Below are 68,050 nucleotides of genomic sequence, written 5' to 3'. Positions count from 1 at the left end.
CCTTAACTTAAAAGCCAACACAAATGGGAAATCTTAAGTTTGATATCATTCCAGCTTCTTGTCTGTGTCACGGCAGCTGTAAATATGCTGATGAAGACCATGTGATAAGGTTGAAAGCTCCAGAAAAAAAGCCCTCACCTTTAGTTGTGATTTCTGTGTCAAACTATCTCCAAGCTCAAGAACGAACTTAAATGCTTAACACTTCAAGATATTTCCGTATGTGTCCATTTTCCTGTGTTTGCAAGTGTCTCTAACTCTGAATGAGAGATGTACGATAGCAGGAAAACTGGTGTAAGAGCACTTTAGTTCTGCTCCAGGTACGAAGCTTTTTGCGAGTAGTGGACGCCATTTGTTGGTGCCGCTGTTTGGATCAACTCAAGTCTTAAATGCTCTTTTTCTTTACTGACCCACTTAACCTTTTTACTGTTTTTAAACTCGGAAGCCAGTCAGTCACATCACTGTGTGTGTCTGTGCGTGTGTGCGCGCTCGCCTCCAAAAACACAACAGAAACATTTCTAACAGTTGTTTCCGGTTGTGTTTTTTTTTTTTTTTTTTTTTAAAATACACACACACACACATTCATACACACACGTTGGACCTGTAATGTGTAAATAATCCTGAACATACTTTATTTCCTCGGCCAATTTTACACTAGTCACTTTGGATAGTAGCATACTTGAAGGGGAAAATGAATGTTTATAATGCTTATTATTATTTTTGTCTGTGAACTTTTCTTTACCAAGAGCTGTCAAATGACGTTTGTAGCACACAGCGAAACTGATTTTTGTACCGTTTTATTTTATTCACTGCGAGATGTTAGAACAACCTGTGGACACAAACAGCTGCCTTAGAGAAAGTTTAGTAATAAAAAAAAAGTCTTGAAATGATTTCATCGGTGTCTTTGTTGTCCTTTAAGTGTTTTTTGGGGTTTTTTTTTTTTAGTCTCATTTATGTTTTGGTAAAACTCAAACATGCAATGAATGATTCACATATGAGTAAATCTGTATTTACAAGGATTTGTTCTCCTTTTTCCCCTCAACAACCACCACATGTAAGTGCAACATATAATTCTGCCTCATTATTTAGATTTCTGTTCACTGCTCGTCAAAATAATCCTGACCACCCAATTAGCTCGCACCCTAGCCATTCCTCAGTGTCTAGGACGTGCTGTAACAGTGTTATTGACCCTGTGTTTAGACCGACTAATAACAGTATTCCCAGACAAAGCTCTATTTTCAGGTACTGTGGTTGTGGCTGTTCAATCCCTCTGTAGTCCTCTCTAACAGCAGGGCTGACGCTCCTGCGTTATTGTCATTCTGGGCTGGGAAGACGCTACAGTAGTGGCCAGTTTTTTTATTGTCTGCTGTCATTAGTGGCTTTCCTCTGTCTCCTCTCAACAATTATTTTTCCAGGCTGCTTCCCCTGTGGAGAGAAGCTGCATTTTTATTCGGTCTTTGTTTCTGTCTCGTTCCTTCTACTGCTCTGCCCGTTTCATGTCTCCCCATCTCTTCCTCCCCCCCACCCCACCCCCTCTCCAATGTCTCCAATCCTCCTCAGCTCAACCGCCTCGGAGCTCGGAGGCGTTTTATTTAATGCAGTTTGCAGGAAGTCGGGAATCTTGGCTGTTGTTGTTCTGTGTCAGAGGCGCTTCTCGCCACAAAGTTAAACAAATACATGTTCCACAGAGACAGACGTGCAGACGAAACCTCCCTACAGGCTCATAAAACACAGACAAATTTTTAGTTTGATAGACTCTGTGTCAGCAGTTGGTTTCTGTTGTTTTTGCACTTCTATTCAGCTTCTCTGAGCTTTGGCACCATGCAGGTTAGAAAGAGCCATTAGGCCATTAAAACAGTTGAGCTTGGCTACTGAGCGACACCAGAATTCAAATCCAGCCAGTTAGAGGACATGTGATAGTCCTGGTTTGTGATCCTTCAAAACAAAGCAATGTCTAGTTGCGACCCTTGTTACTGGTTGCATATGCATAGATGATAGCTACAGTTCATACTGCACATGCATGTCTATTCACATGGATGTATAATGAGACAATGAGCCCTTGAACACATTAAGGGCGCTGCCTCATACTTACAGAGCAGCCATCCTCACTCTCCTGCTTCATTCCCATCATCATCATTTAGCATCTTTTTCTCTGGTATTTTGTAGGTTGACCTTAACTAACTTTGTGCTTTTGGTTGAAAACAGATGCTGAACTTGAGTGTTTTGTTCATACTGAGGATGAAAAGAGGCCGTCTAAATCCTGTCCAAAGCTTCCTGCCTCAGCTGATCTACACTGACACTCCTCTCCACAAATATTATACAAAATACTACAGTATACTATTACAAGATATTATAGAAAACTGTCAGAGGAAACCTTGGACATATTTTCTTAAAGCAGAGCTATTCAAGATAAGTGTAAATGCAGCTGTATTCAATATAATAAAGCATTTAAGAAAGCATTTTTTACCCTTGTTAATCATTGCGATGCCCCTCAAATTATTTTGGGGCTCCTTGCGTGGATCCCAAACTCAGCACAGTAACCTACATCTAAACCAGACGACTTTCCCAGCAACTTCCAGGTCGCTGTTTTTGCAAGTGATGTTATGAAGGAATGTGCTTGATGGCTGCTTATCTGAGGGTTGTTTCATCATTCCTGGCTGACACAAAGATCTTCTTGTTGAAAAGACACAAAGCGGACTCTATCTGTCCTTTTGCTAACACCCAAGGTGATTACAGGAAGATAGCTGGCAGTAAAACACGTCTCTCAGCCAAGGCTGCTTCAAACTCTGCTTACATAACCTTTCTTGGCAGGCTGAGGTATATTCTGGAAAGGAGAAGTTTGTCCAAGATAAGGAATTTTTTTTTTGTTGAATTTTTCAGGTTGTAGCTGTTATCAGTAACAGATAAAAAGTGGGAGAGTTAAGGTCTTGGCCCTGCAACAACTGTGTGCAGTTATAGATTTACATCAGTTTCATGATTTCGTGCTGTCTTGTTCATAGTTCTGCTTTGGATGAATAAGATTCATTGTTCCTTCAACCTGCACACCTGATCTTCCATCTTGCATCAACAAAGGCAACCCCTGTGCGGGGGCAACAGTGAAAAAGGCCTCCACAGAGAAAGGTTATGCCAGCTAGAAATCAGATCAGGTGGAAGGCTATTGTTCTGCCAGAAGAGACGCCTCAGGTGAATTGAAAGGGGGGAGGTAAATAATAAAGGAAGTGTGCTCTTTGCTGACTCGCCCTTTGTACTCACAGGATTTACATTTTGCAGTCAGCTGTAACCTGGTGACTATCTTGTTGGGCCAGTTTTATTCCCGTGTGCCTGTGTGCTGATTACACTGTATCAGGAAATGATGAATGCCACCATTGTGATAAATCGGTCTGTTTCAGAGAACTGTAAACAAGTTATATTCTCATGTAGTCACGTCCTTTTGAGTTTCATGGAGACAAATCTTTGCATCTTTACAAAACATTTAGCCTTAGACCAAAGGAATAGTTTGACATTTTGGGAAATACAATTATTTGCTTCCTTGCAGAGGATTAGATGAGAAGATCAATAATATTCTCATATCTGTTCATTCAATTTGAAGCTTTAGAGCCAGCCAATTTGGAGCCAGGAGATGATCAGCTTAGCTTAGCATTAAAGGAAACAGAGGGAAACAGCTAGCCTGGCTCTCTCTAAATGTAACAAAATCCACGTACTAATGCCTCTAAAGATCACTAATTAATATGTTTTGTATCCTTAGTTTAATCCGTACAAATACCAACGTGCAAACCACAATTTGTAGAATTTTTGGGGACTATTTCCTGTTTGGGTGCAGTGACTTCCTGGAGTTTCTGCTAGACAGAGCCAGGCTAGCTATTTCTCCCTATTTCCAGTCTTTATGCTAAGCTATGCTAACAGCTGCCGGCTGTAGCTTCATATTAAACGTACAGACATGAGAATGGTATCGACTTTCTCATCTAACTCCCGGCAAGAAAGTGATTAAGTAAATTTCCTAAAATGTCTCTATTTTCCTTTCAAGATATACTTTAAAAATGAAGAATTCACAGTTAATGACCTCACAGGAAAGTACATTTACATGTATCTGAAGCCTGTAGTCAAGGTGGCAGCCAACAAGGACCCCTTCAACATTTTATGAGGTGATTCTCTGTCTTTACAATGTTAGACTGGAAGGCCTGTTCACAGTTTTAAGCATTTTCCATCTGTGTTTCAGGATGCAGCATTGTTCAAGGCTGATGCAGTGTGGGAGGTCTCTGTGGCGTTTTCAAACAAGTAGAAAGAACTTCCCTCACACACACACAGATGCACACACTCTCACATTTTTGGTACCTAAAGTCAAACGCTAGTCGTGCCAAGACAAATAGCCTCCTGGCAGTGAACATGGAAAACACTTTCCATCTCAGAATGTGAAGATGTGGGCAATTTAAGTTGCTAAGTTTCTCCCTGGAAAGACCCAGTAGGAGCTTTATGTAAAGTTTCTTGCCATTATCAAAGTTGTTTCGGAAAGTCTGGGGAATACGTGCACTGCTTTCAAGAAAATGAGAATAAGAAGTGGAAAAATGTTCAGATACATGTGTATCTAGAGTAAAAGAGAAGAGCAGGCCTGCAGGGAGCCTTCACATCTAGATAGCATTGTGAAATGACTCTGAAGTGAATAAAAGGAAGCTGTAGGCTCTCACTATCAGGTAAAGCAGATGCACTTTTGTTGATGGTGCACTTAAACCTCCCTGTATTATCTTGAGGAGCTCGCTGTGAGGATTTGTTGTCCCTTTCGAAGAATGTAGCCCGAGGTGGTGCACTTCACTCCAGCACGATCCTTTCAGCATCATCAAAAGCAGAGGAAAGTTGCTTTCACTAGCTAAATAAAACGGCTTTGTGTCCTATATCTGTATGTGTATTCTTTGATATTTTCCCCGAGTGCTTCTGCAACTGAAAAGCCACCACAACATTTTTCTCCCTGACAGTCTTTTTAGAAATGTGATATTAGCTGATGAAGGAGAAACATGATGCCAAACCAGAAAGATCCAAATCCAGCTCTAAAATGGAGAAACAGGGGAGAGAGTAACTGAGTGCAGCGTCCTGTGCGCTTCCTTCTTTCATCTCAGAATGGAAGAGCGGAGAGCAGCAGAGCTCATCGCAAGTGTGGTGCTGCTCTACAGGAGGGATCTAAACACAGCCTCTCTGATTTAGGAGCTGGAACGAAGCAGTCGCCAGCCTCCCACCAGAGCTGGCAGGGTTGGATGGCTGTCTGGCCGCTGTTGATGGGGGGAAGAGGAGGGAAGGAAAGGGGGAGTGGAGACAGAAAGACGCTGCCAAAAGACCAAAAGGCCACTAACTGCTGAAACACCAAACACCAGAATAAGACAAAGCTGGGTGGATTGTGCGCCAGCATGCAGAAAGAAAGAAAGAAAGAAAGAAAGAAAGAAAGTGCCTTTATTTAACTACTCAAAGGTACCATTATTAAACAGACTTGTGTCTGTTAGTCACTCAAGAAAACCCTAACACAAATGCAAAAAAGAAAAACAAGACAGGACAGAAATGCTTATCATACATTATCGATCAGACGCATAAAACCATTTAGTGCTAGATATCCTCATACTGTTCGATAATATGCATAATTTAGCTGTGAGATGAACTGCCACCATCCCCTGCAGGGCCTGTAATGGATATGTGGAGCCTACACTCTGAATTCTAATCCTAAAGACCAATTTAGCCGTCCCAGACAGGACATTTGCCTGAGCTGGCACTCGTACATCCTTCTTCTTGATCAAAAATAAATGAAAGAAAAGATGTTCCCCTAAACCCTGAAACTGTGACTTCAATAGTGAAAACAAGCTCTGTGATCTAACACAATACAAAAATACATGTGCCAAAGTCTCATCTTGGGTGCAAAAAGGATACCATACCATGTGAATTAGTTTCAGGTGTGCTATCTGTCTGTGCAGTAGCTGTTGTATCAAGTATCCAACCTGTTTCGTAGAAGTTACACTTTTATACTACTCATTTGTTTTGCTAAATATGTTCTGTAAGAAATATATTTGCTGTATGGATTATGTCAACCAGCAGTGTTTTCACCAGTGGAGGAAGTGGTATGTTTTTGTACTGCACACAGGTCAAAGGGGTGTGGTTGGGGTGGATGGTCGGCGTATAACGTGCAGGATTTTGACACAGGAGGGTGAGGTTTGCATCCTGAGTCCTGCTTGTGGTTCAGTTTTGGCAACAAAAGCGCTCGGGTTAAAGAAAAGATTATAGTTTCAGGTAAATGTTAATAAAGTAAACATAACTTGTGTTGTGCTTCAAGTCACTGTTGTATCCTTTAATGTTTAACCAGGGCCACAATCTTTTTCCATATCATTAAACAAGCGCTTAGGGTGCCTTAACATAACCATAACATACTTTAAAACAAATGACATATCTTTTCACTGGAGGTTTTTGCAGATACGTTCAATTAAGACACTTCCTTATGCTGATAAAATACATAATTTAGGTGGCATTATGCTTCATTCTAAATGTGTTTGCTGTTGCAATTTAGTGTTATATAAGGTCAGCTGAAAGAAAGAAAGAAAGAAAGAAAGAAAGAAAGAAAGAAAGAAAGAAAGAAAGAAAGAAAGAAAGAAAGAAAGAAAGAATAACAGCAGCTTGTTGTAATGTTCAGTTCTAAGACCAGAGCAAGATTTATTGTGGTTTAGTTCTCTCTTGCTCAATAACACTGAGCTCCAACATTATAGACAAAGATACTAAACACACACAGACACAGATCACCTCTGACTCACTTTTGACTCCACTCACAGTTTAAAACCCTTCAGTCACCCGCTGAGGTTCTCAACACCTCTGAGGAAGAAACTTAGCTTATGCAACAGAGAGGAAACTATTTGTGAAATCCCTCTCAGGCGTGCACACACACGCACAGCATACTGTAAACACACCTACCCAAACACATATACAGCATGTTTTTCTTTTTTTATCCACGGGTCTTATTTCAGACTATTAACATGTCAACGATTCTTGGCATAGTGTTGAAGTGCATTAAGTAGGATGCTATGATAATGTGTTGCAAAGCTCCACTGAAAGCACCATCATCTACTGAAACTTGCACAAGAACCTGTTCCACCACAAACAAAGGAAGACTGCATTATTGTTCCAAGTCCAGCTAATCTCTTCCTGCCTGCCTCCTTCTCTTCTCCTTCTCCATCTATATATTCTTTATAACTGTTATCCCTTCTCTCTGTATCTTTTAATTAACCCTCTCAAGGCCCTCTGGGAAACGGCTTCTTCCAGCCAATGGGAGAGCAGCAGTTAGGCATCGCCTTCAGTGAAAATAACAAACTCCACTTCAGTTACAGACCTAAACAATACACTCAGCAACAATTAGCTACAGTCTTATCATAATCATTCAGTGTTGTGCTCTTACTGGTAAGTATTTGCAGTAATCCACCTTTCTTCTTGACTCAGATCTCTTTTTTTTTTTGAGTATCAAAAGCAGATTGAGGCTCTCAAGGGAATTTGAGGAATCTGAGATGAGATGCTGGTCACGGTGCGACCACATGGCACCCCCTCAATCAGAGCTACACTTGTTGTCTGTCCCTATATGTGTGCGTGCACGCATGAGAGGGTGTGTGTGTGTGTGTTAATACAGCATGTGTCTGCTTCATTAGTTTCATATAAGCCTCTGCGCTCTGCTCTGAATGAGGAGGGAGGACGACACACGTCAGCCCCAGACAGAGACAGATGCTGCTGACACGTCCGAGTATCTCTCTATTGTATTATTCATCCTCAGTGTCACATCTCATCCGAAGTGGTCAGCCGGACACGATGCAACAGAAGGGGACGTCTCGATCACACACACACACACACACACTCACACACACACACACAGGCATGCATGTGGCTTACATTCATAATTCTGTTTGGTGCGTCTTTCTCTAAGTGTGTGTATGTGCCAGAGGGGCGGGTGTACATCTGCCACCATCCAGCTCGGAGGGCTTCTCATCAGGCTGTGGATGATGCTTTTGAAGTTTTTTTTTCCTCCATGGAGAAGGGTGCTTTTGATTGAAGAAGCAAAGGGGATTTTGGTAGTGTGTGTTTGTGCATAAATATGTCACCTCAGGCAACATATCAAAACCCCTGCCGTGCCATCCCAACCTTCATCAACCCCCTCGTTCAGCCTCACTCCAACCCAACTGGGAATTCATCTCTGTTTTATTAATGAGAATAAGAGGAAGTGTCAATTATGTTAAAAAAAAATCTCAGTTCCTGCAAAAAAACAAAGGGCTTTGTGGTGGTTTTGTGTTGAAGAGGAGGAGAAATGTATCTATTTGTACCACATGAATCCAAATATGTCAGGCTTGCCTGGAATGTCCGCTGGCTCGTCTCTGTTTTGCCCACAGTGCTGCTCATCGGCTCGGTCAGCGGACGAAGCTTTTGTGTGCTTTTCCTGTGAATGAAGCTGTCCTCGTGTTGGGTGATCACAATGGCTCTTCTATCAAACAAAATATTTCAGATAGTCCCTCCCACCTCTGTTTGCGAGAGGGAGAACACATGGGAGGGAATTTAAAAATGCCATTTGTGGGAGAGGTATGTGACTACACATTCACAAAATCGTTGGCTGCTTACATCAACAGGAAGAGCTTTTCTTGTTGTTAAATCGCAAAGGCAAATAGCTGTAAAATAGCTCGATGTGTGGTTGCATGTTTGTGCCTGAGTGTGAGTACAAAGCAGATAACACACACAGAACTGACTGAACAGTGGCTCATCAAAGGCCTGAACGCTGAACAATCAACTCTCTGACTGTCAGATCCATTGTACGCCTGCCAGACCCAAATACTAAGTCTCCTCTCTTCTGTTCTTCCCCCTGCAATTTACTGGGTAATTATTCCATTGTGTAAACAGCTATTACTGCGGCTGAATCCTGGCAAGTCTGAGAGCACTCTCCTGTCACAATGCTCATGTTTCTCACTCTCTCTCTTTTCTTTGTACAAAGCCACAGGTCTTCACTGCACAGACACTCGAAAATGAAGCCGTGAAATTAATCTGGTGAAGAGAGAGAGAGAGTCTGTGTCAAGTTATAATGGTAAAACGCTATATTTTATAATAAGCCTGCTTGAAAGAATGGGGCTGTATTTTTAGAGGTGAATTCCATAGCAGCTAATAACTTAAAGATACCTATCCACCATCTGTTTGCTATTGTGTTATGTTGTCTGCCAAAGCAGGATCGATGCATGTCCTTAATTTAGGATCATGGTATCAAACTGTATGATCAACAGGAAAAATCCAATACAAAATCAAATCCCAGCTTTGCAAGGACAGACAGTGTCAACTGGACTGAGCATGCAGCATCTGTAGTCATATGAAACTTAAAAGTTAAATTCATTGTACAAATACCGTTGGGGGTATAGATACTACAATAGATATTTGGCTATAATACCACACAGAACTAGCATAGTTACTCTGTCATGTGTAGAGGGTGCAATTAAATGTCACCTGATGAAGGTTTAAATTAAAAGGCTGCATCAAACTTTTATCAACATATTCATGGTCTTAAAAGGTGGAAAGTGTGAGTGCAGATTCAATATGGACACTTCAGGTCTCCTTTTTCTTCTTGGTGCTCCCCCTCCCCCCCACAAACACACACACACACACACACACACACCTCCTGCTTAGACAGCAGAGACGAGACAAACTCTGCATTCGCTCCAATGGTTAGGCTGTCTGACTGGCTGTCTCTCTGTCTCACACTCTGTTTACTCCTCATTTGCTTACCCAGTCAGCTCTGAAACCTCAGAGTTGCTGCCAGCAGAGATGCCCACAGTCGGAGAGAAGGAGGAGAGAGATGCCACAACCAGCATAGACACAAAGGAGGGCAACAACACTGTTCAATAAGGCTTGTAGTGTCTTTCTTAGTATTCACACCAATAAAGCAAGAGACAGAGAGAAGAAGATTGATGTTTGCTGACAAGAGCTTTGCAACACGGGAGACTAATGTAACATTGAGAGTCCACTCTCAGACAGTCTACTGTTTTTTCAGATATGGCTCCTGGTGGTATTTCAATCCTAACACACACAAAAAACTCAAATTTCAGAATTGAATTGCTCATCTCATCTTTCTATTTGTGATCACAATCCCACATATTCTATGTTTGTAGTTACAGTGGTATAACCAAACATAATATTTCAAGATTTTGTTGGTTTATTTCTCCTTGTATAGTGTTTTAAGTTCAGACTCAATAGCAGTTTTTTGCTGTCTGGACTGATCTGATTTGACCAGAAGGTGCATATTGATCTTCCCCTTTGCTGTGAGGTTTCCTGGCCTGAAGGGGAGTCCTCCAGGCCCCCCGGGGAAGGTGAGAGGAGGTCGATTCTGGCCTCATCCAGGAGTCTTTGTCCCAGTCCAGAGCAGGCGGAGGCCCCAGCTGGGGGTCTCAGGCCAGCAGACACACGCCTATATTTGGGTGGAGAGGCAGCGTGCATCGTCCCTGTCCCTGTTCCACCTCGCTGCCTCCTTTCTTATGGGTTAACAAGAAGCCTTACTGCCCCCCCACCCCCGACACACACACACAAACACACAACCGCACCACCACAGACACACATGCACATCAAGCATAAATTCACATGGGCGCAGAAACCACACACACACACACAACCACACCACCACAGACACACATGCACATCAAGCATAAATTCATATGTATACAGAAACCACACAAACACACACACACACATGCGTGCACGCACACACACACAAACATGCACAGAGACCCCACATATCCTTCAATCCAGGATCCAGATTGTTATGGCGGTTTGTCCTCTTTCGCTCCCTTTATTCTCCTCCCTCCCTCCTTTCTTTTTTGTTTTGGCGGCCTCTGAAGTTCTTTTGTCTCCAGCCGACTTTCAAATGACTATTTATTCGCTGTGGTTTAATTGTGTTGTCGGCAAGATCTGTTTGAAATTACTCGGTTTGCACATTTTGCATTACAATAGGAGCCATTGACCAGCCTGCTCATCCCGCTGTCCAGTGCCAGGTCCCCTTTCAGAGAGGCGTGTTTCATCTTTTTATGCACTTCTGCATTGTATTTAAAAATCCATAAATTAACCTTTGATGAATCTCTGTACTCATACTGGCACAAACATGTCCACATGCTTGATTGGACATAGCCTGTTACAGGCATGATGTCATGGCTGCAGAAGGGGATTTTTGGAGCCGCGTCTTGTTTACATCCAATTAACGGCATCCTTTGAAGTTTTTTTGCGGTTGGATTTGAAAAGATTCAATAACGCCGTCGCATTATGTCACTCAAGTGTTTGTTTTAGGGCATCTCTCTCAAGATTTTTATGTAATTTGTTTCACAAATCCTGTAATTTATAGACAAATCAGTTTGTGTGTGTGAGGCACTTTTGAGTGGGATATTTTCTGTTTATCAAACATGTAGATGTTTAGATCATTGTACCCCATGTTTAAATATTGAGAACATGATGTTGCAGCTGCCAACTGAAATGTTAATTTGATATTCAGATCACTCAGAGCACAACTTGCAAACAGCTTGCAAAACATTCAGCAAGCTGTTTCCCTCGAGTCACTCAGTCTACATTTTATTTTGCTCCCTCCTTCTTGCCATCACACACACACACACACACACACACATACACACTGGTGTAGGTAACTCATCTTCTTCTTCATCTTTTCCGACCAAAGCACAGTGGTGAGTGGAGATGGAGATGAGTGGTGAGGAAAAACTGAACAAGAGGTTCAAAATGTTAGTGATGGCCTAAAAGGACAGTTAGTACGCACACAGTAACCTTTAGTAAAGGTTAAACTTTATTTTTAATCCTGTAATAAAAAACAAGTGTAGGTCTACCAGAGCAGATGTTTCAGTGTTTTTCATGAGCGTTCAGTCATATTGTCAGATTTCTCCTCCTCTTCCCTCATCTTTTTTTAAACCACACTTTGCCCAAAGTCACTCAAAACAGCCACATAACATGTTTTCAAATCAACCATTTAAGGTCCACTTACTAGCTTTTTTTGGAGCTCTCAACTGAGCTTTTAAACTTTCTCAATCTGCTGAGGAAAGATTGCCGAAAAGAAAGTAAACGGACCCTGAGTTAAGATGTTTTTGTTGTTTTTTGGTCAATTTAATGTTTCCAAGGTCAAGAATGAAAATCCAAACTGAAAGAACAGTCTGTATTTCATCAAACCATGACAGTAAACGATGTTACATTACATTTACTGGGCAGACGCTTTTGTCCAAAGCGACTTACAATAAGTGGTTACAGTGTAATATATTCAAACTCAAAAGGCACAAGAACCTTAAAACTTGAAGTGCAAACCTCCTAAATAAACAGTTAAAAGTACATTAGAGAGCTACAACTTACTGCTCAAACACCAAAATAGATTTATAACATGTGCAGGGCCTCCATTAACATAAGAAGACTGGTGATGGACTTTTTTTAGTAATAATTTTTTGGCACTTTATATCCATGTGGATTTCTCTTTTGATTAGTAAAACAATAATTTCACTTATACCCACTTCACCAGACCTTTAAAGATTCCTCTACTTGGTGTTTAAATAATCTGTTGTCAGATCCTCTGAGGGACAAATGCTCTCACCAAAACAGCAGTTGGCTTTGCTTTCCAGAAACTCAAATTTAATGAAAAGTGAGAGAAAGAGCCGTCAAGTGATGCCCGATTTCAGACTGGAAGTGGCTTGTTTAAACACTGCAAGCAAAGATGGCTCAGTAGCAGCTCAGACGTCACAAACATCTCCCAAACTATGAGCCTGCAGGCAGCACATCCAGAACCACCTCCCTGAACCTGAGTGTGGGTACATTCCTCTCTGGCTCTCCTCCCTGCCAGTCTGTACAAATACGCCAACCAGACTTCTTCCCATCCAACGCCCAGTCTGGACTTCAGCGGTTTCTCACGTAAACCTGCAGCTGTGGAGTGAGAGGTATGAAGGCGCATCACCTGACTTAACACTGTGTGGCATTATCACATTCTTCAAGCTTTGAGGGTTATAATGTGTGTGCACATCTTAAAATGGTGAGCAGCAGAGGCTTGCACTTCACATACCACATAACCATGATGTGTGATATTGCTACGACAAGGGGGTATTATAAGATAGAGCGTGGACTGTTCATCTGACTGAGTCCTCAGCTCACAGACAGACAGGAGGAAAGAGACGGGTGTTCCTGGTAAATACCAAAAAAAACACTCCTAACCTGCGTTTGGAAACTATTCAGGGCACGTTAAGAGTACCTGTGATTATATGGCTGCCCACGCTGTTTTAATGACACAGCTGCCAAATTCCAATCATTCCCTGGAAAACAGAGGAAAAACAACGGAGTACGTTTTCAACAAGATGCCATTTATTGACACGATGAACTGTAGAAACATGGACAAGACGTGAACTAACAGATGGTCTATCAGTAATAGCTTAATATATCAGAATGTTTGATACATCGGAGACTTGCACACAGAGCAAATGAAGTCTGTTGAAAGAGAAATAACTCAATTATTTGCTACAAAAAGGCTTTGATTATTCACACTACCCGTGCTGGGCTAAGACAAAGATACAAAATTAAGACCATTAAGAGATTTCTTTGTACAAATTGTGCAAATCAAAGGCTTCTAGAAATTAATTACAAAGCAAATATACAAACTACACACAAGAGACTTCTATTTAAAAAAAAAAAAGGTACTCAAATATGAAATGAAGCTAAAAATTATTTTTTAACTACTTTGGGCACACTTAACTTGTGTTATTTCAGTCCAGAATAACACTAAGGTTAGCTATTCAGCTTTTGGCAATATTTGTGTTTTAAATATGACCGCTGCAGTGAAGCGCAATCATACAACGTACGGATGTCTTCTAAAATAAGAGTTCTCAAAAATAGTATATTCACAAAAACATTTAAAAACAGAAAACTAAGAGATTACCCTTCCTTGAACAAATACAGGCAATGCCCATCTATACAGAAAACAAACTATACATAACCCTGAGACACAAAACACAGAAAGAAAAAATGACACGACTGGCAAAAATCATCTCTTGAAATAACATCTTGAAACAGAAAAGTAACTTCTTCAGCCGTAATCGGCCACATTCTCTCTCTTGCGAGCGTGTATTTTAAGTGGAGGAGGAAGATACAAATTTAGCTCACCAAAATTGAGGGAAGCCCAAGTCCAAAAGTTTAAAAATACAGACAGGAAGATTGTTTCTGTGCACAAAATCATACACTTCCCCAAATGTCTTCTCTCCTTCCTTGTACGCCTGGCAGAGCAAAGGTCTAATTCAGTCTATCAGCAGTCCAAATAAATTACACCTGAGTACACGCCCTGTGTCGGGAGGCCAGCTGACTTTCCTTTTTAGTTAACTGTAAAACATCGTGTCGTTAAACTGCTAATCTAGTGGCGGGATGATGTTTGATGTTGGGAGTGAGTCAGTTGAGCAGTACAGGGCTGACACACAGTCACAGTAGCTTATTCGCCCCAGGAGGTGGAAAGAGAGAAAGTTTCTGTGCAGAGATCACTCCAAGGCAGACCAAACATTCCTAATGCCCAGAGCACACATCTCTGCTATCGCTGTGTCTCCCGGCTGTGCTTGGCATGTTATACAGAGACGACCGTGAAGGCCCCGCAGTGGCTACATGGGAAAGTTACACAAGAAGTATGAGTAAACAGATCAGGTGGAAAGAGGCCGGGGGCGGGCAGGCGAGGAGACTTCCAGTCTCTGGGCTGTTTCCAGGAATCAAGCCTTCAGTCCACTGAAGATACTGTGAATCAGGCTGGATGGGCCCACAGCAGGAACACACAGACCCTTCCTCTTCTTCCTCCTCCTCTTCCTCCTCCTCGCTGCAGCCAGTGTAGGGAGACACATGCCTGCATACCAGACACCACGGCTGATCTAGGGAAAGAGACAGGGTGACAGAGATAGATTAATGCTCCAGTCCTTAATGTTCAAGTCCTGTGAACTGCTGTATGAGGACCCTGTGAAGGCCGATCACATGACCAGAGGGGCGGCCTGGATATTCTCAGGGAACAGAAAAAGGAATGCAGAGACTTCTGTCCTCTGGGCTACACATCAGCTTATCACCATGCCATTTTATCAGGCTTACCCACATAGCGTTAATAATGCCCCAGGACGGCCCGTTATTTAACCAAAGTCCTCCTGGCATGTGGGATTAAGCTGCTCAAGCCATTTATGTCGCTTGGTAATAAATATCTGAGGGTGGCAGTGGAGAGGACTCCTCTCTGTAGAAATAAGCTTCTCTGGATTCAGAAGAGGCGGTGATAAAAAACACAGACATTCCTAAACCATCTGCTTCATCCGGATATAATTCATACAGAATGAGGCCTTCTTATGGTTCAATTTTCAAATTCCTGCATGTGTTAAGCACCTTTTTTTTTTTTTTTTCATACTACAAACACTCCTGAATTCTTTGGAATCTCTCGTCTCCGGCTTTCTCTGCAACCTCAGATACTTCGGTGTCTAATTTGGTGGATATTTGGAAAGAAATGTGAATGTGATGTTTATCTCTGATTTGCATGTTTTTGATGATAACTCAGGGTGTGTGTGTGTGTGTGTGTGTGTGTGTGTGTGTGTGTGTGTGTGTATAGAGCAGAGGGGAAGAGAGTTGACACTTACAGGCAGCCTCTGCTCGGGGCTTGTTTGGATAACCTAATGAGCTCTAATTTCCATGGCTGACAAAGCCGGCCGATACTACAGAAGCCTTCACTGATCCATATGCATCTGCTGCTGTTGTGAATACACCGCCCGAGGCTTAACAGTAGGACACAGCCAGAGCACCGCACTACAGGAACCACAACAGGGAGGCAACAAACAAGCTTCATATTGAGCAGCAGAAGTGAAATATTGTCATATAGGTTGAATTAAATATAGGATCTTGCATTAAACCAGCTTGCTAAGCTTTGCATGACTTGTTTGTACATAGTAAATGCAAAGAAGGTTGCACATTTTCAGTTGAAAGGCCTTACGGCAGAAACAGACTAGGGCTGGATATAATCTGTAGTTTTTTGAACTAGGGCCGATGCATTACTCCAGTTTTGGTACTAATACTAAAAGTTTTCATGACAAAATCCCATCATTTACCTCCTTGAACTCCCCCACCAAACCCCATTCCTTTAACAAAAGACTCCAAGTCCCAAATTGTCTTAACGAAAGCAGATGCACAAGAACTTTGCCTAAATTCAATCGTCTAGATTTGGCAACATTTTTATTTAAAGCAGGAACTGGCTGATGAAGGTAAACAAAACAAATAAGCAAACTTATAAATTCCATTCAGTGTCATATTTCAGTACTTAACAGTTCAGAAAAGGTATTTGAGTTTGATACTCGGCCCTAAAACCGACCGGTTAGCGTACATTCACTGCAAGACAAACTCTGCTCACCCTTTCTGATCAAAGCCCGAGTGAGGCAGCAGCACTTATCACGTGCAACTGCAAGCCTGATGGAAGTTTCCACTGCTGCTCTGTGTGTACATAAGCATGGGTCACTGCCTGCTCTTCTCCAGTTCTGCTGCTGCTGCTGCTGCTGGTCTAATCTCTCTGAAGTGCAGATAATGAGGAGCATGCCTCTGAATCTTAAATACTCTCTGCTGAGCTCCAACCATCGCAATATCACTCATAAGAGTTGCAGCTTTACCTTTCAGTCGTCTATCTCTGTCTACATCTATGCCGTCAAGCCAGCTGCATGATCTGAACTCAGGTCAACGATGTGAAGAAGGTGCAGAGTTTATTACAGTCAGTATCGCACAGATTGAAAAGACTTCTTCTGTAATTTCTTGTGCATTACTGAACTTCTTCAACATGAATAGCAGTCCAGAGAGGAACAAAAAGTTGGACTGTCAAAAAGTATTCGACAGAGATACACTTTGACCTACAAAGGTTATATGTCTGTCATCACTAGTGCATCCATCAAACAACACCATCCCTGTCTAACATCATCATACTTCAGCTCTGTCAGCCACAACAAGGCTCCTGTTGTCACCAGAAATGATCTCCGGCCCGTCTCACCGTTCCTTCATTACTACCCGTCATGTCAACATCACTTATACACTGGACACACTGTTCACCTTTCACCCATATTAGTAATGACAGTCGTTTGTATAGACGTCTCATCCTGATTCACATTGAAACTTTGTGTTTTTACATTCTCGCTGTAGCAAAGTAAGTAAAACTGACCTTCACAAATTAAATGTTTTGAGTGAATAAGAGTTGGATGTGAACAGGTGGCGGGGTTAATAACTGTCACCCAGATGCCCTGTGTGCTTCTTCGGTCTGGCCCGCTGCAGGAACCACAGTGTGCTGCTGGGAGGGACGGAGGGAGTCCATGTGTCCTTCAGCAGACTGAACAGATGGTCTGGGAATGAAGTGATTGGATCTGGTTCTCTGAGATTTAACCTGACTCACTCTTGTCTGCTCCCATCATATATCTTTCTCCTCAAATATTAAGCTTTTGTACGACTTAAAAATTACACACCGTCCAGCTGAGACGGCACACAGACCATGACATTAGATCACATTTATCAAATGAATGACACGTGTATCGCGCCATTCATCTCCATTTTCTTTCAGCTCGATCGCGGCGTGGACTGCATCTGCGTCTTCCAGAGACCCAATTACCCACGATACACAGAACCAAAGCTAACTCCCTTTTTCTTAATCTGTCCCTTGTGTCCAACATGGCCTGTGCCATGTTTACTAATGACCACCTAGAATTCCACTGTATTGATTCATGTGTGAATAACAGTCACTTCATTTACATGAGCTTGTATTATTTTCAGGGACAAATAAAAGACTCTGAGATGAGCTCAGAGAGAGAGAGACACACACACAAGCGTCTTGGTACAGCTGCAAAGCCTAATGAGCCACGTCTTGATGAATTCTCGCAGAAACGTTAGTCTCCGGTTTTAAGACTGGAACAAAGAGGGCCTCTGTAACTGAATACGCGCCACTTCAGTACTACTTCAGAGGCGCAAATATTACGTAATTCAGATTAATTACCAGGCAGACACACTCTGTCCCATCCCAGCTGGCTTCCTGAAGAGGCCCCTGTAACTGTATGACAGCTCGTCTCTTTTTGAGAGTGTAATCAAATTAGTCTGGGTGATTATTCAGCCATTTTAAGCATCTTTCCCCCTTTTCCTTTTTGTTACTCGCAGCATGGAGAAAAGACCAATAAAAACTCCATTAAGTTTATGCATATTCAAGGAGTCGCGCCAAGGGCTGTAATGTGGCAGATTGATTACTCGAGGGACTGGAGACAAAGTGTGTGTGTGCACGTGCTACCTCTAACGGTGTATGTGTGTGTGTCGTTGTTGTACACAGATGCCACAATAAAAGCTTCATTCAGCTTGTGTTCCTGGTGGCCCTCACAGTGAGGCATTAATAAAACATTAGTATTGAGTGACTGGGGCCTCTGCACTCCTCCTCCATGATCCCACCGTGACCTTTTCATTTTACAGCAGCTGTCTGGGGATGCAGAGAGCCCGCCAAGGACTCCCTCGGTGACCCATGCCCTCTCCAGGTGTACCCTATCACACAGAGCCGTGCCCACCTCGTGAGGGCTTCGGTTGAAGCCGTTAAAAAAAGGAGAATGCTGCTTATGTCTGTGAGTGGAGAGAGGTGACGAGGAGGGAGGGATGGAGAAGGAGAAGGGAGGAGGAGGAGGGGGCGCTGAGAAAACAAAGGCTCAAGCATATACAATAGTCATTTCTGGGGCCGCCACAGTTCAGTGGTTTAAAGAGAGAGACTGTGCTGAACTTTGTGCAGGGATCTCCGGTTACATCCTGGTACCAACAACTGACCAGATTACACCCTGACGCTACTCTGCCAACTACCTCCAAAACACACACTGAAATATAATTTGAAGCCTTGCTGGCAACTGTCAAGACTGTAAAGGAAAAAGTCAAAATATGGAAATTAAATCCGCATGTTTTTAGTGCGTTTGAGAATGTTAAAAGTTTATTTGCCTCTCCCCTCCTGACCATAACAAATACGAGCCATAATGCTTTTACTTTTACAAATACTTTTCCATCAACAGCGGGTTCTGGCTTGGCCCTGGAGTCTGTGGTTAGTCACATCTGGTGGAATAGCACAGCAGGGCTACAAACTACAGTAGGTGGTGACAAAAAGACCAGAAAGGCTGGTAATCCCATACAGGATTGAAATGCCTCAACCGCAAGGCAACATTAACAAATCTTTACTAATGGGAATGCAGGCCACACCTTCATTCCTCCCAAATTAGAGTAAGGATGGCTGGCTGTTTAAAGGACAAGCAATGCCAGCAATGCAACTGCCTGTGTGTGTGTGTGTGTGTGAGCGTGTGTGAGAGAGACTAAATAGTATGCGTGGAAAACGAGTGGTTTCACAACTGTGTAAAAACTCAAAACACTACTAGTGAATACTTGAACAGCTGACTGGTGGTTTTCGGCCCTGTACACGTAAAAGGAGTGCATGCACACACATAAACACACACACACACACACACACACACACACACACACACACACTCGCAATTATTTTTCCTCTCTGACCCCAGCTGAAAGTTGACAGCCTCAGGAGCAAAGTATTTTTAGGCAGGCGTTAGTCTCGGCTGCCAAATGGTGCAAAATATAGCTTAGCTTCTTCTGGTCTTACTCGCCCTCCACTTCTTCTCCTTCTCTCTCTCTCTCTCTCTCTTTCTGTGTGTGGGTGTGTGCGCACGTCTTGTTGTTCCCTAGATTTTTGCCACTTCAGCCCTCCTCTCAAGTCCCACTGTTGCGGGCGAGAGAGAAACAAGCAGCGTCAGGGTAGGACGCCTGCTTAACAAGCGAGACTTGTGGAAATCTGAGCTTTTTCCATCTCTGCTGTAATTAAACATAAAGGCAGTCGGCAGTGGGATGGGAGCTACGGTAACTGCAAGCGTTCATAGGGATGCAGCGCCTTGATCTTTCATAGCCAGCCTGTCTGTCTCCATCCCAGCCCCAAAAACCTTGGCTACCATGGAGACAGTGGTCCATACCAGCAGCCTCGTAACACTAAGTCCCCAGCTCCATCAGATCCAGCTGTTTACTGTAGACACAAGTCACACATAAGCCCTCAGCTTCTCACTTGCTTCCGCTCAGCTTCAGAGTTCTTGGCAGCATAACAAAGAGCTCATTTGGAGACACTTCCCTGTTTGCCAGACAGAAAAAGCAGTTGTTTTGCAATATAGAGGACAGTGATCTATTCAAATCTCAGTCACGGACGCTGACCAATCTACCAAACTAAGTATGGATCAATATAGAAAGGTATTTAATTTACTTCTATATTCATATTTACATCAGCGTCACTGATGGAATTTATTTCTTGATAACTAAAAAGCCTTTGAAAGTCAACTGTTAAGGGGGCACTGAAATAAATGCAAACACCACAAGTTTTTATAATACGATCATGAATTTGCAAGCCAGATGTTTTCATGAGTGTACGATTCACATTCATGATTTGTATTCATGTTGTTGAGAACATTTGCTAACAAAGGTTGTTCCAGTCTAGTTTAAAGCAACACTTTGACATTTTGGGAAATTCACTTCTTTGCTTTCTTAGTGAGTTATTGATACTCTAAACTTCTCAACTCTCAGTAGAAAAGTGAACAGACTGGAGCTTTATGTCAAATAGACTGCATTAGACCAGTGACCCTATTAGACAAAATAATAGGACAGACGTGCATTGTGAAAGCTCAGTGAATCTAGTCGGTGTAATAAAACCCTGCCCTGTTCTTTCTTTGAAATTTCATTGCTCTAATAAAGATAAAACCATAAACCAACAATAAAGATGCAACAGAGTCTGAGCTTTTAAAAGCAAATCCAATGACTGGCGCAGCAATGAATTATTTTCCATTGATTGCATCAGGGCTATAAGATAATATATAAATATGATCAAAGGACGGGCTTTGTGCCATGAAACTTAAAACTTCCTCTAACACCATCGGGCTCACTTAAAAACAACCAGCAAATCTTCGAAATATCAGTGAATTTCCAGTTCCTTTTTAATCTCCTAGCCCCTCCGTCCCTCTGGCCGAGCTCACCCTGTGAAAACACCTCAGGAAAAATGTATCATCTCTTATCTAACAAGAAGCTGTGAAAACTGCCACCTGTCGTTCCTTCGGGCAGATTAGGCTGAGCATTTATTCACTGTTATGGCATGTTGCATTTCAGTCAATCATATTTTCATACCCTTGAGATGGACCCCCCCCCCCCCCTAAAATTCTTGATAAGATCTGATCTAACTTTTTTTTTTACTTCAAGCAGATTACTCTTCCATCTGAACATATGGTACTGAAATAAGTTTTTATTATCCTGTAAAGCACTGTGTAAACATAATTTAAGAACAGGTGCTCTTAGTGTAAAAGTATATTATTTTTATTGAGAAAATGGGTTAGGATTAGTTAAGTCTTTAGAAGTGCATCTATCTTTTTGTGGATACATATAAAAAGCCAATTAAACGTATTTTTAGGTTCTTTCTTTCTCACCAAAACCTCCTCGCCCTCCTCTGGCTCCAAGCTCCTTCATATGTCAAACACCATGTGTCACATCCCCTTATATACCTTGCAACTGTTTCAAGGTACTGACTGACTCATTACAGTTAACCCTGCGGAGCGTCCTTCCCTCTCGCCTTCCCAGTGCTACAAGCACAGACCTGATCCCCGCCTCTCCACCTCGCTCCCCTCAGTGACAGAGGTCTTATGTTGTAGCTCTCGCTCTGTAATTACCAGCACCGCTGACATTCCTCTTGTGCTCTAAACCAGGACTCCACCATGTTTATCCAACACCCAGCCGTCACAGCAGCTAGATAATGTGTAACTGTAACCACTAGCAACGCTGAAAACAGTCGGGGGTTTCAAACTGGCCTCGTCCAGTTTGGATTGACCTTCGTCTGGGTCTATTAACTAACTGACAGCCTGGTTTGAATTAATTAAAAATGTTGCTTTTCATAAAGTGAGCTCCCATATATAGTATTATCTGAAAATAGGAGTGACACTATGAATAGCACGTATAATTGACATCTTGTTTGTTTGCGTCAGTTTAAAGAAACTGAAATTACTCACCGATGAAGCCTTGAAGAGTCAGTGTCTCTCTAGGCTGGGAGGTACTTCCATGTGCTGACGAATGCGGTGGGAATGAGTGAGTAGGGCACACTGGTCACACTGTCCCAAGAGTCCGATGATGGATCATAACAGTCTAATGTCTTACACCTCTGAGCCCCAAAGTAACCTCCAACCACATATAGTCTGTTTCCTGACGCCACTGCATGACAGCTGATCCGTTTGGCCGTTACGTCACCAAACTTTGACCACTGGTATGTCTCGCTGTTGAACCGGTACGCAGAGCTGGCTGAGAACTCTGTGTCACCCCCGATCACAACAACGTGATTGCCGACCACGGCCGCTGCTGTGTAGCGCCACAGCTGTGGACAGGCAGCCGGTACTGACCACCGGTTCTGGCAAGGGTCAAAGCACTGGACCTTGGGATATTTGTCTCTGTTTACACTGGTCCCTCCAAAGGCAAAGAGTTTGTTTTTCGCACCAACGACGGCAGCGTTGCTCACGCCTTCTCTGAGCGGAGCCACGAGGGTCCATTTATTTGTCTGAGGGTCGTACTGCTCCACCTGTTTGAGAGACACAGATGGAGAGGCAGGGAAGGATCCTGCAAGAGAAGTGTGTCCTCCCACAACAAACAGCATGTGGTCGAGCTCCGCAGACCCATGACCGAACCTGGCTACTAACATGGGTGCAGCTTTGGACCACTCATCGTGTAACGTGTCATAGACCCAGACATCTTTGGAGGCCCCATTCTCTGAGCCACGCCCTCCAGTAACATATACCTGAGACACAGAGAGAAAAAAAAAAATCACATTATAAGTACAACTGTAATATATATTTTTTAATTTTCATGTAATCATTTTCATATCCAGATCACATGCGTACCTTGCAGCCAATGGCACAGGCGCTGCATTCTTTTCTGGGGCTGGGGATGTCTGTTTTGGGGGTGATCTCCTTGGTCTTGTTGTCGATCACGTAGACTTTGTCACACATGAACGTCTGTCCTCCCAGCAGCAGCAGGGCCTGGCTGACCTTTCTCGGTCGGGCACAGAACCCTGTTACGATACCGTCGTTCTGGAGGATCCTCATCTTACACCGCACAGCATCTTCAACGATCTCCCGGCCCACTTTGTGACACATGACCAGCTCCTCTGAAGCAACGTTCTTCAGCAGGTACGTCTCGGGGAGCAGCGCCAGACGGACACAGCGCAGCAGCTCAGGCAGCTCGCTGTGCCTCTGCTCCATGTCTGCCTTGACCCAGTCGATAACCGCCTCGTACACCAGGCTCTCATCCTCCACCTCCAGTTCCTCACTGAGGATCAGCTCCTGGACTTTATCTCTGGGCAGGTTCAGGAAGTCCTCTGTCTTGTAGAGGGTAGCAAAGTTTGCCAGGCACATTCGCCACGACAGCTCATACAGTCTCTGGCACTGGTGGGCATCTGACAGCAGCATCATCCCCAGACAGTTGGACTGGTGGAGGTTCTTTTCTAGAAAGTCTGCCGCTGCGTCCCTGATGTCGTGGAACTGAAGCATGTCACCGGCCTCGAGGAGTGACTCTGCATTTTCCTCGTTAATGATGATTCGTGCTGAGTAGGCATAGTCAAGCAAGAGCTCCAGCACCTCCGGATGGAGAGAGTCGTGGAAGTTGACTTCAGCATCACGGCTCTCCCTGAGTCCACCACTGAACATGGCCTCAAAATATCGACTACAGGAGGCCAGGACGGCCCGGTGGCAAGGGAAAGCCCGGTTCCCGGCTTTCAGCAAAACATCCGTGAAGACTTTTCGTTTGCGCAGCAGGTTGAGTTGGGTCAACAGGCTGTCAGCGTGGGACGTCTTGTGGAAGAGATGGATATTCATGGAGCCGGAGCTAGAGCGAGACTTTCGGTTTTCGTGGTTACTGACGGACATCTTGACTTTGACCTGGGGAAGGTAATACAAAAGAATATATTTAAGAACAAGTGGGAAGAGCCACTGCTTCATATTTGTTTTATGATGGTGGAACCTGAGGAAGACATTTTATGAATGTCACACACCCTTCTTTTGATGTGAACACTCAAACAACACATTAGCAACACAGTATGCCAACAGCTGGCGAATGGGCTGCTCACAAATAAAACACTCATATCAGTCCGCTGTTTTACAACGGAAATGATCTTCGGACTTTCGGGAGATGAAAGGCGATCAGATGAGGAGCACACCCACAGAAAGCCACTGGGTGTACACTGTGTGGCACAGCCATTTCGAACTATAAAACATACATCAATGTCAGTCAGTATTCAAGCATGTGAGAACAAATCAGCTACATTCATACAAGCTCACTGTTATTAATGACAGGCGAAGAAGCAACACCTGGGTGTGTTGCCCCATATCACATCTTTCCACCCCTATAAACATTTCAGGGTTGTGAGTCACCTCCAACCACAGCGAGAGCCAATAAATTCTTGCCAGCTTGTTCTGTTCCCTTGCTGGATCTCATACAAGATGGTGCCAAAGGCAAAGCTTTCAAGCCCACATAAGATCTGACACCTCAGACCATCTCCTTAAGGATAAAAATTATGTAACCACTGTGCAACAGATTAAAAAAAAAATCTTTCTTTTGATCATCTGCAGTGGGGTTTGACAGGCTGTGTGGGATGCTAATCTGGGGGTAGAAACATTCATGCTACATTTACAATAAGATTAACTTTATTGCATCTTGAAGATAAATACTGTGCACAACTTGAAAACGACCAAATAAATATATTCGCTTAAAGGCTTCCATTGTTTCATAGCAGATAAATGTAAGTCGGCTATTCAATCCCACTGAAAAGGGGGGGTTGGGGTTTAGGGGGGGGACTTCCGTGGAGGGACTCAGCGTGAAATCCAATTCGTTTTGTGCAGTAAATGTGAAACTACGGTCAGCACTTCAGCATGCGCTCAGCTTTCCTCCCAAGTTAGCAGCAGCCTGCAAACATCATCCAGGCTGCTACAACACACACACACACACACACACACACACACACACACACACACACACACACACACACACACACACAACATCAAAGGATCCCGTGTTTCAGTCTGTAACCAAACTTCTCACATTTCGGGAAGTTGCACAAATGTCAAACAAGCGTCATTGATCGATGCTTCAGCAGGATTAATTAACATGTAATTAATTAATTAACGCTTACCTTGATAGGAGCAAAGCCGATCCGGATTCTTTATCTCGGCTTCAACTTGTTCAGCCGTTGGTTTTTGTTTGAAGTTGTGGCACAATTTAGACCAAATCCGCCTCCCGAGTTTAAAACTGTCCTAACCTAAACCGCTGGAAAACCGACGAGCCATTTGTCTCCGTGGCGAGTTTTGAGTTTACGCGATCAAAACAATGTAACAAAAGAAAAAAAAAAGTTGGTGAGCTGTGTTTGCTCTCTGGAAGCCACGCAGCCTGCAGCAGAGCAACGAGCTGAGCGGAGCGCATAGAGAGAGAGAGAGACAGAGAGAGAGAGAGAGAAAGAGAGAGAGAGAGAGAGAGAGAGCACAGAGCTCAGTGTGGCTCCTCCTACTCCTGCTGCTGCTGCTGCCCAATGAGCTCAAACACACAAACATTGCTTTATTCTTTATCCCACTGCAGAGCCAGTAGTGTCACATATTACTGCCATAAAAACACAAAAACACCTGTCACCATGTTTCACCTGTTTCTCTTTTGAAAGAGCTCACAGAAGAAAATCTCTCATTTGTCACCATGGTGTCAAGGCAACAGGAGGGTAATTTAAAGAGCTTTGACATTAAAAAGACTACATATAAAGGAAAAGAAATGTATATAAAGGCACGTATAAATAGAATTAGTATGTATAATAGAAAATAAGCTAAAGGGTAATGAGATAAAATAGAAAGAATAAAAAAAGTCCAGTGGGAGATATGAATGAAAAGCCCCAAATTAAGTTCAATAAAAGGCCGCTGCAATAACAAAAGTTTCAAGCCAGAACTGAGAATTGAGGTAGATTTCAGGTTGGCGCATAGAAACTGAATGTCAGCTTCTCTATGTCATCAGAAACAGAATATATTTCCTTATATTCAGAATACATAACATTGTCACGACCTTGTCTCGGGTTCGAGCCCCCACAATGCAGGCGAGCATCTACTGTGTCGAACACTGATTGAATCTCTAACAGTCTGCTCTGTAGCTGTGTGCAGGGTCGTGGTCAGGATTTTAGAAATACAGAGGTCATGAGTCCCTCCAACAAAGTGATCAGCATCTCTGCTCTGCCAAGCACCAGGATCAGCGCTGCCCCTGCTCAGCTCAGGGTGCCAGCTCCACATAACAAACAGTCTTAATGATCATATGATGGCAGGTTAAAGTCCATCTGAGGGACCATGAGATTGTTTCTTCAGCTGAATTCTTCACATTTTCTGTAGGATTTAAGTACTCGTGAGGTTTACAGGAATTTATCAAGAATGCTCCTCACTTCAGAATAAGAATCAGCCAAGTCAGTCTGCACAAACAATGAACTTCATGGGCTGCTTAAAAAGGTATAACACAGAAGATATGAACAGCAGGATAACAATAGTGAAGTAGAAATTTGAGAAAATAGTTGTGTATGTAACTTTTATCTGAGTAATAGATAAAAGTTAGTAATGAAAGTAGAATTTAAAGAAGTAGAGACTCAAGAAATAAATGTCTTCTCTGTGAAAGATACACTGAGTTCTTTGTTGAGACATGTCCCAACATGTCAACATGTCTTGCAGGGATAATTAATAACATTAATGATGGCTGTATTCCATTTAGATGTGCCAATTGCACAAAACCAGTTTCTGGTAATGTCTGTGCAGGCTGCTTTTTGGGGTACTAGGACACTTAAATGGAGCAGAGCAATGGTTAATATTATTGGTTGCACCTGTGCTTTTCCTGCTGTGACAAGTCAAAGCGTCTCTGCTGTTAAAAAGCAAACAAGAAAGAATTGTAGTCAGAGATGTCACAGATCTACTTATATAATTTAATGGATCACAGATATTTGTAATGTTGTAAGTCTCATTTTTATTCAAACAATAGAGACTCTGAGGACATTTGGGGGTGGCAGGGTTTGATGGGGTCATGAACAGCTGCTTTTGAAGATTAAAAGGTGCTGCTGTGTGTGTGTGTGAGTGCAAAAGAGACAGTCAGGCTTCCTTTTTATCTACTATTTGCTCTTTTTTCCTTAAAAGAGATTTAAATCTGAGAGCTTCTTATATCTCAAGTTATCAAATGTCTTTTCTTACACTTGAACTAACCACTCAACTCAACCAACCTCCAAATTTGACACCGATAAACACACTCATGGGTAATTCACCTTCTCGTAACCATTGTTGCCGGTGCTCATTTAAGCCTCCCATGAAGCTGATGGGGCCAAATGCTTTCATACACACAAGTGTGCCTAAAGGAGATTAAGAATTTAAGAAGATTAGATTAATGAACTCATGATTGTAATCTAGGGTTAATTCATTTTACTGCACTTTAACCCAACCCCTCCCCTTCCCCCTTTCAAGCCCTGTGGCTTGAAGCCAAACTGGTCAAAGGACTTATGTGTATGTGTGTGTGTTTGCATGTGAGTGGGTGCGAGCATTGTGTAACCGGTCATTAATTACTCTTAGGCCGGCACGCCACTAATCAGACCCCCCACAATTATTCCACAGTGCCCCCCTGCATCGCAACAAGCCACTCACAGTGTCTGTTTAGATGACGGTAACCGTCACTCCATTGTTGCCTGCAGACTCACTGTACCACATATTTTTTTTACTCAAGGCAGGTGGTCTTCTCAGTGAGGTCATCCTATCTGAAACATAAGGAGAGGGGTCCTCAGAGGGGGTCATCCTCATGCCTCCTCATGGCCTCATGACTAAAAACAATGCAGAGGTTCTTATGTCTTTCTATTTCTGTAGTCAACTCCTGCTCTTCCTGTTATGTTAGTTTGAGGTAAATGTTTTATTTATTTACCCTTTCACCCAGAGCTAGTAGACAAGTTTAGTCTCTACTGAAATTTTAACTAATTCATCCATTTAAACAGAGCAATCGTACAATAACAAACTTGGAATGACTGACTATGTAAGTATACATTTAAAATGAATTAAAGAAAATATGTCATATTTTAAATTATGTACTGTCTCTGCATTTATTATTTAATTTATCTTCAAATAGTCTGCCATGGAGAATCAGAATATAATACGTGCTTGCTGCAGATGTATTTATTAATTTTATTATAACAAAAATTCAGCCAAAATAAACAAGACACAAAAAGATGAGTCGAAAACATAAAAATTTGAAAGGCTAACCTCTGGCTGTAAAGAATGTATTAGAGGTAATTTATCACAAAGGCAATTAGCTTGCTCAATTCCTAGAGACTCAATCTTAATCTGTGATCCTAATCTCTTTTTCTTATATAATTTGTGTATTGTATTTTATTACTGTACTTGGAGTATTCATACTGTCAGTGTTGTTGTTCTGTGGTTGTTCTGTTTTCCACTTTTGCGGACAATCAAGTCTATTCTATTCTATTGGAAGACAGAAAACAAACAAAATAGTCTATCCAGTAATTTCACTAAAATAATGCAATCTAATTTTAAAGGGTAATTGAATAATAAGTGCTGGACATAACCAAATGCTATTGTTGCTACAATGAAATGACTGAATATGCTGTAGACTACTGTTGAAACTGTTAATGGAAGATGGATGAATGATGGATGGATGATCATATGTATTGAAAATATACTTTCACTATTTGTTATATGTATCTGTTGGTTGCACATTTCAAGAAAAGTCTCCATTGGAAAACTTGAGTTGAGTAATTAAGTAGAGCATATCGCCACCTTGTGGCAACACGTGTACACGCAGGTTTTTGTAAAGGAGGGTGTGTGTGTGTGTGTGTGTGTGTGTGTGCTGACCATAAATGCTGACAAGCCATATATGTCTCTTAAAGTCCCCTTCCACTCAAATATATGTTTCTCTTCATGTTCCTATAGTTGAATGTTTGAGCTTCACTGTGCAGAATGATGTATGTGCAGAGTTTGACCCATAAAGTCTGTTTCCACATTCATCTACTGAAAGTGGAAAATCTCTCTGTGCTCATTGGAAATCAGATTTTTAGGGGTGGGCCTACAAGCAAGATGTGTGACATCACAACTAGTTTGGAGCCAATCCTGGTCCAATATTCAGCTTGGAAACCTGAGGCCTCTAGTGCACATACACTGAGAATGGACATCACAGTGAAATAAGAGACCTCTTGGGTCCAGCAGTTAAACTTTAGAAATGAACAAAATGAACATATTCATAGTTTCTGGAATTGTTAATGAGGAGATGTCGTTTTAAGGATTTTAACATTTTAGTATTTTTTTGTGGAAAAAGCATATCAGACAAACATTATTGTTCCAAGAAGAGTATTTTTATATGTATCAATATATGTCTGGAGGGGATCTTTAAGTATTATAAACACATGAGTTCAAAACATATATATCCCAGAAAGTGTTTTTGGCTGTAGTATATTGACTGCACTGTAGCCACTCACCAAAAAAACTACATTTCCCATGTCGGGATCCTGCATACGGAAATGACGTATGCACCCTTCCGCCGCTCTCAAGGGCACAGACCACTAACGTAACGTTAGCTAAAGCTAGCAGCGGCGCACCACACGTGTGTTTACAGAGGATCGTATAATCTTAAGAGTTTAGTTAACGACTCCGGTAGAAATGGACGGATTTGGTTCTGACTTCTCAGCAGGAGGATCGGGCGGCAAAATGGACACCGGCACGATTATGGAGCAGGTCAAGGTCCAGATCGCGGTAGCTAATGCTCAGGAGCTGCTGCAGGTAAATCAATGGACACGGCTGCTAAACTAGCAGCACTAACCTGACACTCAGACCATGTTAGAGTTAACTGGAGTGGCGTTTATTAGGGATGATATGACCTTTATTAATCCCGTCATAGCGTTACACGCAGATATGGTTATTGATTTGTTCCCACATTTATGAAACGTGACTTATACAAACACAACATTAGTCACTGAAGTGCTGTTGATACTAAACCTTGACTTTTCAAACAGCTGCAACTCGGTGTTTTGAGTTTTTCTTACTCGCAAATTGTCATATAAATGTGCACACGGTGATGTTGTGAACTTGTGGTTGTAACTAGAAATTAGCTGTCAGTTATAAGTTAGTTATAATAAATTTAATAATCTCTCCATTCATGTTCCAGAGGATGACAGATAAATGCTTCAAGAAGTGCATAGGTAAACCTGGAAGCACGCTGGACAACTCAGAGCAGGTATGTGTTGGGCCGTAGAAAATGACAAGTTTGCTTTCAGATGTAAAATTTACAGCAGAAACAAGTAGTCCGCCTTAATGACTGCTTATATGTTTGTCATTTTTAAGCAAAAATTAGAATAATCCACTGGTTCCAGTATCTACCAAATGTTAGGTTTTGCTGTTTTTCTTAGTAAACTGTTCATATTTGGGGTTTGGACTATTGTTCAGACTAAACAAAGTAATATGAATATTTCAACTTTTGTTATGGGCATTTTACATGAATTTTAAGATATTTTGTAGAGCAAATAATGAATGGCAGCACTGAAAAAGACACTTTTACTCAGTTTCAGGGTTAAAACTTCACCTCACTGCTTTTATCCACACAGAAATGCATTGCCATGTGTATGGACCGGTATATGGATGCCTGGAACACTGTTTCCCGAACATACAACTCTAGACTACAGAGAGAAAGAGCTCGCATGTGAGCATTGGTCTCTTCGCCCTTTCCCTCCTCGGGCCACCGCTTACCCACAGAGGAGCACAGTGCACCACCAGAGGTCATGAGGTGTGCACGGGTGTGTCACGGCAGCAGCACACCATCAACTTTTGTCATTTTACCTCACAGACAGGCTAGCAGAGCCTGTGGACTCTAGCCATAACAGTGTCTCTGTGTGGACGTTTTCTTTTTGCTCTGAGGAAAAGTTCAGTAACAAAGATTAACTATTTGTGTTTTTATGGTATATATATATATAATTAATCTTCTGGTTAACCATTAAACATGCCATGATAAAAGCTGCAGGATGGACCTGCATGTAGGTCAGGAGAATTGGAAACTCTAAATTGCTTATTGGAGTGAATGAAAGTGTGACTGTGTTTGCGTGTGTGTGTTAGCCCTGTGATTGACAAATTGTTCTGGCTGTATCCCAATATTTGATATTGTCAATGGGGCTGTCATTGATTAGTCAACAGCAGAACTATGGCCTTTGTTGTTTGGAGTAAATGTAAGAGTTTATTAATGTGACTTCAATAGAAACACTGTATTTAACCTGACATCTTCCTGCCAACAGACTAAGCTTTAGTCTGTATAATTAGGACACATGATACTGATAAGGGTTAATGGGACTTGAGTCTCTCAGTTACTAAAATTGCTCCTTAAAATACTGTGTCAGCAGTGTTCTCATTCTTTCCTAATGTGTACATACAGAATATTTGTGCCTACCAAACATGCAGCACAACCGGAGCCCTGAAGGGGAAACGCAACACAGCTTTCCTTAACACGCCGTGTGAGGTGAACCTGCTCTGTAGACCTACTTAAAACCAACAGAAAGAATTGAGGAGCAACTTTGTGTTTTCACAACCGTGAACCTGACATTCACAAGCCTCCAAACAGTCCTATATCAAAGTACGCCTGGAGAACAAAACTGTTTTGTCTGACCTGTTTTCTAGTTGTCACACTATCTGCCGCCCTCCACAGTAGTGGGCTTGTTTCAGCAGGGTCTGCCATGCTGTAGATGTGGTATTGAATCTTTCTCAGCTTTGTGTGTGCGGTTTGTCAGATGTCTGGGAACCAAATTTCTTTTTTTTAAAAAAAAATCTTGCTGAGGTTTTGTGGGGAAGTACAAGCCAAATAAGCCTGCGAACATTATTTGCAGTTTGATTGGAGGTGTGCATGTGAGCAAGTGAAATGGTTTTCCTGAAAAATAAATAAATCATGTCAATCAGTTTTTTCCTCTTGTGTTGGTTTTAAATTTCTCATCAAAAAGAGTGAAAATTTGTCAATGAAGCAACCTGTTTTGTTGCCTTCATGGAACTCAGGCAAAAGGTGAATTCCTTTATATATTTCCCCCAGAAAGTCCTCCATTCAGTGACCATTACTACATTGCAACCTAGTCTTACTATTTTTCTAAAACACAAAAACAGACAAGGAAATGTGCCCATAAATGAACCACATATATTCAGAACCCCACACAAAATGACAAAAAATACACTGCACCATGTATGTTTACCAGTCAGGAAAATAAATAACTGAAATAAATACTTTCAATCATGCATTTACTTGCAAAATGTCCACTCGCCAAAGATCAGAATTCTCCATATTTCTTCAGCACATGTTGAAAGAGGATGGTCCCAGTTGAGATGATTGCACAGTATTACAAACAGCACCCGTGACCCAATAGGTCACACAGGTCAATACAACAGTAAGTGTGAGTGTATTGACTGTGTTAGCATGACTTCAGTCCTTGTAAAGTATAATTTTGTGGAGAAAAGGAAAATCCGCTGTCCATTTGGTGTATCATCTCTCTGGGCACAGCTGCTTTTTTTGCTTCTTATCAAACTTCAGAAAGGCAGGTATGTAGATATCCATTTCCTTACAGATGTCACTCGAGTGTAAACCCCTGGAAAACCTATTCGCCCGCATCCATGTCCCCAGCTGGTCACTCCAGCAATAAACCATTGGCCAGAGAGCTGGCGACAGGTCAGTGGCCCTCCAGAGTCTCCCTGAATGATGGAGAAGAGAGGCAAGAAACACCAACAGATCTGCAGTTATTATTTTGCTAAAGGTAATAATTTCTTCTATGTTCTTAAGTGGGTACAAAGAGAATGTCACTTGGATAGCTGCTGAGATGCCAGGTGCTTTGACCGAGACAGGAATGCATGTGGGTTTCCTTACATAAGAAGATTACAGAGAGGGAGCAGGTGAGAAGGGGAGCTCTGTATTTTTAGGAAAGAAACTCCACTCTTTCCCATTAGAGAGATTTGCATCTCTCACATACAGTAAGTGTAACAATTTTTTGAATTAGCAACACTTGTTTACTCCGTCATGTTAGCATCATAATTGTAATACCCAAAGTATTCTTAAACCACAATTTATTTGTATGTTTTTACTTTTTCAGAGACAAGTCCTAGAATTCTCTAAGGAGGAAAAGGGCAACACTTACTTTGCTCTGACCTGGTTAACCAGCCACTGTAAAAAGAATTATCAAAGCCATGGCCCTATTTCCCAGAGTCTTTGAGCACTTGTTTAATCTCGGCCCACAATCTTACTGCTCAGACGCTGCCAAGACTGTACCACCCAGATGTCTGGCCCATTCCCAGGCTTTTAAAAAAGTTTTTGTGTCACACAGTATACTGTACTACATCTTACCAAACAAGTGTCTCTGCCTCCCTCCATGTATCCAGCACACATCATGTTAGGACTCAGTATGTCTCCATATGACTGCTGGCAGTCTGCCTGGTCGATGATGTTCACTGCAGCTTTCTGCAGCAGGTTGGTCAATGAACCTATGGGAAGGAGAATGACATCTATACTAGTGGCTTATGCATTTTCACTAAGATAAAGCCTGATTACAAAACTGTTTATGGAAAGACAAGTTTCTGTTACATTTTTAACACAACACTAAAAACCTAATTTCATTCATCTCCATCCTGCTGGTCAAGCAGTAGAAGTTTCAGTGGGAAGATAATTCAGGAGAGTGTGAAACTATCTGCATGGCTGCAGAGTTAAATGAGAAAATATCATATGTACTGTAATCTAAGTGCCCATTCATAGTTCATGTAATATTCATAAGAGGATAAGTGGATGGCCATACAGCCCAGGGATAATTTGCTTAGCACAAGAACTCTTGTAAATGTAAAATAAGAAGGATTCTGTTAAGTCTGTTTTCCTGTTTTTACTGTAATAATAATGTTGGAACTTCACTCCACTGATGTTTTCTTGCCTCTACCCACATTTCTCAACCAAGATGCTCCTCATAATTTCTTTTTTTTTTTTTTTTTTTTTTTGTGTGACCATAGAATTCCATGTGGAGGATGATTTCTAAATGGTCAGTTTGTTTTAACATGTTAATATCATTAATGCACTTGTGCAATGCTTTCTGGGAAACTATATGTCATATCAGTGTGAAGCAACACTACATTTCTCACCTCCTTCCCTCATGGATCCCCAGCCTGTGATGTAGCACTCTGCATTCTTCAGGAAGCGGTGCACCGGTGAGGGGAGACAGACAGACTGGATGGTGTAGGACGTTGGGGCTGGGACTGCTAGCTCCAGCAGAGCCACATCATGGTCCATGCTGGTGCCATTAAAAGCTGGGTGGATGATGACCCTCTGGATGGGTATGACCAGTGCTCCTACCCCTGAGCGCAGCACAGATCCCAGGCTCACAGCCCAGTTAGTAGGGCTCGAGTCACTGTGGGTGTAGGTTATAACAGGGTCAGGACCACTCTGGATCTAATAGAAGAGTTATTGAGTATATAACTGTGTGTGCTAGTGGTGTGATTTTTAATTTTGCTGCTGTGCTAAATCACATAGCTTCAGGTTGTGTGAGGTGATATTCCATGTTTTAAAAAGTAACTTAAAATTTAGCTAATACACAGAACCTTTTGAAGCAGTGTGCTGCACTCAGCAACCATTTGCTGTGAATGAGTGTGGCGCCACAACGGTGAAGTCTCTGGTACTGGAGACTGCCAATCCAAGGCCACTCCCCCCTACGAGCTGTTACTCCACCCACAATCCTCTGGGAGCCCAATGCAGGGCGCACACCGCAGTCTGAAATAAAAACACATGTCAGAAACATTTCTTTTAAAGCAAGTCACGTTCTCTGCTTTACGCATATAAACTAACCACAGTTTCTTTCGTCAGCCTGGTTGGGGCAGTCAGGGACTCCATCACACTCTGGATTGACCTTGCCGATGCAGGAAGAGGCACTACACTGGAAGTTCCCACTGCAGTTCAAGACTAAAAGACATGATGAAGAGAGAAGCATGGGTATTAGGCTACTAACTGGTGAATGAGCAACTCATTTATAAATTATTTTAGCAGTGAAGTTGCTTTCATTAGGACAATACCAGGAAGTGTTGGTGCAGGCGACACATCCATGGCTATTGTCCTGGGTGCCGGTGGGTTATTAAAGGTCTCTCCTGGAACAGTACCTGGCACAGTAGGAACATACTGGGAGTAATCGTGGACCAAGCTGGGATCTGTGTGGCTTAGAATCCAGTTGCGGAGCCTGGTGATCCGAGAATAAACCCCAGGCCTGTTGATCTGGGCGCAGCCCACACCCCAGCTCACCACTCCAGCCAGGAAGAACCTCCCCGGGGCCCCCTCACACACCAGAGGCCCTCCAGAATCACCCTGCAAGAAAAACACAACACCTCTGATTATCTGTACTCAGGGCAGTGCTGTTGTTCTGCAGAAAGCTTGTGTCATTTTGCTGATTTTCAACTCTGTGTGTCAGTTTAGAAAATGAATTGACGTGTCTATGATGGTCAAACTGAAAACAAATGGGACAAAGCTTCAAGTTCCCACATATGATATAATATTCACTAGGGAGCAATGCCTTGTTTTCTTCTTGTCATATTAACAGCACACATCATCATGTTAAGCTGGACTGAAAATAACAGCAACAGCCTACAGGCCTCTATTTTTAGGGTGGGACCAGTTTTATCACACAGTTTCAACACCAAGTATAGTTTCAAAATAGTAAAAGAAAACCAGATCATCATTGTACGTACACAAACTTTGCCCCAAGTCAAGAATCTATTGTAAGAAGATGTAAGTTGATAGCTCATACTATTGTAGCTACATTATGTGAACCACATAAAAACAGCACTGACCTGACAAGAGTCCACCTTGCCCTGCAGGAATCCAGCACACATCATGTTTTGAGAAACTGCTCCTCTGTACACAGACGATTTATTGCAAACCTTGGAGTCAATGATTTTCACCACCGCCTTCTGCAGTGTGGGAGGCACTTCAGCTGAATGACAGAAGAGCACAAGACAACTGAATTATTCATTATTGATCATGTTTGAGCTTGAAGTCCAGCTGCACAGCAGTAGAAATTTTTGATATGATATTATAATTATATACAGTATACACACAAAAGCTATTTCATGTACTTTTCAATGACAAGGGACAACAGCTTTCAAGAACATTAGGGTGTACTGTAAGTCTAGAATAACTGCATATAGAGCTGGATAATACAATTCTGAAATATGAGAGAGGATGTTATGTAGGACTTTAGCTGTCATGATGTAGCTTAAATGTGTGTCTAAAAGCCTGCATTACTGTTTATGGATACAATTTTCCCATACGACTGACTGTTGTAGCTGAGCCATGAAATAAACATCGAATGCCTTAATTATCCTGTTTGTTCCTTGTCTCTGCACTATGAATGATTTATTTTTCATTATTATCTTATGGGAAAATATCATCTGAAAACTTCAACAGACAATGTTGGCACTCAATTGACATCATAGTGGGTCAAGAAAAAAAAGGATGAGAAATCTGTAAATGAGCTCCTTTTCAGTCTAAATCCCTCATCTGTTGTTCTGAGGTGAATTCCTGCAGGCAGACTCACAATTAAACATGTTTAGTGCACCCCACCCCGACACCACACAGCTGTGGCCGGGAGCAAAGACGTGAGATGGGGAGGGCAGGCACACAGGCTGGATGTAAGGGCTGAAGGTGAGAGGGGTCTCCAGCTCCAGTACAGTCACATCATTGTCGGTGGTCATGGGGTTATAGTCTGGAGACACAACCAGCGACTTGATGTTAATCGTTTTGGACTCTGACTCCTCGCCGCTCACCAGGCTGGCTCCTACAAGGGCCGTCCACTCTTTGGGGTCGTCATCCCTAAAAATAGAGAGGTAGACAAATCGTGGTTTCAATTTATTATATGTAATTCCATGAATTTCACAATTTAGTGTCTAATGAAATCGTCCTTAAACTTCTGATTACTAATGTAGCAGGTTGTTAGTAATCACCACTTAGGAAATACAACTTGCTCACAGGTTGACAATTGCGGCATACCTCTCAAAGCAGTGTGCTGCGCTGACCAGCCACCGTTCGCTGATGATGGAGGCTCCACAAGTGTGGCGTCCATGGTGCCTCAGACTGACCTGCCACGGCAGCTCCCCTTGCCGAGCATCTTCACCACCCACAACCCGACTCCCCATGGCAGGACGTGTGCCGCAGACTGAGAGGGAGAGTGTGATGAGTGGATAAGATGGAGGGTGGGAGAGAAAGAGGGATTGAGGTAATAATTTATAGTTTGAAGAGTCACTCACCGCAACGAGCTTCATCAGATCCATCTGCGCAGTCCGGTATGAAGTCACACCCTGGATTTAATTTGGTGACGCATTCTCCGTTGTCACAAGTGAAGGTGTTGTCAGGACATCTGGCTGGAGAGTCCAGATGTTAAATGGAGATGAGAGTTAGAGAAAGGATGATGTAAACAAGTCATAAATAACTCAGAGAAATAAACAAAGAATTAGAACAACCTTTTGAAAGGAAACTTAAGATATGTATTAAACAATATATAGGTAATATTCCTTTAAGATGTAATTGTTTAAGGTGTTTAGGTGCAAGAAGGATGGCTGTGTTTATTAAATATTTTCAAATACCATTGGATGTGGGTCAAAAAACATACACTCACCTATCATATCATCTCCAATCGCATAAAATGACTTCCCGCTGGCCCCTGGGAATAGAGAGAAAGCATTATTAGATCCTGTGAAGACTGTTGCAGCTTTGAGACAATGCACTGCTGTGGCCTATTTTCATAACTCACACTACACACATCCACTTGTAAGGCCACAGACAGTCAACTGATGACAGTATTGTTTTACTACCCAGTAAGATGATAGCGCTGATCTGTCCAAACTCAGGCACCTCTAGTGGTTTCCCGTGCATGACTGAGCTGAGCCCTGCTCTCAGCAAGTCCTGAACAAAGTTGTCTGAATACTGCTGGACCCTGGAGACCCTGAAGACCAGTCTGAATGTCGCCATCACGTCACCATTAATGTTACTGGAAAAAACAGGGGAAAAAACACAATGTGGTTGTTTCAAAGACCTCAGATGTGATTTTTTAAAAATTTGTTGTTCACCTCTCACTCACCCATAGGCAACAATACTACAGTCAATGTAGTGATGTGATACTGATGAGGCAGTGAAGACGTTTTTAATCTGTAAGAAAGTGAAAATTAACGATTTAGCACATTTTAAAGGAAATATTAAGCTCTCATCATGGTGACTGTCAGGACCAACCTTTGATTTTAAAACTGAAGACAGTACTATGGAGAAGCCAGAGTTCTCATCCTGCAGAACAGGGTCATACTTCAGACCCTTCAGCTCCACTGTCTCCATGAAATAATGCTGCTCCTGCACCAGGTATGCTGGCAAAAATAGAGGAGAAATAACACGGATGGCAACAAAAATGGATCAACTTTAGAAACTGTTTATAACAGAGGGGTCTAAAGAGCTTAGAACATGTTACTTTGTGCCTTTATGGTACGTTAAATGTCTCAAATTAAAGTTATGTGATTGTGTTGTGAATGTGACATTAACTGTCTGCAAACCTACCAATAAGCAGGCCTACAAAGACTCCTATAACGAGGAAGAAGAGGAGGAAAGCTACGAGGGTACTCCTGTAGCAGGCAGGGTTGGAGGGAGCAGAAGAGGGTCCTGGAGAGGACCACGACCCTCCTCCATCCTTCTTCACCTCCATGTTGGATTCACAGCACCAACCTCACAACTCACATTCCACTGTCTCCAGTATCATATTGCCCAGTAGACAAAATTATCCAGGCCTGGGAAAAAATACAATAGCAGTTGTTCTGTAATTCACCGTATTCAGTATGACCTAAAATGTTTGATGACACACTGGGATATAATATGAGATGTAGATGGTGACACCTTATAAATAAGAATATGTTTATGACATTGATATAAATATATCACAATATGGAATATTTATGTCAAATCACATTTACAGTGTGTGTTCATTTGCAAGGCATTATGCCAGACAAGTGTTTACACATGTAAACCAAAACCTTAGATAGCTATTTTTTTAAAAATGTAAATTTGACCAGCAGAAATACGTGAAATGATTACACTATGTTCATCAGGTAGGAATCCACTGAAAGTTAATAATATTTAATAATTATTTTTCCCCAGTCCTTGTTATAGGTAGTATAATCTCCATTTGACGATTCACACACATAATCCTGCATAAATTCATGATACAATATTCACCAATGATGGGTATTCAATAGGATAAGAAGGTTATAAAATGTTCCAAACCAATGGAAGGTAGCCTGCTGGAAAGACTAATTATTTTGAGGAATATTAACTCGTCAAGTCTACATAAAAACATCAAGCTCCTGGATCGTGCTGGCGTGCTTAAAGCCATGTTACTTCGTGATCACAAATCAGATGTGGAATAAGGTCACAGCACAAAACAAGAAAACTTTCCAAAAGTTTTACAGATAACAAGAATTAAATGAATTAATAGACTCGATGAAAATTTTCCCCGCAGCAGCCATTTACGCACCGTGACTCCAGGTGCACCTGTGCGGAGCATTAAACAATACAGGCTTTATGTTCTGAGGTAAACTCACTCACCTCTTTCTTCTCTCATTCCCCTGAACACTGACATTTACGATATCCTGCCGTTCTTAGTGCATGACTTGACGCGCACAAGAATACATACATGGATGGAAGACAAGGGACAAGACCGAGAGGTCCGCTATTTGTTCCACCTGCCAAAGGGGCGTGCCGCGTCCGTCCCGCGAAAGTAACTCCCCTTTTCAGTTTACTTTAGGAAGTCGACTCGGCCTCAGAAATCCCCTTCCGACCCTCCTCCCTTCGGTCTTGATCCCTCTGAGCGCAAAAAAACGCTTTTAGGTTACGCCTCGATATGCACAAGCGTTTCTGCTGTCACCTCAGAGCTTCCATTATATCCAGGTAAACATCCGGTGCTCCTTGACGCAACTCACATTAAAGCAAATTTAATAACGCTGGAAAAAAACAGGGAATAAAAAAATCTACCTGCTCTTCAGTGCAGCCCAGCACTCCCTCTAGTTGCTGCCCGTCTGTGCTCCACTGACACAGTGACTGAGCAGCAGAGGAGGGGCGAGGACTCCTGGAAATTTATTTTACTTTTGGCTGCAAGTCCCGGACTCACACCTGGCAAATCTTTAGGGGCCTTTTTTTTTTATTTATTTATTTATTTATTTATTTTTTTACCTCCAATCAGTTCAGTTCAGGTGCCTTTACTATGAATTTATTAGCCTATGGCACTTACATTTAGAGGGAAGAAGTGACATTATATAAAACTCCATTTTAGGGAGATTTTTCAAAATTCACAATATATATTATACAAAAATATATTTTATATTCAAAAATCTATTAAGTGAAATTTGGAACATAATTCAGGACACAATGTTGACAAGAAAAATACCAATACAAAGTTCACAAGTGAGATGTAAGCCCCTCATTTTACATTACTTGGGACTATGAAAACAATACATTTACTTGTCTTACTTCCCCTTAAAAAGGTACAATCCTACCTAAAGTGAATGTAGTTTACTTAAATGATTCCCCCACCCTGTTAAAAGCGCTCCTGACTTAAAGCAGTTAATACCACAATGTGTCTTTGTCAGTGTGCCGACAGGCTTGAATGGCTTATCATCACACACAACACACACTCCCTTTATCCCTATGAACACTTGAGGGTGACAAATACCTTTGTTACTGTTTGAAAAAGAGGATGGAGCTGTAGCCAGTTTTCCGCAGATTAGGTGGACAGTTGGCCTGTGATACATGACATAATCTATTAATGTGTGTGATTGTAAAAGGACCATAGGTGCAAATTAGCTGTGACTAAGCCAGGTGAAAGTTAGATTTGAGCTTTTATTTAACCAGATGATTGTTTTTTTCCTGGCCAAATTAGGCAGCAATGACTGAATAACTATATCAAACACCAGGGGCCACTGCGCACTGCTGAATAGGTTATAATCCCGCTGGAAAAGTCTTCAATCAAGACGTTCAGGGTTCTCTCAATTACATTTAAAATAAGTGTAGTTTCTGCAACTCAGTCCTCAATTTGTCCATCCAAAATGTACAAGTGCAAAGAAGACAAACATTTACAAGACCCAACATACGTTTTCATTTTATTTTCTTATCAAAAACAAAGAGGAGTAAAAAGTTCAGTTATTCTGGATAAAAAGAAAACGGTACTGTTAACACTTTCCAAACTTGTGGGCTCTTTACAACTCAAATCTTTGCAAATTTGCACACCACAGATAGAAACAAAAGTGCTTTCAAATGTCCTTTTGCTGATCAACTTATGATTTTTAACAACAGAAATTTGCTTTGTTTTATACATCACTACTGTTACAATTTAAAAAATTAAAATAAGAAAAAAAAAACTTGCAAAATATTCAAGTGTGTGCATGTTTGTATTTGTGTGTGTGTGTGTGTGTGTGTGTCTGTGGCTCAGAGAGTGACAGACTGTGTGTTAGCCATCCTGCTGCTGTATGAATGGATTTGGTATAGCCTCCATGCCATCCTGAGGACAGATAAGCACTACGGAGGTCCCTCTGCAGACCACCAGTCCCAGCTGCCTGGTGTCTTCTGTCAGCTTTAGCTGGTCATCTGGATCTGGATGGACAAGGATTGCAGACAACAACAGTTAAAGTTCCAAGTCGAACAATTATTCAAATCAATCAATTGTCATTGAATTACTCCTAAACCAAGCCAGACACATCTCCTACTGTACCATGTGTTCAAAAGGAGACAATCTGAAGGCAAACTTTGGGTTAATTACCAAACGTGGCTTTTTCTGCATGATTAAAGGTTTTTTTTACGCATTTTAAGCATCAGAGTCTGATTACAGGTCTTGATGAGTGCCACTGTATATGTGGAAAAAGTTGTATAAAGCATTTTGTGGCTCCAGAGAGAGCAGCTTGAAATTAGAGTCAGCGTCAGTTGGGGCTGTAGACAACAAATTTGGAAGGGAAAAAAAGTGGGACCATGATGTTAGTGAGGCATGAGGTTACCAGACCTCTGAAGCCCACTCCTAATCTCTGCTTAAGGCTAGCGGCTTGAAGCTTTTGTTCTTGATGATTGTTACGTCTGCAGAGCAGAGCTGCAGTGTATTATCAATCATCAGATAAAATCAATCTAGTCTCAGAATGCTGCTGACTCAAATTCAGCATTTAGACACATTGAGCTTTTAGCCACAGACTATAAAGTTCAATAAAATCTCTAAACTTTGCTTGCTTTTGCTACTATTGTTGTTCATCTTTCCATCAGATGAGGACACTTTTTTAAAGATATAACTTGATTAATTTCAGTCAGAAACATTTTTAACTAAATCACTTTATTTGTAGATTTCTATTTTATTTATATATATTATATTTTGATTGTTATGCACCACAACACTAAGGCAACATCCTTGTATGTGTAAACCTACTTGACAATAAACCTGTTTCTGATTCATGTAGAGCAGTAGGTGGTAACAATTTCATGTTTTTTTATCTGACAAGCTGTCGAAATGAATGAACCCTCGCGGTGTTTAGTGTATTTCTATTCTCATTTTAAACAGACACATTCATGCCGTTTCTCACCCCGCATGTACTCGATGGTGCCGTCCAGCACCAGGTTCAGCAGAGGGTCGAAACCTTTCAGGACACCGCTGGCTAGATGGGAAAAATACACAGTGTAAAGATTCATGTAGGAAACTTTCACTCCAAACAAACAGTCGCTGGTGTTTGTACCGTTTCATCTGGTTAAGCCATCACAATAGATGCACCTACCCTCTCGTCCTCCTTGAAACTTCACACGAATCGGCTTGTCGATGTATTTTGACAAGTCGAAGATACTCTCCTTTTTCTTCTTTTCTTTATCCTAAAAACATGTAAAGCGACATTGTTTTTAAGTCACATGCAAGCTAGCCGCACACAAACATTAACTTAGCATTACGTTAGCTTTGATGGCTAAACAGCGAATTACAGAACAGCCGCGTGTTAATTACACACAAGCATTTATGGTACATATCAACTTATGTTCAGAGTAAACACTTGCCAGTAAAGAATATAACTGGGTATGTTAATAAGTACAGTGGTAATGTGATGTTTGAATGAAAGCGAACACCATACGAACTCACCGCCATGTTAGCTGCGTGACACGGAAGTTAAACTTTGACCTCAGAAATGTTCCACCAATCAAATCGTTGAGCGCCTATCGCCGTGAGAATGACGTGATTAGTTTGTAGTTTATTAGTTTGTTGCCCCCACGACAAAAGTAAAATGATCTTAGTTTATTTGATAAGACAATGTGTGCTCATTTTGAATCCCTGCCCAGCAGATGCTCTCTGTGTTATAATTAGCATCTGTTTTCAAACTGACGACCTTTCCCTGCATTGCATCCAGCCAGCAGGCAGCCGGGGGCAAATCTATTAATAACACTAGTTGGTGTGCTGTAAACCAGAAAGAGGTGCAGTTTGTTGTGACATGGCCTGCAGAGCAGACACCGAGCTGAAACCTCAAAGCTTTAAATTTACAGTTCCCTCAGAGCAGGAGGATGAATCTGCTTTACTCGAGGAAGACTCTGAGCCCGAGGTAATCCCTGATGCCGTGCTACAGGTAGAGGGAGAGTCTTTTTATGTCAACCGTCAACAGCTTGCTCTCCAGAGTCCTTACTTCAGGGCTCTGTTCTTTGGCTGTGGCGTAGAGAGCAACAAAAGGCATGTTGAGCTCAAAGGTGTGGGCCTGCAGCATTTCCGGGTCCTGATGGAATACAGCAAGACATCCAGTCTAGCTTTGGACAGAGAAAACGTTCTGGGGATCCTTGAGACTGCAGACTTCCTCCAACTAGAGCGAGCCAGACTGCTGTGCTGCAAGTTTCTCGAGCGTGAGCTGCACCTCAGTAACTGTTTGGGAATGATGGCGTATGCCTGGCAGCTGGGCTGCACTCAGCTCTACGCCGCAGCACGACAGGTGGTGCTCACACACTTCTCTGCTATTGTCGCTGAAGAGGACTTTGTGTACCTGTCTAAGGAGACGGTGGCACACCTTCTTGCCAGTGATGACCTGGCCATCCATAAAGATGATCTAGCTGTTGAGGCGACCCTACGCTGGGTGTCATTTGACCCTAAACGAGAGGAGCACTTTCTCGAGCTCATTGAGCTGGTGAGGCCTGAGTCACTGTCTTTACCGTTTATCACTGGACTTTTGACCAGAATGAAAAGCTCTGATCCCAGAGCCAAGCTCATCTGCAAGATGAATGAACATTTTCCAGCTTCTTGGTCAGTAGGCAGGTCAATACCAAGAACCAGGGCCAGAGAAACACTCTTTGTCCTGGGTGGACCTCACGATCAGGAGCAACAGGCACTGTACCAGTTTCATCCAGTCAGTGGTAGATGGCAGAGCTGTGCACCTCTGCAGAGGAAGAACCTCACACAGTACTCTGTAGCTGCAGTAGGTAATGGTTGGATATTGCTAATTATGATGTTCATGATGATGAAAATTAAGATGATGATGAGTTAGGGGCTGAATGGACATTAGAATTTTCATGTGGTTGTTTTTTTTACCATTATTTTGTCTTTTTTCTCATCATTTAGGAGACTGTGTGGTTGTGACAGGTGGCTACTTCCGTGATGTGTTGTGGTTCAGTGTGGACTGGGTCAGGATGTATGAATGTGGGAACCAGCGGTGGGTGGATGGGCCGGCCCTGCAGAAGTCCAGGCACAGCCACTGCTCCATAGGACTGGATTCAGTACTGTATGTCTTTGGGGGCAGTATGGATGAAGGGCTTGTGGATGATGTAGAAAGGCTGGTCTTGGGGTCAGAGGAGGGTTGGGAGGGGGTCAGCCCCATGATTATGGCTGTGGAGAGGGCAGCCACTGCCACTCTGGGGTCATGTATCTATGTAGCGTGCGGTCTGGATGAAAACGGGGAGGTGTACGGTGGAATTCAGAAGTACGCAGTGAGGGAGGATCAGTGGGATGTGGTCTCCTATTCTCCATTTCCACGGTGAGTGTGTCTCAGCACCAGCTCTTTATAAGTAGCTCTCAGCTTCACTCGCTGACACTGTAAACCTGACATTTAATTATTTAGGTATCAATGTCTGGAAAACATTCATCTTTCAGCCTCAGTTTGCAGGGAAATTATGTGAAAATGTGATCTTTTTATTAACCCCTTCCCTAGATATGACCTGGTTGCTACTGAGCTCAACGGTGCCCTCTACCTGTTTGGAGACCAAGCTTTGCGTTTTGATGAGGAGACAGATGAGTGGACTGCGCTGGAGGAGGAATGTCTGAGAAGAAAATTCTTCTGTGGCTGCACCACAGTCAGCGGACAGATATACCTGGTCAGTGAGAAAAAGAGTAACAAAGCATTCCCAAATATGGTGTTGCTGGACCCTTACATAGACACTTGCATTGAGGTAGATGATGCCATACCCTGTCCAGTGCCCCTCAGAGGGTGTGTCACCATGAGGATGGTCACATGATGGTGTGTGATGTAACTGAATGAAAAGTAATGTAATGATGAAATATAAACATATAAACAGATGAGACAAATTGAATTAACACATATTCAAGACTAGTTTATCTTCCACTTTAAATAAGACAACATTGTTGTGTTATTTAATGGATTTCATTTATTAAAACTTTTCAGCTGACCACACAATCAACAAAGCATCCATGTGCACTCTTGAGAGAACAGTCAAGTGTTACTTCAATGGAAACATCACATTTTTCCTGCTATGAGTTTTATATCTCTTTTTGATTAAAAAAACTATTCTACTGTGGGTCTAAGTGTGTTATTCTGTGGATCAGCCCTTTGAGTGCTCTATAACTTTGTTGTTTTAAATCCTACCTTGTATTGTGGGCCTGTTCAGACACAACAGTGTTTCTACTCCTATCACATTTGTCTGTCTATAAAAGATGAATAGATGCAGCATGTGGACATAGCAACCAATTATCTTAAAGAGAACCTATGAAAATGTAACACTAGTTTCTGGTAGTGAATGACATGAGTGTAGTGTGTTTTAGATTGTTTTTGAAAAATATCTCTGTGCTGTACTGTTGACAATCACAAACTTATGGTGATCCACCTGAAAACAACAGTTTACAGACACTAACCAGTACACTTTGTTGGGTAAATACATATTAAATCTGAGTAAAATACAAGTATTTCACTAATTACCTCCTGTTCCTAATAAAGTAGTAGAGTCTAGTTTATTCATATGAAAATATGCCATCAACCTTTATGAAAATCATTACATCTTTACATTTCAATAAGACTTTTCTTCATCTGAGCCATAAAGCATTTGACCTTAAAATTTAAAATATCTCACATTTCACTAATGCCCGTCTGCAGATATGTGCATAATTTTCATGGCTTACCTAGGCACTACCCAATTCACCAAATGTTTCAGCAAAACATTAAATCCACTCACAGTAAGGCCTGGCCCATGTGTTTGTTAAGTAAAGTTAATCCTACTTGCACACAGAGCTTGATATCAAAGTCACAGAGTAGTGTAGAAAACAGCAGCCAAGGCACAAAACAAAAGTCCAGTAGAGCAAACCTCACCAAAAACCTCGTGGAGAAATAATGCTGCCTGTCAAAATGATATTCAAAGTAGAAAAAAAAGAAACAAACAAACACACAGACATATGGTTTAAGTCCATTTTTCTAGGAGCAACACATTTTCTGCAAAGGCATCACTTTTATCAGACACAGGGAGGGCCTTCTCTACAAGGACAAGTTCTTCTTTGTGCACCAGGGGGCACCATATCTCTTCTAAGAGGTGAGCTTAACTGACAAAACCAGCTCCTGTCAATGGAAAAATATAACTTCTATCATCCCTAAGGGGTTTCTGCAGTAGAAGTTTGTATTCTGTCACAGATAACAACATAAAAATTGTCTGTTGACTAAATGGTTCATAAAAAATAGTCTATAAAGTGGTTTATCAACAGATTTCCTACAATCAAGGTTATTAATAGTCTATGTACAGTCAATCATACAGTGTATGTGGATACAAAGCTGGGGGAGTGAATTACTATTTAATTCTAGCTTTAGTTTCCTTTGTTTAACACATATTATACAATATACTAGATGATAGTTTTATGATTCTGTATAAAAAACATTCAGTTTTTCTTGTTGACCTAAGAAAGCATAAATGTATTATAGCACAGTCCGGCTACTTGTATCCTTATGTATTTACAAACAACTTATTATAATACAATGAAAAGAAACAGCATAAATACAAAATCAAAAAAACAAAACAAAACATGATTTTATGTAATGGGATTTTCACTGTCTCCATGTTTTGCCAAATTTATTTTTACAATACACAGTAGAGTTGGTGACAGTAGTGATAGCGTTGCTTCCTAAGCTCACACTAAGTGTGTGGATTTACAATCATTTGTGCTTCTTCACCCTCTTTTTTTTTTTTTTTTTTTTTTAAAGAAAAGCAGAATGCAAACTTACCCTGATCTGAAATCATCAATGGACCGTGTTGGATGTACACAAGCCATACTGTATGTATGTATCATATGTCAGAAATTAGTTCATCTTCGATAGGCAGAAGGGAAAACAACTTTTTTTCCAGTGAGGCTTGGTAGATGTGGAAGAGGGTTTCTCCACTATCTGGCTTTGGGTAGTCTGCTGTTTATATTCCTCTGGTTGGTCAGGTTGTTCAGGACACAGTTGTTAGCCAGCGATGCCAGTTTGGAGTTGATTGCACCCTTCCTTTGCTCCCAGCTACACTCATCCTCTTCTTCCTCAGGCTCCTCCTCTTCCTCATCCACCTCACTCTCCTCATCACTGCGCTCATCACGCTCCACCTATAAAGAAATTAAAAAAACATTAAATGAAAATGTTTGATTCCCTGCTCCCCTTCATTTGCTGGTTTAACAATGCACTCCTCTCACCTTGCCCAAGAACATGAACTTGTAGACCATGCGCAGGATCAGGTAAGCCCAGAAGACGTGCAGTGCTTGCAGCACTAACAGCAGTGTGTTGAAGAAGTAATAACCAAAGAAGGGCTGGAAGAATTCTAGAGACACCACCAGGGTTGTATGGACCACTCTGGAAAACAAACACAGTAATACAGTTTTCACGCAGGTCAGGCGTTAGTTGAACGCTCTGGACTCTTGAAAGATTTAGGTCATTTTGAGGTAATACAAGACATGGACACAGTTGGGTGATCCGACACAAAGGATCCTTGACAGGTCGAACAAAACATTAGCACAGACTAAATGGACAACAAAAACAACTTTCAAAACGTGGCACTGGATATATAACAAAAAACAGAGTGTATTTTGACTGTACCTTGGGCTGGATCATTGCCAGGATGTGCAAATGCCTAAAAAATGCCTAAAAAATTGGTGACTCCTAAATTTGAGCCTATGTGGAATTTACTGGATTTGTTGCTGGGAAGTTCCAACATCTGGTAGCACAACATCAATTCCAAATAGGGGAATACCGGGCATAAATCCGAAAACCCCCTCCACAGATTAAGTACCACATTTCCCACAATGCCTTACCTGCCAGGAAACACCACCAGCCTTGTGACCAAAAAGACCAAAGCAAAGATGACAAACAGTGAGTCACACGTCCTCGTCCACTCAGCATAGTGAAACATCTTAGCAGACTTTTGAAAGAAAAAGGAACAAAAAGTCCTTGTTAGTTATCATGAATGAATATTAATGACAAACACTCCTCAAGCTTACATCTATAATTAACTATTTTCAAGCACCACACATGATTATCTCTACATATGACAAATAATAGTTAAACAAGACCTGTAGTTGGTGCTGTTTTCAGAGCAACTAACAGTGAGTAATAAAGAGAGTGTTCTGTTAAACGATGCTTTGAGAGAAGTCAATGGATAGGACAGCTTTTTAGGGGCTGGATAGTCTCCTTAACAGTTGAGGTATGATGACTGTATTTAATCAATTTTGATTTGTGGTAATATAGAAAATGTCTGGCAATAACTCAACTACGTAAATGTTCAAATGTTCAAAGGAAAAATGTAAGGACTGAGACCATTTTATTCTAAATATAAAATATACTTCAAACATGCCTGCCGAAATCTATGTAGCCCCTCAAAGGTCACGGCGAGATTTCTTTTTTGCGTTCCCTCGCAATATGTTTTGCGTTCCCTCGCAATAAATTTTGCGTTCTCTTGCAACACTTTTCTTTTACCATTCTTTCTGAGCCATATGTCTATTTACGCTCAGTTTCTCTCAGCACAATGCCATAGTGTGGATCAACTCATTGAATTTTACTTTGAACAGAAAGAGGCGGAATTACTTCTCAAAGGGACCAAATTTCATCTGCTATATTGACTCTTATGATCTTGATCTTATCTCTGGAGACATCTCCTTTTCCTCCGTGAAACCCCTCTGGGATCCAGCATAATCAGGTGGACATCCTCTTTTCTTACTTGAAGGCCATATTCTCTACATTTAGAATATATCCATCTGTATCCATGCAGTTGTCCTGAGGACAGTAACTGGTCACATATGAAACCGAAAGCATCCTGCAGATTACCGTACTGCTTTCTTCTGGAGAGACCTCTTGATCTAAGAATTCGTTTAAGTTTACTTTCACTTATTAAATAACCATGCCTATTGAGCAGTAGTACTATATCAGCATATCATTGCCCAGTTCAAAGTAAAATTCAGTGAGCTGATCCATACTGGGGCGTTGCGAGTGGAAATAGTAGACATATGGCTCAGAAGGAATGGAAGAAGAAAAGTATTGCGCGGTAACACAAAAGTATTGTGAGAGAACGCAAAACATATTGCAAGGGAATGCAAAAAAAATCTTGCCTTGACCCCTGGGGGGCCTCCGTAGAAATCAGAGTAGCAGTGTTAACAAAAAAAGGAAATTGAAAAATCTTTCTTCAAAATTAGATGTCCATTGTTTGAATGTGATTATAAAATTAATGCCAAGACAGAGATGAATTAATTTAGACAACTGGTTTCAGAATTGACTTTCAAAGGCCAAATGTGATAAATAATCAGTAACTATTAAATACATTAAGGTTACTAATTTATCATCTACCAAACAGTACTCTTCACAGAAACACATGCCTGGCTGTGATGAGTTACTGGCTGAATACGAATGATTTATGTTCATTTTATGTCTTTTTTGATGTGCAGCACTTGGTGCATGTAATTGCTTTTGTTGTAAAGCACTTTGAGCTGCATTTTTTTGTATGAAAGGTGCTATACAAATAGTTATTCTTATTATTATTACGCCAGCCGACACCCAGTCACGCCTGAGGTCACATGACTGGCTCGACATATTTCCTCTAACTCTGAGATGACAGTGACAAGATTGATTTTCAGCCTTTATCAGTGAAACATGACACCAAGGAAAATCAGCCTGAAAAACAAGGACAATGGACCTATTGTCTCACTGTTGGACTTGCAGGTAAGAATTTTAGCCACAATGGGCAGGTCTTATGTTTACTGTGGACCATAATGCTTTTCTATGTACAGCTTAGTTCCCTGAGTGAGGGGTTATAAAGTGTTAGAGTAAGAATGGGAATACTTCCGCAATAAATACACAATGCCTGTATTCAAGTCAGGTTCCCTGTGACCTTTGTGCAAAATGACTATCAGGAGAGTTGAAGAAGAATCAGACTATAGAACAGCAAGTGCAATGTTTTTTCATTCAACTTTGAATACATATTCTGCTTTTGTTTTCTTTTTTTTGTATTTCCTCCTTCCTTTTTCCCAAACCTGAAATGTACACATGATTTGTGAAATTCCGCCCTGCTGCCCTTATTCTTCCTTGAACTCATTCATAGCAATGGAATGAGGAGGTGTACGGTGGAAAAGAGGCGGCTTGGGTAAATCCATTAAATATTACTCAACATCGTTGAAAGAATCAATTCACACATATTTAATTTCAGGTGTTGTGTTTTACCTCAAGGAGGAAGTCAGAGGAGTCATGCAGCAGCATCACAAGTGTGCCAACCCTCACATAGTTGGAACAGTAGGAGAAACCGATGAGGAATATGGTGGCAATGTGATGAATTACCTGCTCCTTGAAATCCTGAAACACACATGAGTACACACACACACGCACACAGACCACACAGTATGAGAAACATGTTCAGTAGCATAACCCAAACTTCAGCAGCTCTCCATCTGTGGTCCTGTAAATCAGTTTTGTGCAAGGATTTTAATGACAGATTTGTCTGGACATGCTGTCTGGAGTAATTTGTTGTTACGTTCGAAGCTCAAATATCATTAATCAGGAGTTTGGAGCAAATCAGTGAATCAGTCCCCAGCTGCGTAAAACATTTTTTTTTTTTTGGATAAAATTTAGGAAATAGAGCCTAAAAAAGCTGCAGGATCAAGCATGAAACATGGAACACAGGTGAATTACAGTGCTAATTTATTGTAATTTATGTGTAAAAATACAGTTTAGCAATACAGTAAAGTCCAACTGGTCAGTTTAGAGCACATAAAAGTTTGTTGGATATATGTGTATAGAACTAATGCAAATAGTGAATTTTACACAAAGTGCTAACATGTATTAAATATTCTAAATCCTGCAACGTTCAGTTTTAAAATGAGAGCAAATGCAAAGTACACAAAGTTATGATGTAACAGGAGATAAGCCAGTGCATAATCTGTTTGAGTTTAATCGTGCAAGAGAAAAACAACATTTGGATTACACTAGCGGGGGGAAAAAAAAAAACAAGACTGAGTGGTTGAGTGATGACATTTAGCTTTTGGTTTTGACCATTTGGCTTTCAAATCTAAGTCCCAAGATAAGAGGAAATGCAGAGGAAACCATGTGAAAAGCCTTCATTCTGAAAAGCATGTGTGTGTGTGTTTGGGGTGGGGGCGAGGGTGGGGGGGCTCACACTCACTTTTCGCTTGACATCCACAGAGACACACAGCAGCAGCGACAAATAAAAGCCCATTTCCAAGATGTAATACCAGTGATGAACCTCGGCCACAGGCTAAAAGGTAAGAGGAAGAGAGAAACAAGGAGTCAAAATTTACTGCAGATACATACAGTGGTATGTGACTGCAAGAGAAGCATTTCCATCATGCTGCTTATCTGAAGTAGCCTCAGGAAAACATACTGTAGACATATGCTGAAGCATTAGATAACAAAGAAAAACACACATTTTTGCCAGGCGCCTTAACAGTAAATTACTGTGATAAAATATTTATTTCGCAAAAACATATGTTGTTCAGCTGCATACGGTTCCAGAGCTTAACATGTAGAGTGGACTGATATTGCAGACTGACTGTCCCCTGCTGCATGTGTGTGCTAAGAAAGATCTGAAGATTTGGGGCCTTGGAGTTAATGGGACCCCCAAAAGAGCCTCTTTGTCCTCAAACTATTCCACACGGCTGAGCATTTACAGTCTCACGCTGTCTGAGGACATGTTTGTGTTTCTTAAGCTCTGGATGGCCACTTACTGTAAAAACTCCTGTACATTCCCATATAGTAAATATATCAATAAACTGTCAATCTGCTCTCAAAAGGAGGAAGCTAGAGAAAGTGGTGGTGTACTATCTGGAATCAAAACACACAAAAAATACAAAGTCTCCAGCAACACAATGAAAGGAAGTTGACTGAAGAATTTCACCTCTAAAAACACATCCTTTCTCTCTGACAGAGGCCACATGACCCCAGAAAAGGGAAAAGGTCAGCTGCAATATTGCCTGCAGGAGCTGTAATCAGTCAAACTGCAGATACAGAGAGACGGAGCTTTGCATTTTTTCTAGTGTTTTCCGTTTGAGGCCGAGACCCTGCGAGCAAAGGATGGCTTCCCCGGAGGAATGCCGACCTGCAGGCATACCTAACTGTCATCAACACAGCAGAGTTATTAGCTTGCCAAACTCAGGGGGAAAAAAAAAGAAACACAGAAGTGTGCAGCCAAACTCTGCTGTAAAGGAAGTGAAGGAGATGAAAGTTAGCAAGTGGGTGGGGTGTACTGACCAATCTGTGTTAGAAAGCCAAAATCTGCAGAGGACAAATTCTTCTACATGGACTAAAGGCTTTGTTTTGTTCGTCCCCTTGCAGCTATTGTTTTTTTTTGTTTTTTTACTCACTGCTTCATAAAGGGTGTTGTCCCAGAATGCTAGATAGCAGAGACCATGTAGAATCTATTTTGTATTAGGCGTGCATATAAAAATATTTCTATAATCAAATAATCTGTAGTTTCTTTTTTGATTAATCAACAAATGATTTATAAATTGTCAGGAAATAGTGAAAAATGCCCATCACAAGTTCAAAGAGACCAAGGTGATTTTTGTTTGTTTGTTTTGTTTGACCAACAATCCAAAGCCAAAGATCTTTAACTTACAATGATATAAAACAAAGAAAAAGAGCATATGCTCACATTTGAGAAGCTGGGAACAGCAAATACTTGGCATTTGCGTTTGACAAATAACCTGAATGATTAATCAAGTATCAAAATAGTTGTCAGTTGGCTTACTAACTTAATCAATGAGTCATTTCAGCACAATTTTGTATAACTATGTAATTTTGTATAATCTCACCCTATTCTGTTGAATCTACATAAAAAAAGTTTCAACAACAAGTAATCAAGCATTTGAAATGACTGACGCCTCTTAATGGAATTTTTTGGAAAAGCATTTTTGAGGTTAGATTGTTCCTTGAACATGACATGGCAGTTTTTTTTAAATCAATGACAAAAACTTACTGTTTCTTCCTCACCTGTTTGGGATAACCCCTCCAGCACTCTCTGTGATCCCAGAACCATGGCGTCTAGAAGATCAAAAAAAAAAACCAAAGCAGAGTCTTAGCAAATAGAAATAATACAGTGTGTGTCAATGATATCACACAGGACTATGAAATAAATACTCATTATCTTCACATCTTACAAGAATCTATCACATTCACACCTAATTACACACTGTATAAATTGTTTGGCCTGTTTAAAATAAAATATAATAAAGTGATTAACAGACTTACATTGATTAAAGAGCCAAGCCCTGCTGTGAACGCTACAAGGTAGAAGACAAAACGCCAGCTGCATAGATAAAAATAAACCATCATTTGTTAGTGGCAACAGTATAAATTAACTTAAGACATGAAGAAATATTAAAGATGCATGTTGTTACATCTGTACTATATTCACATGAACATGAAAGGTTTCATTCCAACATGTTGAACTTTCACTGATGTAATTCCCTTTTGGAAATAAAGTACTTCCTGAAAATCTTTAAACAATAGAAAATCATCAAACAATAGATGGCTCAAACTTCAAACAGAAATTTGTGTACTTTGCTTTTATTAAAACAGTCACTCTGTAAAAGTAAACCTCATACTTTGAAATAGAGCCTCTCACATAAGAATGTGACTTTATAAATCATTGTTTGTTCAATTTGTTAAATCAAGTTCCAAGTTTAGTAAAAACATAAATATACACCATCCACTGTGTAAAATGAATGAAAGAGACATTAACCCTCCAATAACATATTTTTTTGACCACTTTGGGGCAACGAAACAAGTTATGGAAACAACACTTAAGTACATTATCACCTTTGAAGTTGAAATGACAAACTTGTTAGCAAACAGCTGCCTATTCACACATCAAGCAGATACAGAGCAACATTTGCATTTATTTGGAATTATGTTTGTGTCTTCCTGATGAATTTAAGTCCAATATTTACTGTTTTGCTCTCTAACAACACCTGAGGGAAATATCTGTAAATCTTCAGCCATTAACTGCTTTGCTATCTTCACCAGCTAGCGACTAACTTTGTTTGTCTGCTGTTTGGGGTTGGACACGTACGGTACAGTTGATTTTTAGAGCTAAAAACAGCTGCCTGCTGCAGCCAAAAACAATAATTTAAGAGTGGTGAGAGTGAACCAAAACAGTTGTGGGGCAGAAAACCCAAAACAATGAGCTGAAAGTCGCTAAAAGGGTCTGTAGGGCTGAGGGAAGGTGCAGAATTGGGTGATAATTCTGTAGGATTTCTCACTATGAGTGACCCCTTTCATATACCAACCGTCAAATATAATGATTATTGCTGCTTTAAGCAGTGTGTGATGTGAAATGTGCAGTAGGCTGTTTGCACATTGGTGGCAAACTAGGTAGCAGCATGAGTTTAAAACTGAAGAGAGACATCATGTAACAGGAAAGCACAAAGTTTCCATTGCACAAAGCTCTCACTTCAAGCTGTTTAGTTTTATGGCATTTTGCCAAACAGTGCAAATCTACACCATCTCAAACTGAATGGTTGGGCACTCTGCTCTGCTACAGCTCCAGTTAATGTTGCCTAGAAATATGAACTCTTCCGAAACATTTAGCCTACTGCAGCTTTTATTCACGTGCAAAACAACGTTTGAGGAAAAAGAACAAAGAAAACAACTCACGAGGCCTCGCAGAACTTTTTGGTGTTGCTGGGTCGGTCCTGGTTTCGTCTGTGCCTGAACCAGGTCTGGATCTTTCTCTGGGAGAGTCCACACTGCTTCCCCAAACTCACCACCTCACTCTGAATACACACAAATACAAAGACATATTTACACAAACACAGGGTTCAAATGAATTTCACACTTGAGAATATTTTTATGATTAAGTTAACAACACTTCATTTCTTGGCAAAGTAGTTTTTTTACAGCCTGCTGCTGGCTGCACTCTCACTGTCTGAGATACAATATTTCAGATTTGATATATTACAAGCCCAAACTACTTGCTGATCTCTCTGACAGTTATGTTGCTTCTTCATTAGAGGAAAATGCAGATTGTACCAGGTTCCACCTGTCAAATGGAAGACTCCTGCAATGTTAAATGTGCTTAATCCAACCAATTGTTCTGCACCAATGAGTCTGTAACAATAATACAGTTTGTCTGATGTTCCCTGCTCTCTCTTTCTCCACCCTGATACTTTACACAGGGCTGTGTTTCTCTTGAAGAGATCCTTGTGCTGGCAGAAACTTAATTACTTAAGAGTGTGTCAATCTGAGTCAGAGCTAAACAACATTCTTTCTTGTAGCTATGCTGGCTTATTGTATTAAAAAATTAGGTGGTGGTTATTTTAGCACAATCAATTCTTAGAGGATCAATCATTTGGAAGACTGTGACCTGGTATTTGGCCTTTTGCTGCTGCTGCAGGTTGTTCAGGCCACAAAGAAATTTGCAAATAAAGTAAGTCAGGACACAGCGACAAACATGGTGGTATGTATACATGCACACATGCATGAAACATACACAGACACATGACACAGATAAGTGCAAATGGATTAGTGCATTCTCATTTGATATGCCAAGTCATGTCTTGTCCTGACAGGCAAGTCCTGCTTGTCTGCACAAGAACATCAATGTCGTAACATCAGACCAAAACCAAAACGAGGGTGAGAATTTCCATGTGAACCTGAACTTCTCTGTTACATGTCTGCACCTGCTCACTGACGAGGGACAAGAGCAAAACTATCTCTGCACAAAGGAACAATTGCAATTATATAGTAATTGCTGTACATTGTTGTGCTATTTTTTGAAGCAGACGTTATCTAGCATTTCTGATTATTAGTTTCATTAAAGGAGGCAATGAAATGTGAAATGTGATGATAAAAACTGAGAATACACTTTTAAAGGAAGGAACATTTTCTCAACCCTGTAGAGCAAACAAACCTTCCAAAAAACATTTTAATTTCCTGTATCCAGCACTTTATCTCTCTGGGACCTTTATACAGACTTTTTTAAACAGTTCCTTGTTCCAAGAAAGTTGACAACTCATCCAAATAAAACTCCCAATCAATCATGGTCTTTGCAAATTTATGCAAACTTCCACATGCATTCGCCCTTCTTCCGTCAGTGTTCTCATATATTACAAAAACACTTGGCACATGAGTGTGAGGCTCAAGAGTTCTACAGGTGAGAACTCCCTTCAGGCTTTGCCTGTCTGTTCTACAAAGTTAAACAGTATATCTGTCAAAACATGTGGTAGTTTCACACATAGAACTGTTATGAAGGGCGTAGATTTGGTTTCAGAAGTGGTGAGACGCATTGATGTCAAGGTTATGACTTCATTGTCAAAAAAAGATGCTTGCAATCAACTGAACCTAGATATTTTTGATATAAGAGAGGACAGAACGGAAATACAAACTTGTGATGGCTGCCGACTGTTCTGTTTGTAGAAGGTCTCCAGCTTTGGGACAGAAGCAGCTCGAATCCGAATCCGGTCCTTCACACCTAAACGTTTGCTTAATGGGACAGCGATGAGCCTGAGAGGACACAGAACACAAGAGACAAGGAAGAAAAACTTTTATTCTTGATAATATGATAAATTCCAAAGGGATTCAAGTGAACAACTGTCCAATGTGATCCTACAGAGTACAGTACAGAACAGTGGCAACAAGATAACTCATTATACTGCTCCTGACAGCCTGTAGACCTGCTCCCATGGGTGCATTGTGACATTTGGCCACGCAGCCTTTGTCTTTAGCTGATACGGCATCAAGAGACACTTGATCTGTGTGTGTGTGTGTTACAGAGAGATGGAGTCAGACAGAGTGACAGAGAAGAAGAAGGACAATGTGAGTATGAGCACAGGAGAGATGCTTTGATAGATGTGTGTGTCTGTGTGTGTGTGTATGTGTGTGTATGCACGTGCATAAACACATGTGTGTAACTCTATCTCAGAGATAATCATCCTGAAACGGGCAGGGAGGGACAGATCAGAGAGAATGAGAAGGTCAGTACAGCTTTACTCAGAGACACAAACAGTCTCTGGTTACAGGAACCATAAAAACACATACACACCCCCACCACCACTTCAACATAGGAAACAGCTGCGGCCCGAGACGATCAAATGAAGACACACCTTTTCACCTTCCAGCTGACTGAGAGCCACTCAGACGTGAGCAACACCTTCAAACTCAACTTTGCACATCCACAACAACAACTAACAGTAATACTACAGAATACACAGACACACACACACACACACACGCAGGTGCATGCTGGTATTCAGATTCCTCCTCTGCTACTAATACATCTCATGTTAAACTTACTACTCTGCTAATGAATAGCTGATGAAGGTTCAAACAAAGCTTGAGCATAACAATCGTACCGATCTTAGACAGGTCTTGTCAAACAAGCTCACAAAACTTGTGAGCATAAGGACAGATAATATAGTAGCTGATAAGGAAAAGCATGCAAAAACAGGACTCCTATCAGTTCATCCATCACATGTCTTTACATCCTGCCTCCGTCATCCTCGACTCTTGTCCTGCTACCAGCGATCAACCAGCAGAACTAGTCAAGTGTCCAGGCGAGTTCCCTGTTAAGCTGCCTCGCTTGAACTTTTTTCTGAACTTCTGAACCTTGAGAAACAGAGAAGAGAGCATTAACTCATTTGTTTTCTGCCAATTTACAATCTATGTGAATTCCAAAGCCACTCGGTCCTGTTTTCAACACTTGCTGCTACTTATAAGAAAAGCGAGCAGCTGAGTATGTGATGAATAATTTAAATGACATGACAAATGTTGCATTATTTCCTGTGTTACGTATTATATGACAGCACCTTCTATCAGTTAAATGGTGCAGAAATGTGGCATGGCCTGAGCAGAAAGTGTCTTGAAACCAAATGATCACATATTTGAGTGCTGTGATTTTGTCTTAACATGTGTGAGCAGGACAATGAACCTGTACATGCTTACCCATTTTAAGTAGCTCTAGATTAGGGAAACAAACCATTGTTTTCATTATTGACTAATCTGATGATTATTTTCTAAATAATCAATTCAAATCAATTTATTTATTTATTGTTTGGTCTATGAAATGTCAGAAAGAAATGAAAAATGGCCTTCTCAATTTCATAAAACCAAAGGTGCAATATTCAGTTTACTATCATATAAAAGAAAGAAAAGGGTCTAATTCTCATAATTAAGAGGCTGGAACTATGACAAATCTATTATCAAATAGTTGCTGATTGATTTTCTCTCAATTAACACATCGACTTATTGTTTCATCTCTACTCTGGATATGAGCATAACTTTAAAAGGCTTTTAAGTGCCTCATAAAATGAATAAAATCCACCTCCTGTCGCTCGAATATTCAAAAACCAAACAAACACACTTTTATCAGGTATGCCTGTCATGTCATTATCTCTTCCAGAAGACACGATTCAATTCCCTCTTGCCGTCACCACAGACATGTTTTGACCTTTCTAAGCAGTCTCTAGATGGTTCACCAGAATCTTTATAATAAGCACAACTGGGAATATACATTAAACCTTCCCATCACTTGTTTTTTTCTCTAGTCAGCACTCAGTGGCTGGTGTCTCTCTATAAGAGCTTGCAGAGGCCATCAGTTTTTCTGGCAATTAGTAAAGTGAATCAGCACAGCATCAGTAACACATTAGAGCAACATCTGAAAGTTCAGTTAAGTCTACTAACTGCAGTTTGCTATAGCCCTTCATCCACTATAAAGAAACTACCACCATCATTGCCATATCACTGTTATTATCCTCTTTTTCCTCAAAAATACAAACACATCACATTTTTATAAGGTTGGACCCCGTCCATCTAGGAGGAGAAACAGCTTTCACACATTCAGCAGCTAAAACTGCCTACTCGTAATGCCTGCCTGCCACTGCATGTCTGATCTACACCCTCCATCTACTAGGAACACTAATTAAGCCATTATCCTGAGCTACGCAGGCAGCATAGCAGGCAGCAAACCAGACAGCATGACCAGTGAAAGTCAACAAGGAAACGAGACACAATATTTCTAAACATTTGCTCTGACCCAACAAAAGACTCCAACCATATAATTTAACATCATACTTGCAGGTCTGCTGTGAATATATTGAAAACGTATTGCTCCAGCGAGTCAAGCACAGCAGTAGTTGTCAAAGTTAATGGCAACAATGAAAAAGCAGATCTTGCATCTGTGATTTCACGGTCCAACTGTGATGGAGTCTGGGTTATATCTCCTCTCACCTCTCAAAGACATATCTGAAGGCTATGAAGGCGAAGGCCAGTGGCAAGGTGTAGATGAGATCTCTCGGCAGAGGAAAGCGGCCCTCGTCCTCCTTCATCTCAATGTCCTGCCAGCTGATGCCAGGAGGAAGCCAGTACTCCTCCTGCCACAACCACTCATTCAACAGGGCTTCCATCCTGAGGAGAGGAGAACAGTGTTTCATGTGGGTTTTTGTCAGGAGCAGACCTGACCTGTTAAATCATTGATGCCTTATTCATATTAATGCCAAACAGCAGTTGAGACCCTCAAGATTAGAAATGAAAACAGACGAATGAGGCAGCATATTGAATGTTAATATTTAACAATCATCTAAATGACTTGTGGAAATCCAACAAGAATTATGGGCTCTGATCTAAGCGGGATTGTTTTGTGTGTATCCCAACAAAACCTGAACCACACAGCCACACAGCCACACACACACACACACACACACACACACACACACACACACACACACACACACACACACACACATCCATAAACACACATACACATTAACACACACTTCTTTCCTCAATTATGAAATCACATGCTCAAAGCTGATCGGTTTGAGTTTAAAAGCTGCTTCCTATAGCGTCACACTGATTGACATATTGATTATAGCGGTGCAGCATGATAGCGTATGTCAAAGCCTCCATGCAGCCTCTGGCAAGATAAACCAAAACACCCTGGGTGCTGCCAGAAACACAGTGGAAACACTACCTCTCTACAGACAGAAATAATGACGTTATCAATTAACAACACGCAACATATTAGTAATAATAATCACATGAAGTCTGGCAGCGCGCAGCACCTCTCACATCCCGCTACAGCCGAACAGCCTCGGACTGGACAGCTCCATCAACAAACAGCCTACCTTTTTAATCAAATGTATCTATTGTATACTCCGGAAATCCAGTAGAAACGCTTCATTGTTGTGTTATACGAGAATATAAGTGCGACATTGCGGTTACCTGTCCGCGCTCCAGTGATGGGGATGGGAACCGCACAGCGACAAATGGGAGAGGAGGAGCGTTTTGACGCAACCTGCTCCTGCTGAGGGCGGAGAGAGGGACGCGCTGTCATCATCATCATCATCATCATCATCATCATCTGATTAGATTTTATGGCACCCTGCGTGAGATAAGAATGAATGGCTTTATTTCCTCCCCGCCAAAACATAATCTGTGAGCCGATCGTCATGATAATGACAATAGGCAAAGTTTAATAGTTAGAGCGTAAAATGTGACAATGTGCTGGTGTTTACAGCAAAAAAAAAATCCCCGAATAGTTTGTTATAAACAAAAAATCACAGTCTTCTGAAAAAAAGAAAAAAAAAAGGTTTGGCTCATTAATGCAGTTGCACAATTCTTCTTGTCATTTTCCAGAGAACATTTGAATGTAGGCCTGATAAAAATCTCCTGAAGCTGCTTTGGTTGGGAGCAGTGAAGTAAGGCTTCTCACACCACTTGCAGATTTTCCGCCTCTTTAAAGACACTTTTATCCGTGTTCAGTGAATCACTAATTTGTGTTTTAACCCGCTGAAACTCCATGAGCTGCAAAGCCCCCCCACCCTTCCCTTTAAAAAAAAGTTATTTCAATTACGTATTTTTGATTATTTGCAATACCTTGGGAATTTTCTTGAGAAAATCACAGAAACCCGAATTATGTCCTGCTTTCTTCTTGCTCGACTTCCTAAGGTGAGCAGACGGAGATGAACAGAGAAATTGGAGTGCAAGAATATAAAGGAAACAGTGAAGATCAACATATGTTTGCCCATCCTCAAATCTTCTCCTTACTGTATGGTGCACCGACAGATGTAGGAAAACTCTTAATAACTCTGAATATCTTTCACCCTTCAAAGAGTGGACACAGTGTATTAAGGTTTTGCAGAACCAACATACAAGTAACAGAGAGGAACATAATAGGACATAGAGCTTTTAGCTGTGCAGTAGATAGATTGTACACTTACAATAGACATATTTATGACAATAGGAAATATTACCTGAACATTTACAAGGACATGGAACTTTTAACAACCATGCTTGTCATAGCCAGCTAATTTATTGTTATTCATGGCCGTAGGGAACACTGGCACACACTTCAACAAGTAAAGTTAAGTTTGTTCAAAGTATTTATCACCATAGAGGAAACATATGTTCACAGTACTGGGTGGTTTCCAAAAACAAGCCCAAAGTTGGGGCAGAAAGAAATGCTATATGGGGATATTTCCTGTCACTGATGTCATTCATTACGTTGAGAAAGCTGATAAGATTTAAAGTCGTGCTCACATGACGCTGCCTTTCATACCAGTCATACTCTAACAACACCAACACATGACACACACACACACACACACACACACACACATACACACGAAGAAGGAAGGAGGAAAATTTACACCCAGCAGTTGTTTATGTAGATAAAATACATACATAGATACATAGATGATATACTCTCCTGTTTGCCAGGTATAGTCCTGGCTTGCTAGTGTCACATATTGTTCAATCCATTCACTTGAATGTCTATATGAATGTGTAGATGTAATGCTCTTACTAAATAAAGCCCTATGTCACATAATGTTTGACCCCTTTTTGACCCCTTGATACAGTTCTGAAGTAGGAGGAGTTATCCCGGGGATCAGTCAGTTAAACTGCTATAAATCTCTTTACAGGCAACATTAGGTTGCTGCGTCTCTGCCCGATTTGCTACTTTGTATAGAACCTGGAGGGCAAAGCCTGAAGGAAGTAGAGTCAAGAATATGCCCTGTAACCCAAGATGTGTGATTACAGAGAGATCCTGTAACCACTACTTACCCAAGTTATTCACCTCAAACTTCAGAGAAATGCTCCACAGGGGTGAATGGGCAACTCTGAAGTAGACTCATAGACCTATGGTTGCAATGTCTAACATTTGCTTTAATTAGAATGCATGGCTCCCTATTTGTGATCTCTCTAAACCCTCACATGTCTTTCTTTTTTTCCCCCTCAAGTATGCTGTTGCGTTTGCAGGACTTGTTCACATTTAAACATGTGATGGGGTTGAGTATGATGCAGACAGAACATGTGACTGAAGAGGCAGCTATGATGGAGAGATGGAGAGATTTTTCTGTCTGCCGTGGTGGAATTTTTGAGATAAGTGTGACAGATCCTGCAAGAGATCGATAATATACTGTAATGTTGGCGCCAACCAGTGAGCGTACACTCTATACACACATATACACACAGCTCATCTGGCCTCAGAGAGTGATTTACAGTCAGAGATTTACAGTCAGGAAAATGATTAATTCAATGTGTGTTGTTTTTGCACCACGGAAACCCCGATAAGTACTCTGGCTGACAGGTGTAACTATGTTGCCATGACGATATCATCAAGTGAGGGTAAGGACATTCCCCCTCCCCACCTCCTCCAGCTGGGTGTGTTCTGTTATCACTGCATGTTTGTTGTGTTGGCCAGCTGTTGACTTTTTCACATGCTAGAGCTAGTGCTTTTTTATGTTTTTATACTTGAGGGACAACATGCTTTCCTACATGCTCGCACAAGCACACGTGCAGGCCTGTAACATGTTTTGATTGTATAAATGTGTATGCGCACGCAAACACACATATGGAGTCATGCATGTATATGCATAAATGCAACACATTTTTACATCCTTGTCATATACGTCCTTCGGTTTACCTTTTTTCACTGTGTGCACTGCCACCACAAGATAATGAATTTCATTAAAGTTCAGTATCAGCAAGTCAGTGAGATGTAATTTTGTTATTAACACCAGAGATGAAATGTGGGCTGTCTTGAGTAAGAGCAGGTTACTGCATTTAGACGAGCACAACATAGAACAGACACCCTTTGAATTTAATGAATATTGCAAAGTAATGCAAAAAAAAAGTGAACCCAGTGTTGGTTTTGAAATGACATCATATGATTTTATAGGGCTGTTTTCTCATGGAGGTTGGTGTCAGTATGTGCGTGTGTGTTTGTGTGTGTGTGTGCGTGTGTGTGTGTGTATGTGTTGGATAACTGCAATATAACTGTTGTAATGAGTGGAACATTGGTGTCCAAACCAACAAGTATGACAAGCAATGAGTTCATTTCTTGTTTTACAGCCAATCACAAAAACAAATGCACAAACACAGCACAGCAGGTAACGTGCTAAATATTAATCAACACTGGACATACAGAACAACCCTTTGAATTCGTTCAAAGTGTTTATAAAAGTTGCCTAGTCTGCATGGGTAAAGTATTTGTGTACATGTTCAGAAACACTGAATTCCTTCTGCTTTTTCTTGTTCCCGACGGAGTCCTTAACAACTTTATTTTGTGCCTGTGTTCAATTCTGGCCTTGGCTCACCTCTGCTTTATACACTGTGTGTACGCAGTTTGTTCTTGGCGTGACCAGCAGCAACAAGGGAGCTACAACATGCAAAAACAATGTGTTTAAAAATACAGCAAGACAGAGTGATCCCTGGTAAATAAAGTGAAACAAGACTGAGACAGATGTGAGAGGATAAGATAAATGCTAACATCAGCATGATAGTACTAACAAGCCGATGTTTAGCAGATACAATGTTTACTATGATCACCATCTTAGTTCAGTGTGTTAGTCATAAATGAGTATTGGACACATTGTCATTTTGACCCGATAATTGATAAAAAGTCAGGGGATCACATCCTATGGGGAACATGAATGTCTCAAACAAAATGTTTATGAAAATCCATCTAAAATAAGTGAAGGTTTTCACTCAACGCCACAAATGTCAAGAGAAAAGGAGGAAAAGAGGAAAAGTCAAGAGATCACCAAGTCAGTAAGGATCATCTGGGGAACATGAATGTCTGAACACATTTTCATGGCAATCCATCCAACATCTGTTTAGATATTTCAGTCTGTACCAAAGCGGCAGACAGACCGACTGACCGACATTGACATTAATAGAGCATAATGGCTACAAACACGACAGAAGATCCACCACGCACACTCAGCTGTGTCTCTCTGGGCTCTTCAGGCCTTGAGGAGTAAGGACAGCGAAGGCCTCTGCAAGGCCCCTGGTTCGTAGCTGTGTACCCCTCTGTTTGGGCCAAAAATAACACAGCCGGGGAGGTGGGGAATGTGCACAGGAAACCAGTGCTTCACAGCAGCAGTGGTGGTGGCTGTGAGCCTGGCTGAGCTGAGCTGAGCCGAGCTGAGCTGCTGAGGACCTGGCTGGAGTGCAGTCACGTTTCAGTCAGGGCCAGGGGGGCTCCTCCAGGAAACACACACACAGAGCTTTCCCACGGGACCCTGACTGAGGATTACAGCGTGCACACAAGCACACGTGTACTGTACCTATACTCATGTCTCACATATATGACACACAAGTTAAATAGGTTATATTTATAGGTTACACACATACTGATTTTCTCATTCTATTTCTCTCTTTTATTAGTACACACGCACACTCTCCTAATCCTTCTTTTTGTCCAATGTCCCCCTGGTCTCTCTGAGCTCTGACACTCCCTGTCATCCCCTACTCCTTCTCTCTGCCAGGTGTTTTGTTGGCACCCTATGACTGTCCACACAACAGGGCCTCTGTTCTCAGCTCCCTGTGGAACACTGCTGGGAAGCTCTCACATGCACGCTCTCTCTCTCTCTGTTTCCCTGGTTTCTCCATCTCTTTCTGTCTCTCCTTCTATTAATTTCTCTCTCTCTAAGCGTTCCTCTGGTGCTCTGCTGTTGTTTCTCATTCTTTTGTGTGTTGTTTTTGGCGTCAGTTCTCCCACGGACCCCCAGAATGAAGCGGGTTACTCTCCAGCTCTAAGCTCTAAAGACAACAGTGTAAGGCCTCAACCTCTTAAGACACACTCTATCTGAGACCAGTTTAATACAATAACTGGAGGCGTACAGTAAAAATGTTACTCCTGAGGTAATTGGAAGTCTCCCTCATGGACAACGTTTGACCTCATTCCTGCACTGGTCTAAAAAGAGATACCTATTTCTTACAGCAGAGGGCGCCAGATATTGTAGCATGTTCAGATGCCAAACAGTCTACATAAGGTGTCTAATAATTTCTGCTGCGCAGGTTGAGGTCACTTATATAGTCCCATATACTTTCACCTCAAAATGTCATTCAAACTTTGTAATGGTCAGCATAAAGGACATTTGTGCATATTTTACTCAAAGACTTTACCCCAAAAAATGTTTTGCTTATTATACTTTACTTGGATATTTGAGCTTCACTGTGCAGAATGATGTATGTGCAGAGTTTGAGACTGGAAGACTGTTTTCACATTTCATCTGCTGGAGGGGGGAAGTTTCTCTGTGCTCACAAGAATTCTGAGTTTAAGGTGTGTACCTTTGAACATGATTTGTGACATCACAACTAGTTTGGACCCAGTCATGGTCCAGTATACAACTTACACAAGTATGATGTGAAAACCTGAAGCCTCCAGTGCACAAATACTGAGAATGGACTTCACAGTGAAGTAGGAGACATCTTGCGTCTAGCAGTTAAACTTAAGAAATGAAAAATATTTGCATATTCATAGATTCAGGATTTTCCAATGAGGGAGAAGTAGTAGATGTAAGTTTAATGATTTTAATAAGGCAATTGGACTTTCTTGAGAAAAAAACTGTGTCAGGCACAAGTCATTATTCAGAGTATTTTCTTAAACTGGAGTTGTTGTTGTTCTCAGTTCCAAGAGTATTAACTGTTCAACCACATAAAAATGTTTCCACGAGTATCTTCTCTCTTACAATGTAAAACCTACAGTTACAGTTACAGTTTTGGAGCTCTAACCTTTAATTGATGAAGAGATCACTGTCAAAGTCTGAGACTAAAGCCTGAATCCATTTTAACTTGAGAATCCTCCCTTATGTATCAACATATTCAGCCTCAGTTCAGTTTCTTCTACTGAAATCATTTATTTTTGATGATGACTAAATAAAAACTGGGATACGATAAGCTGTGAAATTTTCTCTCAGACTAAGAAATAGTATAATACTGTGGCCTACTCATTACAAAAACTACAACTTAACTTGTTTTGTCTTCTTGTTTTTGTTTCTCTTGTGGTTGCCTTCTAACTATGCATGAGGCAATAGTTATTTTCAGGTGTAATATGCGTGCCAAGTGAATAATGGAAGTATTTTATTCAATGAATCTCTGCTGTGGGAGCAACAAAAGAGCAGGAACACTTGATCTCAGCACTTGAGCATGGGTATTCCTCACATTGTGTGTGTGTGTGTGTGTGTGTGTGTGTGTGTGTGTGTGTGTGTGTGTGCGTACGGACGTATGTTTGTGTGTTTGTGTGTTTGGTGAAAGGTGCATTTCCATCCTTCAAGGGGACCTTAAGAAGTAAACATCATTAAACTTCAAGTGAGGAAGTTTGATTGTCAAGTATAAAGTCAGCTACAAAGCCTCTCTCACCCACCTGTTTACAGCCTTAATTAACAGGCAAACTTCAAGTCAGATGGAGACTATGTCATCTGTCGTGTCAAGCTGGGGGTCAGTCTCTTATGGCTTCACTCTGGAAGTATTTAAGAGGCCCTGGGGTCATAAGACATAACCTCCCAGAGAACCAACCAACACTGAGTATTGGCATCACACTTCGACAATAATGGGACACAGACAGTTTCAAAAGTAATAGTTCTAATAAACAGAGAAATGTAGGAGATAAAAACAAAGAAACACAGCGCACATGTCTGATTTTGCTTAAAACAATTAAAATTTTTATAAAGGTTAAATTGTTTTTTTTAATTGTATTTGCAGGTGTGCCCTTCATGCCAGAGTAAATAGAAACAATGTCAACCGCTGAAATAATCAACAGCAATAGAATAGAAAAGTAAAGTTGAGAAAAACAAGCCTCAAGAGAGAAAAAAAACAGAGAACAACAAAAGGCTATTCCAATTAATAATACTTTCCTAAACTGTATAATTTGAAACAGATTTTAAAAAGGACAAAAATAGAACACAAAAAGACATGGA

The 68,050-nt window shown here is 41.3% G+C and overlaps 6 protein-coding genes across 10 annotated transcripts; 2 read left to right on the top strand and 4 right to left on the bottom strand.

The window, feature by feature from the left end:
- Positions 1-13,337: 13,337 nt before the first annotated feature.
- Positions 13,338-25,549, bottom strand: enc3 (ectodermal-neural cortex 3). Its single transcript, XM_044361668.1, has 4 exons — positions 25,244-25,549; positions 22,959-23,993; positions 22,080-22,855; positions 13,338-14,897 (listed from the first exon to the last, which is right to left on the bottom strand). Exons 2-3 carry the CDS (start codon positions 23,979-23,981, stop codon positions 22,109-22,111), a joined length of 1,770 nt encoding a protein of 589 aa, XP_044217603.1. The 5' UTR covers positions 23,982-23,993; positions 25,244-25,549; the 3' UTR covers positions 13,338-14,897; positions 22,080-22,108.
- A 4,090-nt stretch (positions 25,550-29,639) lies between these two features.
- On the top strand, positions 29,640-31,904 carry timm13 (translocase of inner mitochondrial membrane 13 homolog (yeast)). The gene is made up of 3 exons (XM_044360843.1): positions 29,640-29,888; positions 30,274-30,342; positions 30,710-31,904. The coding sequence occupies exons 1-3, from the start codon at positions 29,769-29,771 to the stop codon at positions 30,806-30,808; spliced, it is 288 nt and encodes a 95-aa protein (XP_044216778.1). The 5' UTR covers positions 29,640-29,768; the 3' UTR covers positions 30,809-31,904.
- On the bottom strand, positions 31,021-40,271 carry tmprss9 (transmembrane serine protease 9). Of its 2 annotated transcripts, none has more exons than XM_044360836.1 (16): positions 40,156-40,271; positions 38,689-38,915; positions 38,374-38,501; positions 38,225-38,292; positions 37,959-38,134; positions 37,763-37,807; positions 37,395-37,508; positions 37,138-37,303; positions 36,686-36,960; positions 35,940-36,082; positions 35,172-35,457; positions 34,948-35,061; positions 34,704-34,872; positions 34,248-34,513; positions 33,469-33,605; positions 31,021-32,822 (listed from the first exon to the last, which is right to left on the bottom strand). In XM_044360836.1, the coding sequence occupies exons 2-16, from the start codon at positions 38,831-38,833 to the stop codon at positions 32,661-32,663; spliced, it is 2,394 nt and encodes a 797-aa protein (XP_044216771.1). In that variant the 5' UTR covers positions 38,834-38,915; positions 40,156-40,271; the 3' UTR covers positions 31,021-32,660. The 2 variants fall into 2 exon arrangements, with proteins under 2 accessions (XP_044216771.1, XP_044216770.1); XM_044360835.1 differs by lacking the exon at positions 40,156-40,271 and adding an exon at positions 39,730-40,131.
- A 1,278-nt stretch (positions 40,272-41,549) lies between these two features.
- lsm7 (LSM7 homolog, U6 small nuclear RNA and mRNA degradation associated) lies at positions 41,550-43,364 on the bottom strand. Its single transcript, XM_044360842.1, has 4 exons — positions 43,277-43,364; positions 42,927-43,017; positions 42,738-42,809; positions 41,550-41,769 (listed from the first exon to the last, which is right to left on the bottom strand). The coding sequence occupies exons 1-4, from the start codon at positions 43,280-43,282 to the stop codon at positions 41,627-41,629; spliced, it is 312 nt and encodes a 103-aa protein (XP_044216777.1). The 5' UTR covers positions 43,283-43,364; the 3' UTR covers positions 41,550-41,626.
- Positions 43,365-43,474: 110 nt separating this feature from the next.
- On the top strand, positions 43,475-45,921 carry LOC122988497 (kelch-like protein 23). 2 transcript variants are annotated; one of them, XM_044360838.1, is made up of 4 exons: positions 43,475-44,592; positions 44,732-45,143; positions 45,318-45,480; positions 45,789-45,921. In XM_044360838.1, the coding sequence occupies exons 1-4, from the start codon at positions 43,623-43,625 to the stop codon at positions 45,897-45,899; spliced, it is 1,656 nt and encodes a 551-aa protein (XP_044216773.1). In that variant the 5' UTR covers positions 43,475-43,622; the 3' UTR covers positions 45,900-45,921. The 2 variants fall into 2 exon arrangements, with proteins under 2 accessions (XP_044216773.1, XP_044216772.1); XM_044360837.1 differs by having other exon boundaries at positions 45,318-45,921.
- A 1,625-nt stretch (positions 45,922-47,546) lies between these two features.
- On the bottom strand, positions 47,547-61,155 carry LOC122988498 (ceramide synthase 2-like). 3 transcript variants are annotated; one of them, XM_044360841.1, is made up of 11 exons: positions 61,068-61,155; positions 60,075-60,251; positions 57,236-57,353; positions 55,506-55,624; positions 54,099-54,156; positions 53,841-53,891; positions 52,015-52,107; positions 51,060-51,188; positions 48,665-48,771; positions 48,050-48,206; positions 47,547-47,962 (listed from the first exon to the last, which is right to left on the bottom strand). In XM_044360841.1, the coding sequence occupies exons 2-11, from the start codon at positions 60,248-60,250 to the stop codon at positions 47,762-47,764; spliced, it is 1,209 nt and encodes a 402-aa protein (XP_044216776.1). In that variant the 5' UTR covers position 60,251; positions 61,068-61,155; the 3' UTR covers positions 47,547-47,761. The 3 variants fall into 3 exon arrangements, with proteins under 3 accessions (XP_044216776.1, XP_044216775.1, XP_044216774.1); XM_044360840.1 differs by having other exon boundaries at positions 60,971-61,099; XM_044360839.1 differs by lacking the exon at positions 61,068-61,155 and adding an exon at positions 60,884-60,934.
- Positions 61,156-68,050: the final 6,895 nt, after the last annotated feature.

This window comes from Thunnus albacares, chromosome 9, assembly GCF_914725855.1.
Source record: "Thunnus albacares chromosome 9, fThuAlb1.1, whole genome shotgun sequence".
Classification (NCBI taxonomy): Eukaryota; Metazoa; Chordata; class Actinopteri; order Scombriformes; family Scombridae; genus Thunnus; species Thunnus albacares.
The sequence above is the reverse complement of the archived record's forward strand: the minus strand, read 5'-3'. Positions and strand labels throughout refer to the sequence as shown.

Coding starts and splice junctions, on each gene's coding strand:
- enc3 (XM_044361668.1), bottom strand. CDS start 23,981: ATGTCCGTCAGTAACCACGAAAACCGAAAGTCTCGCTCTAGCTCCGGC. Junction 22,856..22,958: donor CCTGTGCCATTGGCTGCAAG/GTACGCATGTGA, acceptor TCTGTGTCTCAG/GTATATGTTACTGGAGGGCG.
- timm13 (XM_044360843.1), top strand. CDS start 29,769: ATGGACGGATTTGGTTCTGACTTCTCAGCAGGAGGATCGGGCGGCAAA. Junction 29,889..30,273: donor ATGCTCAGGAGCTGCTGCAG/GTAAATCAATGG, acceptor TTCATGTTCCAG/AGGATGACAGATAAATGCTT. Junction 30,343..30,709: donor CGCTGGACAACTCAGAGCAG/GTATGTGTTGGG, acceptor TTATCCACACAG/AAATGCATTGCCATGTGTAT.
- tmprss9 (XM_044360836.1), bottom strand. CDS start 38,833: ATGGAGGTGAAGAAGGATGGAGGAGGGTCGTGGTCCTCTCCAGGACCC. Junction 37,304..37,394: donor ATCTGATGAAGCTCGTTGCG/GTGAGTGACTCT, acceptor TCTCCCTCTCAG/TCTGCGGCACACGTCCTGCC. Junction 34,514..34,703: donor GCAGCACACTGCTTCAAAAG/GTTCTGTGTATT, acceptor CTACACCCACAG/TGACTCGAGCCCTACTAACT.
- lsm7 (XM_044360842.1), bottom strand. Junction 42,810..42,926: donor GTTTCAAGGAGGACGAGAGG/GTAGGTGCATCT, acceptor TTTCCCATCTAG/CCAGCGGTGTCCTGAAAGGT. Junction 41,770..42,737: donor CACCATCGAGTACATGCGGG/GTGAGAAACGGC, acceptor TTGTCCATCCAG/ATCCAGATGACCAGCTAAAG.
- LOC122988497 (XM_044360837.1), top strand. CDS start 43,623: ATGGCCTGCAGAGCAGACACCGAGCTGAAACCTCAAAGCTTTAAATTT. Junction 44,593..44,731: donor GTACTCTGTAGCTGCAGTAG/GTAATGGTTGGA, acceptor CTCATCATTTAG/GAGACTGTGTGGTTGTGACA. Junction 45,144..45,317: donor TCCTATTCTCCATTTCCACG/GTGAGTGTGTCT, acceptor CCCCTTCCCTAG/ATATGACCTGGTTGCTACTG.
- LOC122988498 (XM_044360839.1), bottom strand. Junction 57,354..60,074: donor TTCAGATATGTCTTTGAGAG/GTGAGAGGAGAT, acceptor GTGTCCTCTCAG/GCTCATCGCTGTCCCATTAA. Junction 52,108..53,840: donor GGAGGGGTTATCCCAAACAG/GTGAGGAAGAAA, acceptor CTTACCTTTTAG/CCTGTGGCCGAGGTTCATCA.